The sequence below is a fragment of the Anopheles marshallii genome, chromosome 2 (assembly GCF_943734725.1).
Source record: "Anopheles marshallii chromosome 2, idAnoMarsDA_429_01, whole genome shotgun sequence".
NCBI classification, from domain to species: domain Eukaryota; kingdom Metazoa; phylum Arthropoda; class Insecta; order Diptera; family Culicidae; genus Anopheles; species Anopheles marshallii.
In genome coordinates, this window is record NC_071326.1 from 67,232,503 (window position 1) to 67,302,753 (window position 70,251).

The 70,251-nt window shown below is 43.6% G+C and overlaps 7 protein-coding genes across 8 annotated transcripts; 2 read left to right on the plus strand and 5 right to left on the minus strand.

Annotated features, from left to right (window-relative positions):
* Positions 1-8,039: 8,039 nt before the first annotated feature.
* LOC128718430 (ribonuclease P protein subunit p29) lies at positions 8,040-8,826 on the minus strand. Its single transcript, XM_053812056.1, has 4 exons — positions 8,820-8,826; positions 8,452-8,755; positions 8,245-8,390; positions 8,040-8,176 (listed from the first exon to the last, which is right to left on the minus strand). Exons 1-4 carry the CDS (start codon positions 8,824-8,826, stop codon positions 8,040-8,042), a joined length of 594 nt encoding a protein of 197 aa, XP_053668031.1.
* Positions 8,827-9,135: 309 nt separating this feature from the next.
* On the minus strand, positions 9,136-10,243 carry LOC128718431 (uncharacterized). Its single transcript, XM_053812057.1, has 4 exons — positions 10,138-10,243; positions 9,944-10,067; positions 9,305-9,878; positions 9,136-9,240 (listed from the first exon to the last, which is right to left on the minus strand). Exons 1-4 carry the CDS (start codon positions 10,241-10,243, stop codon positions 9,136-9,138), a joined length of 909 nt encoding a protein of 302 aa, XP_053668032.1.
* Positions 10,244-19,563: 9,320 nt separating this feature from the next.
* LOC128710160 (pantothenate kinase 3) lies at positions 19,564-22,851 on the plus strand. The gene is made up of 5 exons (XM_053805201.1): positions 19,564-20,002; positions 21,509-21,980; positions 22,069-22,368; positions 22,447-22,582; positions 22,649-22,851. The coding sequence occupies exons 1-5, from the start codon at positions 19,564-19,566 to the stop codon at positions 22,838-22,840; spliced, it is 1,539 nt and encodes a 512-aa protein (XP_053661176.1). The 3' UTR covers positions 22,841-22,851.
* Positions 22,852-35,394: 12,543 nt separating this feature from the next.
* Positions 35,395-35,580, minus strand: LOC128708117 (uncharacterized). Its single transcript, XM_053803075.1, has one exon. The coding sequence runs from the start codon at positions 35,578-35,580 to the stop codon at positions 35,395-35,397; it is 186 nt and encodes a 61-aa protein (XP_053659050.1).
* Positions 35,581-35,605: 25 nt separating this feature from the next.
* On the minus strand, positions 35,606-36,825 carry LOC128709963 (uncharacterized). Its single transcript, XM_053805001.1, has 3 exons — positions 36,680-36,825; positions 35,849-35,976; positions 35,606-35,781 (listed from the first exon to the last, which is right to left on the minus strand). The coding sequence occupies exons 1-3, from the start codon at positions 36,823-36,825 to the stop codon at positions 35,606-35,608; spliced, it is 450 nt and encodes a 149-aa protein (XP_053660976.1).
* Positions 36,192-49,504, plus strand: LOC128709962 (protein argonaute-2). 2 transcript variants are annotated; one of them, XM_053804999.1, is made up of 12 exons: positions 36,192-36,309; positions 43,507-43,581; positions 45,581-46,190; positions 46,260-46,354; positions 46,417-46,639; positions 46,727-46,972; positions 47,055-47,220; positions 47,543-47,882; positions 47,977-48,143; positions 48,527-49,045; positions 49,130-49,299; positions 49,366-49,504. In XM_053804999.1, exons 1-12 carry the CDS (start codon positions 36,192-36,194, stop codon positions 49,502-49,504), a joined length of 2,868 nt encoding a protein of 955 aa, XP_053660974.1. The 2 variants fall into 2 exon arrangements, with proteins under 2 accessions (XP_053660974.1, XP_053660975.1); XM_053805000.1 differs by lacking the exon at positions 36,192-36,309 and adding an exon at positions 38,409-38,427.
* Positions 49,505-54,972: 5,468 nt separating this feature from the next.
* On the minus strand, positions 54,973-59,509 carry LOC128719027 (lipase 3-like). The gene is made up of 5 exons (XM_053812647.1): positions 59,333-59,509; positions 58,897-59,276; positions 55,434-55,915; positions 55,209-55,354; positions 54,973-55,128 (listed from the first exon to the last, which is right to left on the minus strand). The coding sequence occupies exons 1-5, from the start codon at positions 59,507-59,509 to the stop codon at positions 54,973-54,975; spliced, it is 1,341 nt and encodes a 446-aa protein (XP_053668622.1).
* Positions 59,510-70,251: the final 10,742 nt, after the last annotated feature.

Below are 70,251 nucleotides of genomic sequence, written 5' to 3' on the forward strand. Positions count from 1 at the left end.
ACCTTGTTACAGACTGCTTGTTGAGTGTCATTCTAACGACATGACCAACACTGCGGAGCCTGGCAAGCTTGATTCATTGCCCAATGACGAATTCTACAGCTCTTTTAGCTCGTCATTATCATAGGAACATTAAAAGGCATTGCCACTCGATTGCTTCCATTGAAAAGAGTCCATCAGAAGTCGATAACACATGTTTGAATAGTAAACGTTCAATTTTTCCGAAACAAATGCTGCGAAGAAGCTGTCGTTTGAATTTTGTAAAAAAAAAAACATTATCTTAAGATTGTCTAATATTCTTTTTGCATAGTTTGGATTTTACCTGCACTTTGCAACCTACAAACCACATCATAAACGACTTAAACTGAGCAATGAAGTGTTGCTGATACTGAAGGAACTCATAATCTCTAATTTGATAAATAGAGTCTTTAATGAAAGACTCCATTTCACTTTTACTATACCTTTTGATTCTACTGTTAGGCTGTTACTATTAGACTTGGGCCTTAAATGTTTTGATGGAAAAGCATTCAATTTCTTACTTATCCAGCGCTACAACCGTTTCGAAGTCCTGCTGCAGGTCTCGGTCAATGCATACGGTCGAGTGCCTTCGTCTACCAATCCATTATCCCGGCCTTTCCCGGCGGACGCATCAACGCCATCAGTCTATCCCAATTTGGGCCTACCAGACCTCTTCTGTCCATGAGGACGATCTAAACGGACTTTACGGGCTGGATCGTCCGGTGTCATTCTCATGACGTGACCAGCCCATCGGAGCCTGGCGAGTCTACTCCGTTGTACGACAGTTAAATTGTCGTCATTGTCAAAAATCCTTCTGAGCATCTTCCTGTCGAACGTGGCCAAGAGGGTTTCGTCAGTTTAGGACAAAATCCATGTCTCAGTGGCGTATGTGGCTACTGGAACTATACAGGTTCGACAGGTGTTTTGAGCGGAAAAGCTTCCTTAGACTGTCTTCCTTAGGCTTCCATGTCTGAGCTTATTGTCGGTGCTGACTTTTGACCCATGATAGGTTTTTTTGGACGACTTCGAAAGAGCGCTCACCTATTTGTACGTCACCCGTTGTGTAAGTTAGGATGTTTTAGCAGGGCCGCTGGTGGTGCCATCGTCAACTTGGTTTTTGCCTCGTTAATCTCCAACCCGAGATTTTCTGCCGCCTGTTCAATCCGTTGGTAAGTATCCGTTACGTAGGAGAGCCGTAAATGTCATCAGCTTATGCCTGGATCTGGATTGACTTATAGAAGATGGTCCCCGAAGTGTCCATCTTCTTGGCGCAGAACCTTGGCCACTTCCATTTCGAATAAATTCATTTCCAATTTTGTTCCTACATCACTAAATGCTGATGCTAAGCGTTCTGTCTGTAATTGAAGTATAAAATGTTCTACTTTGATTCATGAACAGAAAATTTCCATTATTTTTTTTACACCCTTTTGCTGACAAATGCCCTTAAACCGGTAAAAAAATGCTTAATATAGCGCTAGAAGAAAAACGTGATTATGTTATAATACGAACGAAAAAGTTAAATAAAAAAATTGTTCTAAAAGCAACAGATATGCCTTATCTATGTTCTTAAGGATATTTGAAAGTTTGCCTGAAATCGTTAGAAATAAAACAATAACGATGTGAAGCAGCAACAAGAAATACACACAAACAACAAGTACATAGACTTCTGAGGTTCATTTTATATCGTACCGCTTGCTGCGTACACCATCCGACCGACGGCATAAGGGAGGAAAAGTTTTCCACCTAGGAATAGCACCCCCCCTCTTCTACAGAAAAACTCATCCTTCGCCGAACACTTTGCCAAGTGTAAATCCAACACCGTAAAGCACACCGTGCGGTTTGCCGTTGCCAAACAAAATGCTCCTCCCAACTCACCACCCGGGCGGAAAAACAGTAATGGGGTGTATGAAAGACCTACACATCACTTTCGATGCCAACTTTCCCGTAATTATGGTGGTGTGTATATGTCTGTTTTATGTTTCTTTTTCGTGATGAGTCAAAGCTACCCGTGAGAAGGTGTGCTTGGAGAAAAAAAGGCTGACAACTCCCAGCAACCATGGCAACCATGGACGGTGGATGAGGTGATGCCCGCTAACAGCATTTGTGTGTAATCAGCAAAGTATTAACCATGCGTGTGTATGTGTGATGTTGTAAGTGACGATTTAGGGAAAGCTTTTCGCAACTTCATCGCACACAACCCGCGTTTGCCGTTTGGGGCCCGGGGACGGAGCGAAAAACGGAGTTAATCTTACTTTTATTACTTCCATCACCAGGCGCCTCCATCAAATATGTTCTCACTCTCGCCGCGCGTTTCTAGCGCTTCACATCCACTGCCGCCCACAAACCACTCAAAACGTTCGCTTTCACTCACACCAACATTAGCAGCGTTTCCCTCTCTTGCTCGCACGCACACATTTAAAATTACCAAATTGGATAGAAAAGTGCGCTGGAACGGTGAAAGGGACCAGAAGGGCTAATGGGGACGAGATAGCGGACTGCGATGGATTAATTGAACTAAATGGAAAGCTTTTAAAACACACGTTTACCAGTGAGGGAACCCCGGAGAACCAACAGTGAGGACCGATACGTTGATATACATGAACAATTTTGTCACCGACCGGCATGAATGTTCCTCACACACATCGGTCCCGGGCCCGTGCTGTTGATAATGCGCAATTTGTGTGAGTATCCTTTCGCAGTTTATGTGCTGCTCGTGCTCATGTGTGTAAAAGCCAACACTCTTTGGCACGGGCGGAAGATGAGAACACTGTAACCATATTGTCCCGCCACCACACTCATCTTCATCACGGCGTCAAACACGAAACAAAGACGTTCAAAGATTGACGCCATGGCGAGTTTTGGATGGGAAGAAAATTATTCGTCCACCGCACCTCCATCGCTCCGATCTCATACGATATGAAGTTGCCAGTTGAATCTCCATGCAAACAAAAACCCCTCTGAATAATGCAGCGTCCTAATAACGACAGCATGGGGACGCTCTCTGTTCACGCAAGGAAGCCCCAAGGGCGAACGGAGAAGAACCGGCAAGAGCAAAGACGGGAGATGTTTTCATCATATATACTTATATGCACAAGGATGTGTGTCCTTCGGTACATAAGACTCATGCGTCACATTGTCCCCAGCAAAACTGATGTTATACAACAGGGGAATGAAGCAAAAAAAAAGAAGCAGGACACACTCTCGTCCACTTCCTTCATCACCAGCCTAGTGTCATTGATTTCAATTTCGATTTCAATCTCTCACACAGAGATACGCCAGAAGCTTTGACAAATAACTCCCATCGCTTAATGTTGTTTGGCCCATCTTCCGGTACGCTCCGCAGCAGAAGATGTGTGTGTCGCCATGGTGGTAAGCTGTAAGTGTGCTTGGGTGTGCTTATATACACATCCGTCATGGTCCGTGTGCCCCTGTCTTACTGTCTTCCATTTTTACTTTACGACGTCGAATGAAAAGCACACCCCGAGGACAAGCAATTCCTCACTCTGTGCGGGGTTTTTCAATGCCTGACGTAAGAGAGCGAGCTCGAACTCGATATGTGTGTGTGTGTCTGTGTGTTTGTGTGCGATACAAAAAAAGATGGAAAAGGAGCAATCAAGCTTCCGAGAACGAGAAGCGCAGGTCATTCTCAAACCACGGCGCAACGTGCGAGGCATTGAGACGGAGCGAACCGACCGGCGCGGCGAAGGGAGAGATCGAGCAACATAAACATAATGGCGTTGCCTTGAGGGTGACACAACACGCCACCGTTATGCGCCATCCCAAGATAGGGTGCGACTTCCCTGTACACACACCGACGGCCCAAGTCAAACAAACCGACCAACCAACGAGCGACAACGCCAACGTCTCTGTCGCGCCCGGGGACAAACTTTGTGCCACACTGCGTATCGCGCCTGTACGGGTACAAGATATACGGGTGTGTGCGTGTGTGTGTGTGCGCATTTCATCCTTCTCTTCTTTATTCCCCTCTCTGACTTTCCTTTCACCCTCGGATTAGGGAACCACTCGGGGTCGGGGTGAAACCGGATACTACGGGGTGAAATCGGGAAAGGAAGTGAAGCGTGTTGGCGTAAAGAGCCTGAAAAAAGAAAGAAAGAAAACAAGCGGACGAGAGCTGTCGGGATGAACAACAGAAAAAAAAGGACATTCAAGGTTTTCCCCCGACAGGGCACTCGGTCGTCGGTTCGTTTGGTTAGCACAAAGTACCGCCAAGCGATAGGAAAGGAAGCAAGCCACCCGACAGAATCAAAATTTGTACCGCAACCGAAGAATGGTGTTGGCATTAAAAAAGTGGTTGTAATTTTCCAGGAAGCTGTCGCTGTGTCATAACAACATCGAAAACAGAACACTAAGATATTAAAATGTCAAAACAAATTTTAGTACAGTTTAGTACAAGCAAAAGTACAAGTAAAGAATAATCTAAATAGTTGAAACTCAGAGCAGAAAATGAATTATTACTAAAACCAGAAAAAAGAGTATAAAATCAAACATACTCAATAGAGTAAATCACAAAAAAGGTAAAAAAACGGTTTGTGGCATGAAGATTTATTTTTTTACTGAAAATTGTTCAATAAATTATTTCGAAATTCACATGTTTTATGTTTTCACATGATATTTCTATCATTTCAGTGAGGATTGGAGTTTTCGTTTGTTATATAAACTTTCATTTTAACGCTTACTTATTTGTGTGTTGTTTGAGCTTCGCTTCTTAAATTCATCATAAATCTCTTTGTCATTTCTTATCATCCTTATCTTGCCACTGCGTACAGCATATCAAACAAACCAAACCATTCGACCATTTTGTTCAACTTTCTCTTACTCTGTCAGCTTTCCGATTGCGATTGCATAAATTTCTTACCTTAGCTGCTCTTTTGCGTACTTTTTGCCACCGTGGCGTACGATGGTGACTGTGCTAAAATATTTACCAGATAAATAAATGCGATGCGGCGCCATCGCAGTCACCTTTGCCGCGAATAAGCCGAAAGTACACTTCGGCCGGTCCGCTTCGTCCGCCATCTCGTGTGGCGCTATGTATCCTCAGTGTTTTGGGGTGGAGAGGAGCGGGAAAGGAAAGTGAGCACCATGATGCCATCCAACAAACTAAGCAAACATGGCAGCAACAGCAACCCTCCCACCGCAAAAAAAAAAAAACGAACGCCCGAACGCTTGACACGTTGAGTGTGTTGCCATAGTGACACAACCGACACCAATACACACGCGACCCAGCACATCCTTGTCGGGCATTTTATGCTCTCTGCTGTAGGTGTGGAGTAGGGGGAGTGGGGAAGGGGGGGAAGTTAAGGTTGTGTTGCTAGCATAAAACGCAGCATCCCCGGTACTACCGATCTGCAGTCGGGCGAGTTCATGGATTCCAGAAGTGCTATTCAATTTACGGGCGCATCCTTCCGTGACAGATTTTTTTTCGCTCACTACCACTGGATGGATGACTCACGGTTGATTGCGATGGAGTTTTCTTAACGGTTGGGTTTGTCGTCAGCATATTTGACGGCTTTTCAGGTACTCTCGATTCATTCGCGAGAGCTAATGTAAAAATAAAAACGAACCAAAATAAAACTTTAGCACTTAGTAAAAGTAAAACAACACTTCATTATAGTTGTAAAAACTGGAGGAAACTCTGCGATTAAATAATGACTCCATATCACATCACATCACATTAATACGAGTATGCTCAAATTTAATAATGTGGTTGGGTGAATTAATGAATAAAGTGCTCGGATTAGTCGAACAAAAAGTTCCCAAAAAACTACAAAACCTAACCTTATTTTCTTCTCCTGACCACCGCCGAAAACTTTACGGACAATTTGTGGTGACTTTCATCTCTCCAGTGAAGAAAACATAGGTATAAAGTGTCCTTTCTGAGTTCATATTGTTAACTATAATCCTTAAGAGCCTATCATTGCTGTATCATGAGAAACCACACCAATCAAACTAGTGTTAAGTCTAATGAAGGTACTATTAAAGTCTAAAAAGCCTCGCTTTTTTCCAAACCTCAACGATAAATAACAATGATACTTCTCACTAATGTTGAAATAAGTGGAAAATATGGCTAACAATCTGTTTCGTATTCGTACCAGAGCGAATCCCAATTCCAGACGAAAAACTCTAAACCCGGAATAATTCACTATTAATTGTAACTCAATTTGGGATATCCTTTTCCGAAGCAAAATTATATTAATCACAGGCACTGCTTTTCAAGCGCAACCCAATCAAAATACCTATCCGTCCCGTACGGTGTAACGTATTCATTCTTTCAGATCAAGCCCGGGTAAGTATCATCTTACGATTCGCCACCCTTACAGACGGCATACACCCTTTTACTCGATAATTGCTCCCAAAGGGACAGTTACCAAGATGCCGACGCTTAATGAGGAATTAATAACGAAATCTCCATTTCGACTCGGTGATTGGATTTGATGAACCATTGAGAAACGGGATTTCGTTAAGCCGTTTCGTTCTAGCCGTTTAGTTGGTTCACCTTCGAATGCCTTTGAATGTCCTCGAGTTAGTGTCCAAAAGACCCCCTTCCGGACGGGGTGATGGGAAGATTTCAAATGTGATAAAAAGCTGCCGACAACGATACGCACAGAGGTATCGTACGTACTGTCCGCTTTCGCTTCATCAACGGATCCACAACACGCTCCTCCCCCACACAATGTTTTTGCAATGTCCTTTGAAGTAGCAGTCTCGGGTGCCACTCTTCAAAGGGATGATCCAAAATAATAATAACGGCTTTACATTATCCGCCGGTGTCACCGGGGAACAGTGTCGTGTAGTAAGAATCCGACGCGGCTCGGTCGGACGCTGCACGGTGCGCACTGCACGATAAATAGCCCTCGAGAAACGAACGAGAACACAGAGCGCCGTCCACATTATCGAGCACATTGGCTGAACGATGTGTCAGGCCCACAACCCACCGGGAACCACCGATGGTGACTGCTTTTAATCGACGGCACATCCTGGCGACAGCGTTTGATTGCGATCCGTAGTGTCCGGGGCGATGATGACTTCCCGCCCGGGACCCTAGCCGAGCATCGGCAGTATGGCTAAAAGCATACCATGCACCATTCTGGTGTGATCCATTCAGCACCGGCAGTGGGAGAAAATTGCTCACTACTTCAAAGTGGCAAATCCCCTTTTCAATTTTCTAACGGAAGATGAAGGATAAAATTTTAATGCCCAAGCATAACTCAATTTCATGCCGGCCCCTGCTTCAACGCTTGCACTCGTTGAGTTGAGCGCACAGCCACACTGGCATCGATTTTGAATCTTTTCTCCACGACCGAGGACCGGTCGTTTGTGGAAAATGGATTCACAATCGAATCATACGAACGAACATTATCTGCTGCTACTTCCGATGCTGCTGCTACCTTTCGTGTGGGACAGGGATATATTGCTGCTGCCTTACAAACAGAAAGCTGACCATTAGATGTCCTCGATTGGATAAGAAAAGAAGCAGCAATAGACAATGGAAATATTTTATCTATTGGCATTTTTTCAAATTTATTATTGAAAAATAGTTATGGTTTTCAATATTTCCACATCATTTTAAATCCGCTCCTGCTGTGTGTTGTATAAAATTTGATAATTACACCGCAGACAATAAACAAGCATTATTTTATGATTTATATTATTATTTGGTTAGTATGAGATTCTTACAAATTTCTGTTGCTTGCTTTGTAATTGTTATCATCCTGTAATAATGTAAATCCAAAATAGCGAAATTTTAAATTACATACAAAAGCGACATCTATTGGATTGTAGCGCAAGCAGTACTCAATTCAATTCAATGTGGCAATGTCTTTGCGTTTATTTCCTTCGTATGAAAGTAGTAAATGCATCGTTCCTTGACTAAACTTACCAAGTGCATGCTAACAATAATTTGCATGATTTTTTTAGGAAGAAAGTTATGTGAAAAATGAGAATGTTCCCAATTTCTTCTAAACAGTAGTTGACGTGCACCGTTTCGATGTTCAATCACGTTTCCTTTATAGATCAGGAAGAGCAAATGTTTTTGCTTTTTTCACAGAACGTTCGGCGGGCCGAGCGTTGAGATGTTTTCCGAAAATTGTGATCACCTTGTCGCGAATGGTAACCTCGAACTGAGAATCATTTTTTGGTATGGCTGAAAGAGAAACAAATATACACAACCTCATTAATTCTGCCCACAGGAAATGCTGCCTGTTTACTCACTACGTAGCCTGTTGTCCTTCGACACCATTTTGAAGGTTCCTTTCGTATCCAGTACTACGATTCCTTTCATTCCTACTACGCTGGACTGTTTCGATCGCACGATGTGAATTTTCGCTCCATGATAGTCTGCCTTCAGCAAGCTAGCCCTGGGGGTAAAGAATAGCAATCACTTAACACGCTGCGTAAAACTAACTACCTACTACATACACGACAGTATTATATCTAGATTCTGTCACGACCGGTAGTTGGTCCGATGGGAAGAGTGTATCATAATATCCGCACCACATCTTATGTAGCTTCAATGCGTCTTTGTACTTTACCGTATCGTGTGGTAAAGTGTATAGACCCATTTCTTTAATCTCCTTTCGCGAAAGTTTCTTTTGCTGTTTTGGTTTATCATTCGGGTTTGCTCTATTGTAATGCTTGGCATCTAGGCTCATATAATGTTTCTTCGCATAAATGAAATCATCGCGTTCTTCCGGTTTCACCAAATTGACCATAAACGTAGGACCTGCAAAGATATACAATATAAGAAGTACCTGGCCGTAATAAAATGTATTAAAATTTAGATTTACCATCCATTCTGAACACATGCGTGCGGCTTTTTGTGGGTTTGTTTGGAAGTTTTGTTTACAACATTTGACAGTTCCCGATAGAACCGTACCGCTGTACACAAAGTTCGAATCAGCCAGTTTCACTCACACAATCACACGTTCGTCATTTGATTTCGTTTGCTTCAAATGAGCCGTTGCAAACAATTTTGTGTAGATTGCTACTCATATTACTATAGCATCGCTAATAATCTTTGTATATTGTTCAATTCTCCCTCCCTCGGATGCTTCAAATATGTTAGTTCTAAATATGGCTTACAAAGGGTATGAAATGTTAAAACTAAGTAGCCTCCGAAAACTCCATGACGTTCAGCAGACTCGTAGCTATTTCTCCCAGTTGTTTGTCCGACGAGTTCTTCATCGTTTTTATCATAGACCACGGAATCTGTAAAGCAGATCAAGATTAGTCAATTCGTGCGGTGAAATGCTTACATCCTTACATTCCTTACCTTTTCTGGCAATGATGAGGGTATCCCTGCCTGAAGTGATGTGCTCAGTAGTCGATAGATTATCGCCACCGCAACGGCTACAACGTCCGTAGCATCATTCAAGTTCAAGCAACGTAAAACACCGCTGATAAGCTTTTCTTCGCTCAACATGAAATAAGCGACCGGATCCTCCAGTGACATGTTGTACGCGAACGTAAGTACCATTCGCTTTATGAGGCGAAAGTGAGGAAATCTCCACTGTTCCTGATTCAGCACCATCTTTTTCATGAGCTGCACCACCTCTTCTTGCTGTGCTAAAAATGCTCTACCCTCGGTGTACGCAGCCAGGTTCGTTATGGCACCAAGTACCGATATCACAAATACGTGTTCCATAGATTGTGGGGGCGGCAAATTGTTGCCGTAGGCCAGCAGAAATGACTCAATGATGCCTTTCGTCAGGGCACAATACTTTCGCATTGTTTCCTGCGCTTGTATTAGTATTTTCACATTCGATTGACTTTTGAAAGATTTCCACACGATTTCTCCCATCACGGAACCGATCTTGATCATCACTTGGTATTGCCCTTCGTACAATCTAAAGAGAAAAAAGCGAATCAGTCACCAATGACAACAACGAAGAGCTCTACCGAAATACTCTACTTTTTGTAATGATTTGTCTGGTTAGTTTTTTCCTCCAGCTGTCGCTCTAGCATGGAAATTTTTCCTTCTGCTTTCAGCGCTCGATCCTTCCATGACATCGACTTATCGTCTGCCTCCTTTAGCTCTGCGAGTAAAACACACGATTATCTACGTGTGGAATATTTTCCGCTTCGGCATTCCGTACCCATACTTACTAGATTCCAGCAAAGGCACACATTTATTCGTCACGTAGTGCAGCATTTTCCGATGACGTTGAACGGCTATTTCCATTTTCTTACATTCCTTTTCTGCCTCAGCCATCGTGAAGGGCTGTACCATTCGAGAAATAATATGGAAAAGCAGTGTTTTGCTTCGGCACGCAACCGTTCAGTTCAATCTGTTGCTCTGCTTAAAGTCGAACCGGTTCATAACCGCGTGGAAACGGTTCAATCCTGATGTTGTGACATTTCGCATGTCAGCAATTTAATTCATACAATAACAAATATTCATTTCCGGTACAAATTATAGCTTTTGTGGGGTTTTTATGTTCAATAGTTTGTTTTTTTCACGACTTTTGTAATTGCATAACTTTACCATTTGAATATTATTCCGTTGTACCCTGTGCAATACCATTGTGCAACACTGAATCCCGCAATATAGATGCAGTGTGACAGCAAACTGTCACAACAAACATGGCTATTCAGCGAAGCACAGGGAAAGACGGATAAATATTCTAAAAAGTTGGTTTTGAAATGTGTTTCGTGTTTCTAGCCGCCAGTAAAGAAGAATTTAGTGTGCATTCCAGCGAGAAGTGTTCCAGTACGAAGGCCTAGAACGTGGGAGCTTCAAAATCCAACCGAAACGTAACGCCATATTAGCCCAACTTTGCTCGACATCATCAATCACTGGAGCGCGGTAACACGGTGGCAGTGCGTACAAGCAAAACTGCAAATTGGTTCGCTTTATGGAAGCAAATGCAGACATCTACAGTCAGCTCTGGTAACTGACGTATCGCATCATTTGCATGAAACTTTCTCCATTAGCATCGGCGCTTCGTCCGTTTGGCAAACGGCAGCACAAGATTGAACCGTTTGTTTACGTACGTACCTGCTAATGTGTCTGGCGGGCGGTGGTCGACCTGGTTGGTGGTAAAGAAGGAAGGCAATCAGCGAAGAATGCCGTCGCCGTTCCTGGAGTCTCACTGCGTTTGTGGCGAACGATAATCTAGTGATCTGCGTGATCGTTTCTACCCGTAATGTGCAACGTTAGACGATAGGAGAGACACGCGTATGGTACAGATGTGAAGTACCGTACCCAAGGGAATGTGGTGTTCAGAACTGTTACAACAAAAAATACCGTACCGTATTGAAAGTAGTAGCAAGCACAGTATTTTATTCGAACCGTACATCGCAGCATTTGATTGCAAATCATCGTGTAAACCATCATACAGGATTCTGCCACATATTAATGCACATTAATCATGGATAGCAGTGAAGCGACAGGAAGCACAACCGTAGTACGCAAAGGTAAGTGAAAGTTTTCTTTTCTTGTGGTATTGATTGTCCAACTCTTTTTTAAGAAATCTTCATCATCCTCATTGCGGAATGTGCTAAATTGGGGTCGGCATCGTATTAATTGGCATGCCGTTTCCAAGAGCGAACGTATCGTACGTTGCTTGGCACACATGTGAGGTTGGCGAGAAAATTGAAAGAACTGTCTAAAACCAATACCAAAGGGCAGCAATAATTGATGATTTTGCTTCAGCAATACGCTCCATCTTTGATGCTGGCATACATTTGGCACGTGGCAAAACCGAGAGATTTAAAACACCAAAAACGCTTATCACCGTGTACAATCCATTCGTGTGGATACATTCATTGTACTGCTGCATCGTACTGAAGAGATTACGGGAACGAATGTACTGGAATGATGCGAAATTGTGCCCTCAGCTCGCTCCAGTTTCCAGTTCACTGATAAGCACAAATCATAAATTACATCCACTTATGAAGTAAGTGTCCCTCCACTCCACGAAACCAAGCCGAGTGTACATTTTTCCATGCAGATTTCTAACCCACCGCCCATCAGGTTGTTATCTCGCCAGGTTGGTTATCTTGCCTGTTGGGAAACGCTGGAACACTGAAATTTGCAATAAACCTTGACGGGAGGTAATGCAATCGAAAACGATGTAAAAAAAGACTCAAAAAACCCCTTAGAGCATCGCTGTTCATTAGTAATAGATATTTGTAAAGCTCTATTCAAGTGGTATGCGGTGTTCGATGGCGTTGATGATAATTTTAAACACAATCACAAATTCGATTCCTTTTGCATCTGCTGTGTTCTGTACCCTCTTATTGTTTTGTGATCGGTTATCGGTTGTCAATCGCGTTTATTAATTAGTGTTGATTTAATGATTAAAGATCGTTCTCCAATCGCTGGATCGCTGAAGGTAAATTCGCAATAAAAGGCCGTTTTGATAATGGGGAACAAAGATTATCGTCGTCTAAAAATTGAATGATTTATTACGGGAATCGAACGGCGCATATGAACTGCGACGTTGCTGCGCCGACATTTGGTATTAAGTATGTCGAGAGTAGGACTATAGTAATACTTTACTGCACAAGAATGGGTGCCAATAATAACTGTTGTTCTTCCGCACAACCTGTACCGCACAAGGGTTCACGCCGCCCGTTTGCGAATGAACTGACGTATGAATGAACTGAACCTGCTTTAGTGTGTCGTGTCTGTGCTGCGCGCGTAATGTGGTCTCTGCGCTGTCCAAACCGTGCTTGATTGCGCCTTTGGAACAGCGCGCTCGGGAGAAAAGCTGATAATCGCGCACAGCAAATGCCGAACCGCGCAAACCAAGCGCCAAAGGCGGAGAGTGTGTTTCAGTTTCTATTGACAACTGGATCCTAGCGGTTCAACGCGCGCGCGAACGTGTCGCTAAGAAGCAATCGCGCGATAGATCGGATGATCGTTCGCATCATCGTTGGAGTGAATGAAATTCGACCGCTTGAGGGAGCTGCAACTGGAGAGAGGAGTTGTCGTGTCGTGGGGCGTACTTCGTGCGTGCGTGTACAGTGAATGAAACACGTGAATTTTCGTGCAATTTTTAACCGAGTCGTGTGTTGCTTGCTGTGCGCGGTTCCGAGTGTGGGTGGAAGAAACGAGTGTAGTAACGAGAGGCGTCTATGAGTGTATTTTGTATTTAGACGCCACGAGTCTAACACGCCCGAGGTCATCTCCTGGCAGTGTATTCGCACGGGAGTCGTGCGGTTTGTTCGTGTTGCAGGATTTTTTCGCAGTTTCACCGTAGGTGTCAATCAAACAGATCAATTGATGCTGACCATGTCTTGTCGTCGGTAGTCTTCGGGATAGCCGTAGCAGCAACAGGCCACGAAACGATCATTGCAAGAAGCACAAACTTAATGATCTTTTTCGGAAAACAATCACGATCTTAGTAGCACAGGGAGATGTGAGGAAGAAAATACATGGCGAATGTAGTCTCAGCCATTGGTTGCTATGCAACGAATAGTCATGAGCACCAGGGGTGGCCACTCTATTTTTGCCATTGATGCTTAAATAGTTACCATGTGTATGTGTGTCTTAACACTTGTAGCGCTTGCCGTTCATGGGTGTGTGCAGCTTGAAGATCGTGGTGAAGTATGTGAAATCTGCACAATGACTCCATCTCTTCTCGATCGCACGCAATGTTGCGATTCTCCTGATACTGCCTCTCCATCACACACCGTTACAGGAGCATTGTGTAACCGAATTTGGCGGTACTTTCTGCGATCGCCCGCCCTGTTCCTCCGGTGTGGTTTAGTGCCATCATCACGACGCACCACGCACATTAGTAACCGTCTTGCGGAATGTTGGGCTGTATGTATGTGTTGTACACGCGGGCGCATTGGAGAGAGCGCAGTCTAGGTGGTCATGACTTCAGTTCGCTTCCTTGTTGTTATGTGTAGCTTTCGGGGGCTTTGGGGGTAGTTTGGATGAGTACATGACGCTACACCACACCAGTCAGTTATTGCAGGCATGGCTTTTCACGTACGAATATCACTCCAACTCTCCGCTGGACATCTTCCGTCACCGTGCGTTTCCCTCGGCAAGGCTGATGCCAAACGGTTAGACTTCTGATACGTTAGCATGCCGACCATTTTGATGGCTCCATGTCCACCACACCTCCACCGGCAGGGCGGTTGGTGTGTAGCACTTTCGCTGCTCAAAGGCCACATGTGTGTGCACGAACTGGAGCGTTAAATGCACGCGAATGTTCCAAACCGCTCGTCGAAAGTGGTGGTGTAATACTGGTGGCCATCTTGACCAGCAACTCTAACCTCTGTATGCATGCGCCCTCCAGCCCCCTAGGTGCGATAAGAAAGGGGAGGGGGGGGGGCCAAGTGACATGATCGCCGGCACATTCCCAAGCGACACACCTTCGTCGTGACGTTATGGAACCGAACCGGAGCCGGAGTAGTAGTAGGGAGTCTTTCGCGCAAGGAGTTTTGTAGGTCAGCGCGCAAAAATCCTCATCACGCCACGATCGTGATCGTGGTGGAGAACAACGCCTCAGTGCGAGCAGTGTGAAACAAAGCCACCGAGACCTAGCCGGAAGTGTGCCGTGTGTCGGTGGCCTTTTTTTATATACCACTCTACTGGCTGGATGTGCGAGTGCGGCTACCCAGCGGTGGACAGTTGTGACCGCGTGCCATGATACGCGTACACACGCACACCGATCGTCAATGTCGCGTGTCAGGAGGTTGGTGCAAAGTTCAGTTCATTACTCTAGTTCACTCTCTAGTCGGTTTGCCTTGGCCGTGCCGGTGCACCGGTGGGTTTTGTACTTTGACGAGGCGACAGAAAAAAAGACGTCCAGAGAGTGTGCGTGTGCGCGCGGCTTTTAAATGGCGTGATCTTCAACATCTACGTGCAATGGCGGTCTTATCGTTGCAGAATGGCCGTGTGCTTTGTGGTGATCGTCCCTTTCTGAACGCTGGCTCGTCACAGGCCGGGGTTTCCGTATTAAACAGACCATATATCTTCATGTAGGATATTTTGAGGAAGGTACTACGAAGCGACTTGTTTTGATTGTTTTGTTTTGCTGTTTTGCTTGATCAATCGATCGTTAAAAACCGGATTTGAGTTGATGTGTTGATCTCGAAGTCGATGCTTTGTATCTTGAAGGTTGTTCGGAAGCAAAACAGCTAGTCCTAGACATTAAAGTTCTCCAACAAATTTGACGATAATTTACTAGCACTCAGGGCGGTATCTTCGTTTCAGTTCTATCAGCTCTTTCAGCATAACTTGATGTTACAAACAGCCTTCCTATCATGTATCAATCCTTTGTTTACAAAACAACGATCTCAAGAGGAGTTTGCCAAACTTCTTAAGCTTGTCGAATGGGTCAGTCGAAGCACACAGCACGACCATTGCTTCATTCACTTATTTACTACCACCCAGCAAACGTAACAATCTGCCAGCCATGTCTTGTTATGCCTCAAGCAAGGGTAGCTTCACGGGGTGGCTAAATAAAAGCATCCCCGTCCAATCACTACCGTAGATAAGATTAAAAGATACGCAATGGATGTGTGTGAGAGTGTGCATGTCCCCATAAACAACAATTACGAGCTGATTTTGTTTCTTTTTGTTTCTCACAAATTTGTCGGCCAACGGTCAAGTGGAACCAGCCCGGAACGGTCGTTCGGTACTACGCCTCCTCTTAGAAGGTGTCGTATGCTTTAATACCCCTTCCTTTATGTGCTGTTTTGCCAACAAAGCGATGATTGGTACGGGGAGGCTCATCATCCTAGGTGTTTGCTGCAATCTCTTACGAGTTTCGCCAGTCAAAACAGTGTTCGCATGGGGAGAATTATTGGTGAAGTCTAGAAGCAACACCACCACCACCACCGGCCGGGTGATAGAAGCCCCCCGTTGTTGGCAACTTGGAGTTGAGCTTTTTTGTCCATATCGCTCAACCGGCACAGCGTTTGCCAATTCATGCCGATTCCATACCACAATCCCAGACAACGACAGCAGCAAAAACGCTGCGAGATGGTGTGTGCTTCTCATTGCGAAGGTTATCATCACCGATGCAGAAGCACTAACGAGTAAATGTACAACTCTTGGTCGAATGTGTATGTCGTGTCGGTGCGGGCCGACATCTCTTTTGTGGTGGGCTTGGGTTATTTATGTTTGGATGGCCAATGAAACGGTTAGTAAAGGTTGCAATCATTAGCGAATTGGAAGGGAGGGGTCTCAATACCTACCGAACTTCCAGCCCATGTTGTTTGTTGTGGTTTATAATTTCTGGTTTTCTGATGTGCCCGGTTGATTGTTTTGATGCGGAGCCAATTGTGGCAGCTGGAAAGTTCCGCCGGTGATCATCGGGCGGAGAAAGTTTGATTCTATAATTACCCGGTTGCAAAGAGATGATGCAGGCTGCCGGATTAGGAATGGCGTAGTTTTCGTTTTTTTTAAAGATAGGTTGTGTGAGGGAACATTTTCAAAGGAACTATCGATTGTGTCTCGAGTCGTTCACATGAATTTTCAGGGAAGAATCAGTCCAAACATTGGTCGACTCTTAGTCGATGTGTTATTATTAGTCGATATTAGTCTATATTAAGATTCACAAAACCTTCAAGAATTATTGATTAATGAATCTCTCGAAGATTGACTGTTATAGTGAATATTTTGTAGATATTCGTAAAACGTATCTTTCATATGAATTTTCCGATGTTACTGAAGACTAGCAGTACCTGTGATATGTCTAGTGTATACAAAGGTGTATGGTGTAAGCTAACTGATCTTCGATCGTTTAGTCTTCAAGAATTTTTGAATCTTCATGATAGAGAATTAGAGTCCATTATTTGCTTCAAAGATACTACTGAAGACTAGCAATCCCTGGGATATGCCAAGTGTATACATTGGTGTATTGTAGAGGCAAACTGATCATGCTCAATCTTTGATCGATAAGTCTTCAAGGATTTTTTGAATCGCCATGATAGAGAATTAGAGTCCTTTATTTGGTACAAAGATATGAATCTTTCCTAAAGGTGAGATTCTAGAACTCGTATCCCATTCACCCAACGCTGATTATGTCTTCAAAATGATAAAATTCTTATAAATCATTTCGATAGTTGTCGATGTGTCAGTTACAATACAAACAGATGAATGCTTTCAAGGTACCTAAACTCATTTCATTCGCGAGTCGTTTCCGGTGCCCAGAATATTGACGCACCTTAAGCACCCAGCGACTTGAATGGAATGAAGCACCTTAAGCTGAACTCGCAACTGATTTCCATTTGCCCGCGACACCGCAGTGACCTCGCACACATTGAATAAACTCCCTTTTATTACTTCACTTGCCCAAGCGAAACAAGGAACAACAAACAATCGCAGTTGTTCGCAGCTACAATTACAATTCGGATTTTGTTTAGTGTTTAGAACCCATTGAAGTAGTTGCCGTTCGTTCCCTTTTCATCGGCAGTACATGGTCGCTGTGCAGAAGGGCGGTTTTCCTATCCGCGTTCTCGCGTCACGCGTCAATCACGTATCTTTTTCGCAGTTAATTACCCGCACAATGTTCCAACCACTCTTCCGATGGTTTCCCATCGCATTAAGTCTGGTGCTGGTACAACAAACCGATAGAAGAAAAAAAACCGTGTCTCTTGCCGTAGCGATAGCCATTTGCGTCATGTTGAGCCAGCAGCCATTTTTCCCGTGGCTCTCGTTGCATATGTGTGTATCGTAAAACCACCATATCCGACGATTGAGAATGATTAACCCAACGAAGGCTCTTTGATGTGGGGATCGCACAAAATCGGTAAACAAATCGGTGACAATGAACCAAAAAAAAAAAAGCTGGTGACTTCCATCCGGAACACTGAGTGTGTGTGTGTGTGGGAGGGGGGGGGCTCGTGTTGCCTGTAGTTTTATTGATAAACGGTCAGCTTACAGCGTCATAATTGCTGTATGCGGAACAGAAAATCAAACAATCCGTTCCGGCGGGACAGTGCGTCATGTTTAACCCGCGTTGAAGTTGGTTGATGGCCGAATCGGATAAGTACCGACGAATGTTGTCTACCACATGAGAGTTCATCAAAGATCACGAGTGATCAACCTGTTTTTTTTCTGACGTTTTTTAGGTAGTTTTAGTGAGGCGAAAAATTTTTCGTTCTTTCCTTATGTTTACGTCACATCACTCGGTCGGAGACAACATGTTTTAATAATTATGATTACTTCATGTTTAAAAAAAAACTCATAAGTGTCCTTTCTACTTAATCTTACTCGAGATGATGCAGTGTGAAATGTGCATTCGTTGCATTGCAAGACAAACCAAAACATTTGCTCGTCTCACCCATCGTTGACGTCTACAAAAATATCAAACGAAGCACTTCGGGTGCCTTGTAATGTGATCAAAAATAGCCTCGCACTCTGGGGCTTTTGCTTGTTCATTTGTTTGTTGTGTTATCCCCTTTTCTACACCTGTGCAAACGTGCTTTCCCAACCTTGACCAATTGGTTTGGCACACACAACACTGCTGCTGCTCAATATTATTTTCGCACTACGCATCATCAACATGGCGGCGAATGCGATGCTGAAGTAACTCGTTAATTGCTAAACAATTCCTTTTTGATGGTGACGTAAGGTGCGGAGATCAGCAACAGTGGGGAGAAGATTGTACATTGACCGGACACGGTTAGCATCGGTACTGCTCTACCTGGGTTTACCGGGGAGCGGCTACTTAGCACCTTATCGTCCTGACACTAACGGGCCAATCATTTTGCAAACCATCCTTGATAAGACTGCGAATTCGTTTCGAGACGCACGAAAACCTAACGGTTTAACACCCAGCCACCAGTGCATGGCATTGATAGCCGTGTCATGTCAAGGTCGATAAAATTACGAGTGTGGGCAACGTTACGCAGTGGACTCATTGAACACACAGTCAGAATTGGTGCACGGCAGGCGACGGGCCAACATTGCGAACACTGATCCGACCTCGATAGGGTAGCACCACCTGTGAGCTATGCCTTGCCTTGTTAATCGTTTGTTGCTACACCGTATCGCGAATGTTGTAGAATCGGCCGAGGAGTTAAGCAATCGATGCGTAATGGGCGCCATCTTTGTACGCTTTTGTAATCGATGCGTGTGTTTTGTTACGTAGATAATGGACTAAGCAATAATCAGGTGTCTTTCTCTGTGAAGGATTTGTCCAACGGGGTGCGATAAGAGGTCCCGAAGGTGCTGCTGTTGCTACTGCTATCCGCGATCCCACCGACATAAGACACTAGCAGCCTTGCGGTTCTCCAAATTACCTTTGACCCGAAAAAAAAACCACCTTTTCTCGCGAGCTAACACGAGCATTTACAATCATCTCATCACTTCACCACCAGGTGGCGCTGAACGCTTGCATCGAAAGGGGTATCCGTTTGCGCCAAGAGCGGGCCCTAGAACGATGGACACGGACGGACGCACTGGACAATCTTGGTCTGCAGCTCTCTAGTACCGTGACACGCTGGCTACTGTACGGTACCGTCGTACCCTCCGTCCTTTCGTCCCACTACCAGCATCGTCCGTACGCCGTACATTCCACCACCCACAACCGTCACCACGTGCGCAAACCGAGACGCAAAATGTCATCGACGGAAAGCGGGGCGAGTGGTGATGGTGGTGGTGGCGCCGGCAACAGCAACAGCAGCAGTCCCAAAGTGCCCTCACCCAGCCGCAGAACGTACCGGCGTGGGCGTGAACTTCATCGCACGTCAACGGCCACGTCGTCGTATTCGTCGGCCGGTTCGATTACGTCCATACTGTCTAGCCTTTCGTCGGTGAACAGTGCCGCCGGTGGTCAACAACATTCCCAGCGCAAACAGCGCCGCCACAAGCGGCGGACGGTCAGACCCGCAGCAGCGGGTGGTACGACGACCGGTAGTAAGTCCGGTTCGGAAACCAAAGGTGAAAGCACGCGGCGACGATCGCGAAAAACGATGACCAACAAAGCGACCGCCGATACCCGATGGACCGACGAAAGCCGGTCCGATTCTTCAGAACATTCCATTGAGGGACCAGTGTGTAAGCATCGTTCCTATCTTACGCTTCGTTACGTCTTTGCATTAGCGCTTGCGTTATATCGGTTGACTTTATGCGCTTGCTGTGAGATTTGTTGTATTCTTTTCATTCGTTGTTTAATTTTCCTCTGTTCATTATGTTTAATTTCGTAGAGTTTGCCTTGGAGATTTTACCAGTTACCAATTGCATTTTTTCCAAAGAGTCATTTGTAAAGATCTTCGTACGGCATGAGTCGATTCTTTGTTAAAGACTCGTAAATCTATAAAGATTTATAAATCGTTCTTAAAGGCGCGAATCTCCCAAGATCCGAGAATACCTAGAATACCTAGAGAAGATCATATCTGCAATAACCTTTGATGACTTATGGGGTTCACATAATTATCTCTGAAGAATCACGAGTCTCCAATGATCTCCAATGGAGATTGGAGATTAGATCTTAAGATGTATTTGATGTAGTGTGCGTTTCAGTCATAGGAATAAGTCAATTGATTGATGTCAGGACACTGCAAATTCTTTGTTTAACTGGTGGGAAAGCTCTCATTTCCTTGTTGCTATTGCTGCCATCGAATCTCACCTTTCTAATCAATAATAAATCCATCATCCTTCAAACTGGTCAAACACAAAATTTGCCACGCTCCACACACTCTTCTACAACGTTTAAATGTTCACGTGTTTCCAGTAACCTTCGCTTCAAGATGATGCTCGGTGAAATTCTTCTTGCTAATCTAGTCAGACTGTCCGTTCCAGTCCACAGCTCGTGCCATATGTTTGCTTTTCACTCTCACCACCGATCGGGAAAGGGGCACGTGCGTCGAAAACCGGTTACGTGGGGCCAGAACACACCTCTGTTTTGTTGCGCATGCTACAGTTCTAGGCTTGTCTTTCAAAATCATGCCGCGAATCATGTGCATATCGTGTCTAAACCGCTTTGCATCTGACAATGCTGGAAATAGTGAGCGTTGATAAGGGTCTAGACGCTCGATGAGTCCTTGGTAATGACTTTTGAGCACATGCGTCTCCTCCGATGGGGATGTGAATTTGGATTTTGGACCTTTCCTTCCGTCTTACGGGCAACCGGTAAAGGCGGACGGGTACAGCTTGCTGATAACGGTGACGTTTCCAGTCCCATTTCACAGCTACTGTCGATAACCCTAATCAAGGATTCGAATCGAATCGGTTGTGTTGAAGCTGGTGGATGGAGGATCATGTAGCGGCACCGGTTCGAACACGTGATCATCGAAGCGCGGAGGTCAGTTGAATCTTGATCAGCTGGTTTTGGTTTGAACGTGGAGTAAGAAAATGACCTTAACCGAATGATGCGGCGAGAAGAAGCAGCAATGTTAAACACCGTTGCATTCTGGGGTAGCGATAAGTGTGTGGTTTGGGCGGATGCTGTTACTGAATATGTGTTGCTTAGTTTAATTTTCATCTTCTCTGTTTGCTTCGTGTGCAGTTGGAATTTGACCTAATGGATTGTGTGTGTTTTTTTCTTCGTTTCTTCTGTAACAGCGATGCCATGGTTCGGCATGGACATTGGCGGTACGTTGACAAAGCTGGTGTACTTCGAGCCGAAAGATATCACACCGGGCGAGCTGGACCAGGAGGCTCGGATTTTGCGCAACATTCGGCGCTACCTGACGAAAAATTCCGCCTACGGCAAGACCGGCCACCGGGACAGCCACCTGCAGATGGACGATGTGGTGATCCGTGGCCGCCGTGGCTCGTTACACTTCATCCGCTTTCCGACGTCGGAAATGCTGAGCTTTCTGAAGCTCGCCAAATCCAAAGGCATGGCACAGCTGGTGACGACCGTGTGCGCAACCGGGGGCGGTGCCTTCAAGTTCGAGGACGACTTTCGGCAGCACGTCAACATGAAGCTGGCCAAGTTCGACGAGCTGGACGCGTTGATCAAGGGCATCCTGTTTACCGAAACGCACAACAAATGTGAATGCTACTTTTGGGAGAATGCCAATGAGATTAGGTAAGCCACCCTTGACCGCCGCTGTTGCATCCTGGACAAACTAATCGAACGTTTTCCTTTCCTTTTCTTTTCGCTTGGGCCCATGCAGTAGTACGAAGAAAAAGTTCGACTTTAGTCAACCGTACCCGTTTATACTGGTGAACGTCGGCTCGGGCGTATCGGTGCTGGCGGTGCGTGGCCCGGACAACTACAAGCGCATCTCCGGTACGAGCCTGGGTGGCGGAACATTCCTGGGCCTGTGCTGTCTGCTCACCGGCTGTGAAACATTCGAGGAAGCAATACAATTAGCGACGAAGGGTGATCATAAGAAAGTAGATAAGTTAGTTAAAGACATTTACGGCGGCGACTACGAGCGGTTCGGGTTGCCCGGTGAGTTGGTCGCATCAAGGTAAGTTTCGGTGAGGGATCAGCTACTTTTCTACCTTCAAATGTTAACTCTCGGGTATGTTTGTGTTTTATTTGACAGCTTCGGACAGATGCATCTACCGGAACGAAGGCAGAGCGTTAGCAAGGAGGATCTGGCCCACGCTATTCTTGTGACGATCACCAACAACATCGGTTCGATCGCACGCATGTGTGCAAGTAATGAGAAGATCGAGAAGGTAAGTGGAGCATCGAGACAAACGAATGTGAGCAATCTCGCTAATGGGATCGTTACACCATTTTAGGTTGTGTTCGTGGGCAACTTCCTGCGTGTGAATCCGATATCGATGAAGCTGCTAGCGTACGCGATGGATTACTGGTCGAAGGGAACGCTCAAAGCCTTGTTCCTGGAGCACGAAGGCTACTTCGGTGCTGTCGGTTGCCTTTTGCAGTTCAACGGCGAGCTGCACGCACAAGTCGGTGATTTACTTACTTAGATTAGTAGATAGCAGTAACGTAACACAAGGAAGAGAAGAAGCGAGAGAAGGCGATCGTCACCATCTGTCGCATACAGCGCCTTCTCTTGGTTTCATTTTGCGCACTAGAGTAGCTAGTTCGTTGGTTCGTTCGCAATACAATTTGTTTTGGTAAGGAAAAGTAAGCGATTATATTATGGCCAAAGGCTTCCGGGAAAGCTTCATAAAACGTAAGTGCATCTCAAAGTCAGTTTTCTTCACCTGTTTATGTGACCAAGAGTCAAAACCGGAATGTGGCCGATAGCGGAAAAGGCTTATAACCCACCTCACATACGCTCACAAAAAGGAATCCATGCACGACTACTGTAAGCTTCTCAATCAATATTGTCCTAGCAATAGGAACGAATCTATACGTCGGGATAGATTGTAAGGCAAGCATTGCTACAATGCTGTTAGGATTTAAACATAACACATGTTGAGTGAGCGAGAAGAAATCCACATCATATTGAAATGATGTCCTCCAACTCCGATGGCGACACTTGCATCCGTCGGTTTGTCCGTAAATGAGCTGTGAGAAATCGCGTGTAACAAAACAAGTATCAAACCAGGTAGCAAATATTGCATTGTTTTTAGAACGGCTTTCGGTTTTTCTTCATGCTGGCATTCTTACCGCTCAAAAGTCGTTGAGGGACAGGTAAATCAATACAATCAACTTGTAAGCCTTCGTTCCTGTTGGAATGGAGAGTGGATGCTAACAAAATCCATGACCATCGTTCGACGAACGTGTCCCGAAAAATATTTACATCGAGTGAGATTCCTTAAGCAGGGTGCGGACTACCACAGCTCACAATTAGGCGTTATTCGGAACTAGGTATTTTTTTTTAGGTATAGCAGGGAAGCGGCACCGGGTTTGGAGATAAATTAAACAAGTAAAAACGATAAGTAAACGAGCTATAGATAGATGGGACAGGTGCTCATTGTGAAGACACACGTACACAAGAGTATATGTGTTTAAAAAAAAGGTCGGTGGGATTAATGTTATTGCTACTATTATTAATATTATTATTTTATATCTTTAGTAGAAGTTGAACAAACGATTGGCATTGCTATCATTTGAGTTCAGAACTCAAATGGTAACGCTTACCTTTGTTTCGTAAAACGTAGATACCGAACAAGAAAGTAAACCTTAAGGTTCTCTAGAATGTACTTGTTTGATCTTTTCTCCTGCAGACTGCTAAGTGACAAAAGGGGTTAAAAAAGATGGCAGAAACAGTTTTGTGTGAAACGCATGGAACAATGGTATAAACGAAATTCAATATATGGCCAACCACTAGCTGCTACTTTTACACAAAACACAAACTTTACAAACATTAAAGCATAACAGAATAACGGAAATGATACGTATCACCGGGGATGAAGGGGTGTTAGTGTGTGTGTGTGTAGTTGGCTAAGGCTGCTCAAACTCTCAAACGCCTAAAAATGCCTAAAAGTGCATCAATTCGCCTCAAACGAAGCACACATCAATCGCATGAAACGTAAACGACGAAAAGGCAGCCACGAAAGGAAAGCATGAAGGAACGATTTTAGTACTGAACATGAGAAACAGAAAACTCTATTAAAGTGCGCCCCCTTCAGCCAATAGTCCAATACACGTGACCCAGGAACCGACGGTATCGAAATCAATTTAAAGAACAACAACAAAAAGACAGTTTTGATCGCGTTCGATCATTGCTAAACAATTTTCCACTATTGCTTTATACAGTTAATAAAAACCAAATGAAATATATCTATATATACAGCGCACACGAAGATGGTGTATATGGTCGATGTGTTACGAAAAAAACTTACCCCCGAAACAACCGGATCGCGCCCAGGTACAGGTTGATCAACACAGTTTCGACAGTGTTTGCTAAGTAGATAAAATTGATATCTTTTCCATAATCTGTTTCAGGTTGACAATTGTTAAAAGAACATTGTATGCTTATGTTCTCCAGTGTACACTAGGGGTTCCAGTGCGTCATTCCAATGGCCCTCACTGAAAAATCAGTTTTCCAATCAAAATTCAACAAATTGCAGAGGAAGAACTTGTTGCATTGTTGAAGTTGCACCGAAGAAATGAAACGCACCCCCCCAAAACAGTGCCAAAATCGGCCCAGCAGCGTTCAACACAACAATCGCCGACGATCGCGAAGAAAGACGACCCCAGATTTCAATGCGTGTGAGGGAGAGAGCGAAACGGTTGTGTTGTTGTGGTTGTTGTTGTACTGCCTGCCACCCGGTTTGGGGGGGAAAAGCTGTGAGAGAATTATGCTCAAATTTACGCACTCCTTCGCTCTTCGTGGATGGGCCCCGGGTACTGCGGGCTACAGATCTCATTCGCCGTTCGGTTGTCGTTGCCGTCGCCGGTGCGTGTTTTTCTTTCGTTGTTTGGTGTTGTTGCGGATTTTCGGTCGATTCTCCGTCAACTGCGTCATCGTTTCGTTTCGCACGTACGCCAAACCGTTCCAGCCTGTACACTCACTCACTCACATCACCAACCATCATCATCGTCATCATCATCGGAAGCAGCAGCAGCCAACCCTATCGGTGTGTTCGAGGTTTGTCGATTGTTTTGTGCCTCGAAGGCCATTTTCCGCGCGCATTTCTACCCTTCCCAAACCCCGCCAAACAACGGACCCCCACCGTGCTGTGGGGAAGTGTGAGTCTCTGTGTGTTGTGCTGTAAATGCACTAGATATAGCATACAACGAAAAAAAAAAAACCCGGCCGGTCCCGGGATCAAACGCGTGTGTGTGCATTTCTTCCCGTACACGTTACGGCTCTCGGTTCGTTCGCAGTTTGTTTTCTGCTGCTTTTATTACGCGTGCATATTTCGCGCGTCTGCATCGTTTTGTGTGCATCGTTTGGTGACGGTCCACGAATACCGGTGTGGCCATACTTTCCGTGTGTGTGTCGCTCGCTTGCTCACACACGAACGTGTCCCGTGTTCCCAGTGAAGGTTCTTTCAAGTTTGTTGCCCTCGCGGATATCTTCCACATTTGGGTTGTTTGGTTGCATTCGAAGCAAATGCAATTTATGCAGATTTGTTCCAAATTTATTGAGCTTAATGTTTAGCGTTTTTAGAAGCATATAATAAACACAGGAACCTTAAGCATGCGGGCCAGATAATGCATATAATATATTGTATCCTACTAGAAGGGAAGATCGAATGATCAACAGAATTATATAAGTACATTAAACAATAAACCTGTACTTAGCTGTTTTAGATACTTCTTATCCATTTTTTTTTCTAATTCCTTTACGCTTTTCACTCTAAAAATAAACTAAGGATAAAGTAAAGGTAGATAATTGTTTAAACTTATCACGCAACACAACCTCACGGCGTTCGGGTATCGTGGTGGTCGTGTGAAAAATGTGCAACAATTAGCTCAAACAGGCCAAACAAACCCCATTAATTAATATGAGTCGAACATTCGATTGGGAAAAAGTTTCTCAATGTGCTAAAGTGTTGTTAACAAGATGATGTGTTTTTTTTTGTTCTATTCCTAATCAGTTCCGTGTGTGTGTGTGTGTGTGCGAAAATTCTTCTCACGTGTGGGCGCGCAGGTGTTTGTGAGTCAGGTTCCGTCGAAGTGTGCGGTGTGTTTATCGTGTGAAAATACCATTTTGCTGCCCGATAAGGGCTGCTAAAGCGATTGAAAAGCCAGCAAAATCCATCCGTGGGCTGACGTGAGTTTTTTTGTTGTTGCTATAATCTGCCACACAGTGGCGTGTTTGTGGTTGTGCGTATTACATCTTTAAAAAAAAATGTAACGTGATCGGGAGTTTGAAGTGTGTTGCAAGTTGAGCATTCATTGCTCTGAGGAATCTGGGCAGCTTCCTCTTTCGTGCCCTGGCTGTGCGGACGCGCGGAAAGTGAAAATTAGTGAAAATTATTAATTTTTGCATTCGCATTTCACCCGAAGGAAGATTAATCATTGGCTAGAAGAAGCGAAGAAGTGGTTTTGAGTGTTTGTGTGTCGGTGTGTGACACGTTTTATGTGAGCAGACGTCACGACGTCAGGCCAAGTTGAGCATTGAGGACGTACAACACGTGAAAGAAGGTGAGTAGGTGTAGATTTATGTTTTCTTGCAGTTCCGACACACTGTGGTTGACTGTCTGTTGCAGGTGACCTTGATAAGCATCATTTTTTTTGGACAGAAGAAAATTGGAGTTTTGTATTTTATTCCCTTCTTATATCACAGCAACGCATCATTCGTTTAAAAAACTACCAATTTTTCATATAAAAGATTCGCAATGTTTGCTACAATCTTTCAGAAATAAAATGTAGTTTAATTTAAAAAATAAATACAACAAAAATATCCCGAAATGCACCCGATGATTGTTACAGTTCCACAGCGCCCAGTACAATTTTCCATTATCATCGCCCTCCGATCCGTGTGGGTTGCGCTTATCGGTGGTGTTATCGATGGGACTGTTATCGAAAGTTTGTTTTGCGGAAAGTTTTTCACCCAACGACACAAACCGGCTGTTTCCAAGTTGATTCGCTTTCTGGTCGAATCTATTTTTTTTTTTTTTTAAATTTTTTTTTTTAATTTCTGGTAAGAATCCTTTTTCTGTGATCCACAATTTCCCTCTCGTTTTGTGTGGTTCCTCTCTCTCTCTTTCCCTATTATTCTCTCTAAGAAAACCATCGGAAAACGGTACAGACACCGACCTTGCTGGCCCATTTTCACGACCTTGTACCTTGGTAACAGAACGTGCGAAAAACTCTTCTGCCCCCTTTTGTAATGTGTTCTAAGCTGGTGTGAGTGGTTCCGGTGGCATTGAGTCTACAAGTAAGTTTCCCGCATTTTACTAAAGATGACGTCACCGGGAAGGGGTGTAACACTCGCTTACCATTTTGACTATTGCTGTAGCTTGCCGTAGCAGTATGCTGCTTACTTTTGAGGCAAGGTGGTTCAAGTTACCAAATATTTATAAAGAGCCTATAGATATTTGAGCTTAGCAGCTGGATCCCTGTTGTCCAGAGTCCCGGACTACCTATCGCCATTCTGTGTTGCTATGTGCCACCATCCACTCAAGGTGTTTGGTCCGTGTATATTTGGGAGCATACATGAACGACATGAACGTTACGGAACAGAACTGGAGTACGAGAGTTCTTGAGTTCTGGAACACAGAATCTCACAATCTGGAACTGGAACAGAGCTTCTGGTTTTTCATAGGTTAGACATCCCATATTAGAATTGCATCATTATGGTGTCCAACCATCCAAGCTCTATGGGTCGTTTATTATTTCAAGCGACATTATACTTCATCTCATATCTCTATTCATGTCTCTAAACATTCACAAAATTTACTATCGACACAAAAGCGAAACACTCATTCACATACAAAGTCATGATCTGCATTTGGTGGGATTAGAATCGTGTCATGTACTACGAGCTGCTTTTGAGTGGTCAAACGAATGGGTAACGAAGTCTGCTAATTCGTTTGATGCGAGTATTGATGAAAAACTGACCAGAATATACGCGAATCAGTCATTTCTTTGTACTTTCCACGTTTATGCCTGGACTCTGGTCAAAAACTGTTTGTTGGCTCGATGCTCGTACTGGGGCCCCGCTGTGCCATTTCCATTGAATTGGAATTCGTGATTTACCGGAAATTGTTTGAAAGCTGAATAAAAATTGTAATTTCCGATTGACCATCCTTTCAATAAATCCTCAAACTGTGGGAGAAAAATGCTAGCAACTTGCTTGTACACCCAATGCTTACCGTCACCGCGACGGCTTAGTATCTGTTACAAGAAGGTCAAATATATGCGAAAGAGATGCTACCAAATATGGGTTTAATTTTAAAAAACACAAGCAAAATCTATTGTTTTGTTGAAACATATTTTAGTAACACTTATCATAATCATCATTTTGCAATGACTATTGATATGAATGTATGTAAAATGAAGGTTACCACTCTTAACTTAAACAAAACGGCTTAGAGTAAATCCCTCCAAGATGAATGCAAATAAGCACCCAACAGTGCGTAACAAATATTCTTTTACATCACACAACTAAACCGATAAAACAGCAGCTATTTTTCGATAAATTTCCTCTTCCTGGATAAGATAACGAATCTCATCCACACCTAAGGGGGGCGCCGAAAGAGAAAACCTTCACTTGGGGCGGGGAAAAATGGCAACCTTTTCACCACTTTAATTATAGCTCCCGTTTAATAATGACTCCTTTTGCTTCCCAACCCTCCCACCGCATTTGGACGGTGTGCTTAAAAATAGCCACCAAGATCGGGAACCGGACAGGGCGGAGCGGATGTACAACTCGGGGGATGAAGTATTCGGGAAAAATGGGCACCCGGAATGGGCCCAGCTTATACAAAGGCAGGCATAATTCATGATGGTTTCTTGGTTGCAAATGGTACCAGGGAGTTGGGTGAAGCTTTTAATGTTCCCCATACACACAACCGTCATTGACCGATCGGATCCGGATCCCGATCGCGATCTCGAAACCGATCGATGATGAGATTTCTTTTTTCGGTTCCGATGGATTGGCGGTTCTGTGTGCTTTTTTCGATTGGTGGAGCTTCAACTCATTCCCGTATCACAAAGACTGTACAGCCTTGCTTGTATCATGTACGATCATGTTTCAGTTTTTTTTGGGAAGGAAGGAGGGGGAGGGGGGGTGAAGAAGTGATCCCCCTCCTCTCCCGCACAAATTTCGCCAGACCAGATGAGATAACGGCGTGTGTGCGTGTGCAGTTCCTCTCCTTTGCTGGCCCGGTTTCTTTTCGTGACGAAAATGGCAAATTCGAGTATGAAGGCGAAACGAAACAAAAATTGCGTTCCGCGGTTTTATGCGCGCACACACACACACACACCCAAAAAAGACCCCGCGAGGGAGAGCGAGAGTTCCGTGAGATGGAAGAAAAGCACAATAGGTCAGCATGTTTGATGGCCGTCGTAGCCGTGCCGCTCCATGCCCCGATACTGTTTTCACCAACATTCGTACAGGTCCGTTGCAGAACGATCCGAACACCGAATGGCCCAACGGGCCCAGACCAGACAGACGAACGCGCGAATGTGCAGACGGATGGGTAGATGTTTCGTATTTGGCCTCGGGCTCTGGCTCTCGTCGTCCCCGAAGTACCACACAATGCGGCAAGCAGCGACGAACAGACGACGAGCTGGGCTCCAAAGGGGGCCAGCCTCCCGGAGAAGAGGCGTACCACACAAACGTCCTCCGCCGGACGCCGGTAGTAACCGCAGCAAACGAGCAGGCATGAAAGAAGCGAGTGAGAGAAAAAAAAGCAAAACCAGTTTACATCCTCCCCAAAATAGAAACAAAAAAGTAAAGAAGCCCGACACTTGGACGTCCTCCCCCGTGCTCTTCGCGGCGAAGGAAAAGAACAGGAATGGAGCTGCACCGAATTAAAAGAACCAACAGCAGAGACAGAGCAATAAAATGGCAATGGCACTGTGTCCCTTGAGTCCTTTGCCGCTTTTACTGTGTAGTTAACTATGTGTTAAATGTTGGAAACAATTCATTTAACTAACTAACCCAATTTTACATGTTAAAAAATCTACAACAGTATGGATGATAAGTTTAAGAAGGAAATAAATTAGCTCAATACTAATTTTCTCATATTTATCATCAAAACTGATAGACAAATTTGTTTACTAAAGTGAACAAAACTTGTTTGGTTCGTTATTTTCTATTCTCAAATCAGTGACAAGATAATATTGGATGCTAATTACTTGGTGTGTTTGATAGCGGCGCCGGTCTTCACACGACAAGACCGGTTCAAAATCCCGTCCGGACTAATCCCCCGGCTGACTAAATGAAGCCGAACAAAACCAATACAGTCTTTTCCCGAGGTAATGCGTGCCAGAGAAATTCGCGTAACTCGAATTCCCTTTATAATATCGTTTATATTTTTTATTCAGTGATCGATATCTACTTGTCATGTTACGAAGCACATTATTAATTGATATTTTTACGATTATTTCGTCAGTTAGAGTAATTTTTTTGCCAAAATTAATGTTTTGTAATTTTGAAATGTAACATATTTTTGAGATAATTTGAAATTTGTTAAATAAATAAAATTATTTCCACGTATAAAATTACACGAACTGTCCAAATTTACTTCCCCACGTACTTTCCCATGTAGTATGTGCACAATTTTATTCAAAAAGCGACCTCTTCCTGTACATGCAGGTCACACTGTTTATGATAAAAATTAATATTGAGCGAATCTGATTCATTTTCAAGAATCTAAATGAATGTCTCTGAACCTCAGTGAATCCCGACGATTTATGATTTCTCATAAAGATTCATAAATCTTCTCATCCTTCAAGGTTTATGCATCCCCAAGAAATCGTGTCCTCATACATTTTCATATTTTAGCCTCTTGAATAAGATTCTGGCCATCATTCTTTGAGGATTGGTCAAGTTTTGAAGACACATGTACTTGGAGTCGACTCGTGATTCAAATGATCTTCCCGGACTCAAGATTCATATGAATGACTTTTCACGTACGAACAGTAATGAACATGATTCTTCTACCATTTTGAATATTTGTGATACTTCCCAGGAAATTCATGGTGGAAATGATGGATAACACTAATGATTTCCAGTCAATATTTTTTTTAGTAATTCTTAAAAATGAGAAAATGAGAATTTAAAAAATAAATAGATATTCGTATGTGAATTAAAGTAAAATAAAGCAAACCATTTCGTCAACCACTGTGGACAGGACGCGCTGTGCATCGGAAATCCACTCACCAAACGATCATGACACAGTTTATTGATGGGCGCAAGAGAAGGGAACCCAAATTTGCCAACTGAAAAACCGATACGTTCCGGAGGCCCGCAACAATGATTGGACTTGGGACAAAAAAAAACAGCACCCTTACGTATTTGTGGCCGCCGCCATACTGTTACGATGGCTGGTCTGTGGCGACAGTTGATGCGTTTAAGGCACTGGGAACTGGGTGACCGTATTGGTGGTGGTGTGCGTAAATGATGTGCGTCTTCGGGATGAACTTACCGTGTGCAATGGTGCTGTGGTCCAGGTGTGGCATGCGTCGTCCCTTTCACCGGATGCTGGACCAGTTGGAATTCCAACTTTGCCAACATTCTCCCTTTGTTATTGGATGTTATTGAACGTTTTTTTTTTAAAAGGACAGAATCATCGTCTATAAAGCAAAGCAGCATGATAAAAGAACACCATCCACCACAGACGTGCGGTTGAAAGAATTGACCATAAGACGCATAAAGCTCTACATTTTCCACTCTAAACACTTTCTTAGCAACACGCGGCTTCATCCGATGAATTATTCAACTGCTTGTCCTTCCTGGATATTAAAGAGCAATTTGCAACTTCCCACACTGTCTCGTACGGTGCAACACACATACCCATGGAGAAAAACACCTACCTCCCACACAACTAGAAAAAAACGGACAATATTTACCTTCCTCCCCCTCCCCCCTCCTCCCCTTGTTACATCCAATGGAAAATGGCAAATGGCGATACGGGTGTCGGTCGCTTTTCCCAAGGGCAATCCTATCACTTTCACCTACTCACCGGTTTTGGTGCGCGTGTCCTGTTGGCGTGGTCGTGGCGAACGTGCGAAAGGACAAGCAGCTGGCGTCCAAGAATGAGTGAGTGTGAGAGACGAATGAATGGTTGTCCGCATTTTCTTCCAAGGATATGCAAGAACCAGGCACTGGACCACGGCATCTGAGTGAATGGGTGGGGGTGGTTTAAAAAGGTTAAAGGATTGCTACATACCAGGGAGAACTTGAACTTGGGCTTGGGATGAAGTAATCGGCCAAAGTTGTGTTTTTTTTTGTAGTGTTTGCACATTCGGTTTGAAAAGACTTTACTGATTAGCTATGTATGATCCTATCGCAATGAAAAGCTATCGGAACGCTGGTAATTTTTGGGGGGAAATAACTAAACATTATGATTGTCAGCTGTTATCGTGAGTTATTCTAAGAGTTCCTTTCCTTTTCTCCAATCATGTCCTGAGGACTTACATATAAACCTTCCAATTCTCCTCTCTCATTTTTAGTAATTGTTGCTGCTTTTTGAAGGTCATGTACAATGGAAGCTTTTCCGACGCAGTAGAAGAAGTAGCAATTTATTTAAATAAAGTATTGTAGCAAGCTGTTAGGAACATTAATTGAGGCCATTTATTGAACATCGCGTTATTCTGGCTCGTAATCTAACACATTACCTATTGCTTCCTTCAACACCTTGTTAGCCTGTTGGGCAGTGTTTTGTCCGTGCTCTCGAATGCCGGCCGGTTAGCGAAAATGGTCGTGTTTGTGATGGGCGGGTTGAATGGTGTAAAATTTATTGCGTTGCAGAAAAATACATCGACAGGGTCGCGTTACAGGCAGAGAGCGCATCGGGCATGACTTCATCGTGCTGTGTTTGCTCCCGGGTTGCAATTCCCGGTCATTGCTCAACACGATTCGATTTCTGTTTCCTGCTGGAGCTAGAAGGAAACCGGAGGCGACTGAGGGTGGGGACGGCGATAGGGGTGCGGCCATGATGAGCCCGAGGGGTGGCAAAACTGCATTCGTGCTCTTTTGGTGCATTCGATTGAGAATGTGCATTCCATTGCTCTCGCGCTCAGTTGCCACTCATAACAGAGGGGGCCGAGCGAAGGTAATGAATGTTTTATGGTAGAAATTTAACATGATGTTGTTACACACTAAGCAAACAATATTATTCACAAAACTAAAGCGTGTTAATTGTATGAAGTTCTATCAATTGATTGACCATTTAATTTTGGTATTTTATGCTGCTCACAAGCATCATCGTGACGTCATGGGGAATGAAAACATCAACTCTCACTATTGCACGGTGAGCCGAAAATGGCCATGAATGAAATTAGGTGTAGTAAGCAATTTTAGGAATTGTACGTATGCATCTTGAAAATTCTCGCCTGTGTGGTGTCCATCATTTCGGGCCTTTCATGCTAATGGGATGCGGTGTACAGTGGCGTCATCTATCGGTGTACTCACATACTTTGTTAGCGCAGGCAAATTTAATTGTAATTCCTCTAATATTGAAGAAACTTTTTCCTAGTGCAGGTTTTTGGAGAAACTCAATGTAATGTAAAATTATCCTATAGTGCCTTCAACAACCACCCCACAATTCACCCTTCTCCATCTACACGTCCATCAAAACAGTAACAAACTCACCCAATCACTGTTTGGTTCTCTCTCACGGCGGCAACACTTTTTCCTCATCTCACGCATCTCAGCTTGTTTGCAGCACTCACATTCGCTCTCTTGCTCACGCTTTTACAGTGTCCCCGCACTGCTGTCCCACTCATTCTCACCCTCGTTCAGCTGGAGCAACACCCAACCCTCTATTGTAATAGTGAGCAAAAGGGGATCGTTTCAAGCGGGGGAGGGGGGAGGATATGGTCTTTTGGTCAAAACAGTTCGGCGCTCTGAGAAGCAAAACGGCACCAAAGCCCCCCACAACAGAGTCGGCGCATGTAAGTGTGTTTGGCTTGACATTGAACTTGAGACGCCATTTCCCAAATACACACTGTTTCTCTGGGTTGTGTTATTGTTATTGCTCCCCAACATACCGGAAAGTGTGCGTGTGTGTGGATGTGTGTGTGTGTGTTTGCCAAAATTTGGTGCTCTAAACCACACAGTGTCCGTGTTTCGATCCCGCAAAACATCACGGCTCGAAACGAACCGTTTGCCAACCGTGAATCAATCGCAGTAGTCGGAAATTTGTTTCCAGCTTGTCGCTCCAGCAGAATGGAACGGGGGGAATTTATGTTTCATGTGAGAAATGTTTTTCTTCCCCAAGTGAGTTTATTTTCCGTAGTGCTGTGAAAGATGCACGGGAGGGAACAAATTCGGATGCGGGGTTAGCGAAAAGGGTCCATTTAATATTTTACACCGTGTGAAAAGTTGCACTGTTTTACGCAGTTTACACCTGTGAAGTGAAAAATTACCCCCCACACACATACACCTGCGTACACTTGTGAACGGAACACGGTGAAAAAAAACCCATCTTTAATCGAGTGGCCTACGATTTGAACCGATTTTCTGCAAAGTATTAACGAACAGGAAAACCATTCGTAAAGGGTCCGAAACCCTTTGTGATGTGCAGATCGGAACATTTGGAAAGTGTGTAACATACATTTGCTGTTGAAATGGCGTACAATCTTCAATCGATATCACCCACTCGGCAAGATGGGAGTGTTGCACCGTTTGTTGCAGGTAATCCTTATCAGGCAGGAAGCGTTTTGGTTTCTTTTTTCTTTGCATATTCCAAACCGTACCCTGTGTTGCGATAAGATAATGTTTGTCTCGGTTCCTTTTCCTTTCAATATTACATTCAAACAAAAAGAAAACATTTCTCAAATACGCTTCACCCCCGAATGCATAATTTGGAGCCTGTTTCATTCTGTTTCTTAACTTTTCCAAAACTTTATCCTGTTAGATTTTACTTACATTTTTTCTTCAGTTAATACATATTTTTTCTTGCGTGGTTGTGCATGTAATTGCAACAGAAAAAATAATCGACTAATCGACCGGCTTCAGCGTGATAAACCGGGACAGCACTAACACGACGGCAATGGTGGCCAGCACGAAGCAGATGGCAAACATGTAGAAACTCTCCTCGGTAAACACGTCCGTAAATGCCGGTATCTGATGGTACCAGTTCTCGATGATGGCCATATGGCCGCCTTTCAGCTTCTTGTGCGACATTTTCTGTCAACGATGGGTTCCCCGTTTATCGACGCTTGCCTGCACCGCCGCCACCGGCCTTTTTCTCCGATTTGGTCTTTACTACGCTGGTTGCTATTTCCTTCGGTGCCAGGGCGCTCACGTGCTTGTTGCAGAGCTTTAGCAACTCTAGCGTGGACAAGTTGGCGCTGCTCAGTTCGATCTTTTTCAGCTTTGCTTCCGCTAAAACAAAAAGGAAGAATTATATGGTTTACAGTACGCAGATTAGTTCCCTTTTGGATGTACTTACCCTGTACCGATGGTATAAGCTGAAAGACAACGGATGGTGGCCTTCGGTCACAGACTACCTCTGTTTTAAGCACGCAGGTTGGGTTTGTTTGTGATATTTTCGGTGCCGAAAGGTGATGCACAAACTCCCTGTTGATGGAACAATACAAAAAAAAAGGTTGAAATGCGCTATTTTCCATCATGTCGCATGCATCGAACGTTCTGGATATTCATGTTTTTTATACGGCGATTCGCCTTTTTGTTCGCAACAATCCCACTTCACTGCTTCTTCCATTTCTGTTTCTCTCACACGTGCTCTATGTATTTTCCTTTCCTTTCAGACGGCGCACGATTGAAGTGAAGCAATGTCCACGGAAAGGGAACTAACTCCCGGATCAACGCAGCAATTGCACCCGCTGTCCTACTCGGATATGGCCACACACATTCAACTGAACGGAGTAATAATGGGCAAATCATTTAATGGTAAGCCAATGCCGTCCCTATAAATACTTTCTCCTGCCTGAGGATGCTACACATCTCCGAGTCCGATCGATCACCGTTCTCCTGATTGGTTTTTCTAGCCCTAACTAACGAGTTATAATTATTACCCGTGCTTAAGATAGTCTTTACACTGGAAAATTACCGATGCACTCTAGAAAACGCACCTAAAACTTCAAGCAAAACCACACGATATGCGGTTCGTAAATGGGGTTCCCAGCTATCGTTCTCAAAATACATCATGGTGCGTTGTTTCATGTTACTCGCGGTGTGACACACGCTTGCGCAGTTGAACAATTTGCAACCATATTTTCCTGGCGCGTTTCGAACATTCGCGGGTGCCGTTGGCTCTTACCTCGTTGGGATGGTATTCTCGTCGAACGGGTCGAAGCTAACCGTGATGCGTTGCACCGCTTTCAGGTTGACCAGTTTGAGCTGTTTTCCGATGGCTGAAACAATGCCACCCGAGCGCCGGAATGCTCCACCGACTTTAATCGACATGTTGCCGGGGATTTTATGTTGATTATGCCGCTAGTTATGTTTTCCCCCAATGCGGGGCTAGTTTCATAACAATTAATTGTGCAAAGGTTGACGTTCCTTTCCTGACAGTGACGTTTCGCCCGAATTGTGGCGAATGTCAGGGCGAAAGTCATGTTCGAAATGTAAATCGGTGATTTGAACACAATCTTCGAAATCCGTTGAATACGATCCGAGTTTGGGTTGAGAAAATTGTTTATGAAAGATTGGAAATAGGATAACTGCACCATTTCCATCGCAGCAAGTGTTCAAATATAGCGTTATTTTGAAAAAGTGTGTGAGATCTAACTTGCTCTTCCAATACGAAATATCAACGATTGCCGATAGTTGCGCAGTTGTAGGAAATAGGTGAACCAACGCAGTCACTGATTGGGAAGAAATACTTTTCTGTAAGATAACATTCAGATTTGTATGGAATGTCATGACAAAAACATGCAAAGTTGACTGCAGGGTAGCGGATTTTTTTATTAAATTGCTTTTGATTCGTTTGAAAGTTCGTTTTCTCGTCATTTATGTTGATTGCAATATTTTTTGCGTGTTTCTTTTGCATTGCTAAAAATAGTAACAACATAATAACTTTATCTTTACCGATACAACAACCTCTAGAGGTTCTGCCGTTTCTGGCGTTATTTGATTGCATGTCCTCGTGGCTGGATAGTTAGTTTTGCGTACGGGGAATTGGTACGGATAGGATTTTGAAATAGATCTTTCATGTGAAGGCCTGCTGCCAAATGCAAATGGCTGCCCCAAAAACAATTGTATGTGAACGAAGTGTGGACACTTTTTTGAAAATTTCATATAAAACGAATTAATGGCAGAAAACGGATTATTCTGGAATCCTGTACAGGTGTTTTTTTTAGTTTGATTTGTGCGAAATAACTGCATCAAGCTGCTGATAATTGGCGCAATGACCTTAAATGTTTGAAAATATTTGAATACGTCCTATCACACATTACAATCCTCTAGAAATATTCCACAAGCAAACGACGGTTTCAAGTGCAGCTCAATGCCGAACCAAAACTGTACATTCGGGGTGCACGTTCGAAATTTCGAACATCATCGGCAATGTTCGGGCCATGCGTTTATACCACGAGCGTCCGGGAGTCGGGTGCTTTAGGGTGTTTGTGCGGAAAGAGAAAAGTTGTGGTGGATGCATCATTCTTTTTCTTCTTCGAGTTTCCCAACGGAACGCGCGCTGTTTGCGGATAGTGAAACAAATTTGTGAAAAATAAACCGTCCCACATCGGTTCGGGGCTGGGTGGAAGTTTGCACAATCGTTGTGCCAAGTGTGGTGTGCGTTTCTTTTCGGGGCATCGCGCACTTGGCCCGTCGAGGGAAAAGTTGTGTGTCGCCTGAGCGTAGGGCGGCCGTGTGCGTGTGTGACTGTGTGTGTGTGTGGAGTCGTGTTCGAAGGGGGGTGCAAAAAAAAAAGGAAAGAAAGACCAGTGTGTGCCGTGGCCCCGTAATTGAGTGAAATAAGGTTGTGTCCCCACGACGTTGCCAGGCAGGCAGAACACGGGCAGTAGTAGAAGCAACGTGCAGCCAAAATGTATCCAGTCGGCCAACGTAAGTAAAATGCGTTCGAGGGTCAAAAGAAAAATGCATTTCAGCAAACGTGCAATCAGATTCATCATCATCTTCCCGAGAAGCAGCAGCAGTAGCAGCAGTAGCAGAATAAGCAAAAGCGGTGTAGTGGTGTTGGTGTAGTAGTGTGGTATTATTAGTGGTGGTGGTGGTGGGCTAATTGTGTGTAGAAGATTCTTTCCATCTCCATTTTTTCAGCTATAGAAAAGTGTGGACAACGGATGTTAGGGCATGAAAAACAAAAAAAAAAGAATCAATTACCGGAAGACATGCAACTTGTGAAACACCGTGATGACGGATAATATGCATGCAACTGTTGGTGAGGAATGGTTTCTTTTGTCACACACTTTCGACGGGATTAGAGTTGGTTTTTTTTTTCATAGTGTAAGTGCGTGTATGTGCGGACTTGTGCTTCCGAACCGTGAAGAAACCGTCTGTTGTGCGCAAGTGGCTGTTTGCGAATGTGTGCGTGCGTGTGCGTGTGTTTTGAACCCATGAGCGTGAATGTGTGTGCGTACGTCTCTTGGGTACTAATCAGAGCAAATGGTACAAGAAAAAAATCACCCCACCGAATGAGGTCGTGGGCATTAGGGAGCAAGAATTTCCGCGTAGAATGGTGGGCTTGCTTTTAAACGGAAATGCATCGCTTTGGCTGCCAAATGTCATCACTTGGTCGTACCACGCGATTGGAATCACCACGAGCTGAAGTGTGGTGTCACCTGCCCGTTGTTTGTGTGTGTGCGTGTTTGTTGTTGAAAGGCATCCGCGGACGTCGAAATGTGTGAAAACCGCTGGAATGGTGGTGTGTGAATGTAGTGGTAGTAGCCATTTGCGTATTACGAGCTGGTGTGTGAGAGCTATGCTACGAATGAAAAGGGAGCGAGTGTGAGAGATAGAGTGCGAGAGAGAACGAGTGAGAGGTTAAAAGACATCGCAAAACATCGAACGTGTGTGCAACGGTACACCAACACACACAGCACACACATACATCACAATTTACGGATACGCACATCGATGATGGCGCCGCTTTGACAAAGCACAACATAGAATGAGTTTTTTTGTGTGTCGCTGCTGCTCTGCTGCTGGGCCGTTTCAATGAAAGCGACGATTTTCCCCTTCCGCATGTACGTTCATGTTTGATTGGATTAGCACAGCCGGTGGAAATGGACGTTTGGAAGGTTTAAAAAGATGGAGATAGTGTTGCTCCCTTGCCCCAATGTGAAATGGGTTGACAAATGTCAACAACCCGGTCTCGTTTTACCGCATAAAACCGCCAAAACGGTGGTGGAATTTATGTTGTTTTTTCAATAGTGTCTGATCAGTATAATTAATGTTATGAAAGACCGTACTGCGCATAATGATGAAATTATGTGGCTTAACTGCAACAGAGCAAATGATGGAACTTTTTGAGACGACTGCATGTTCGATGTACCGTTTCAGGTGATGATGACATCCAGTTAACATATTGACCGCATGTGTGCGAGTTGTTTAATATTACATGGGCAGCCATATGAATATCGTACTGGTAATTAGTGCAATTGTTGGTCTGTTTTAAAGGTAACATTGCCTGGTTTTTCATGCTCAAATTCCAAAAGCCGGTATCAAACGTTAGCCTGGTCGTTCCTTCGTACCGGGTTGATTTATCCATTTAGGGAATAATAAAGTTTATGAATGCCAGCAATGCAGATAAAGTTCAACCAAGGTCGATTTACTCGATCGTCATGATCGATTTCATAAATTTGGAAGTGAAACCAGATCTAAATGATTTTGAAATGGAAAATAAAGTACAAATTATGCAATACTTTAGTTGGTCTGATCTAGCATATTCAGTGATGTATTGAAAGGCGATGAGTTTCCTTGTTTCCTGTGCAACTGTTACCGTCGAAGGACAATCAAAGCTAGAATGTAGCAATCTGTTGTACCATCTTCTATAAGCCAAATCCAGATAACAATTTACAGTGATCTTTCGGTCTTATTGTCCAATGATATAATGGTCGATACTTCTTTCTTTATCGGCAACAACAACTTCAAGATATTTAGACCTGCCATTTCTGGCTTTCTGTGACTTTATTTACCCGTAGCTGGACAGTCAGTCTTGCGTAAGGAGGGATGGTCGGAATGGGATTTTGATCCGGTCCGTTCGTGTGAAGTCCGGCGCCGCTACCATCACGCCACCGGGCCCCGTCAAAGGAGTCGAATCTAGAACTTTACATTAAAATGTACAGTTCCACTGATAAATAGATTTTGGAATGGCAAATGAACCAACCTATAGGTAGTTTTCATGACTAGCGGAGGTATTAAGATGGACGTTGATGCGTCCTCCAAATAATTGAGAGAAACAATGGTTTGCAGATGAATGTTTAGAACGACCTTGTTCTTTCCAATTCCGAGACCATTTGGAGTCGGTTGTATTATATCTGTTTTACTATCCATCAGGGTGAACAAATATTGATTCGCCCATTTACAAACGCAACCGTATGTAACGCATAACATTGCTCCAAAATTGGAAAACACACGATCTCATTTTCTTACATCGTGGGCCCGATGTAGATAGCTCAATCATCAAAAAGTGTAGCAAAAAAAAATCGAAATGAAATAAATACCAACAATTGCTAAATTATCATCTACTGCTCGAGTTCATTCTCGTTCTTGGGCCTTAGGTTCGCCAGGCCCCCCGCTCAAACCTCCCAGACATATGTTTATCAAACAGACACACCCGCAAAAACCATGCATTCGCGACGATTCTAATGCGCGCGCGACAAAGAAACCCCCGTCTAGGAATCACGCACCAAAAAATGTTGTTGCGTTGTAACCTAATTTTGAGGTTGTCTACGTCACCTTCCCGGGTCCAGTCAGTCCCCCTCTCAACCCCCACAAACAAACGTTAAAAAAAAAACCTCCGTCGATCATTTGTTGCCTTGTTGTGGCCCCTTTCGGTTGTTTGGAGACTTGTGCAAAAAAAAAACATGGAAACAGTCAACATTTTCCCCACTTGCGATGATGTTCAGGCGGCGATGTTATTTTGGTCTTTCGGTCTGCTCCGTTATCTCTCACTCCTGCTGATATGCTGCTGAAAGAGAGAAAAAATAATGGTTCTTTGTTTTCATAAATGTTTCGCGTATTTCTAGCGATTTTCTAGCGATTCGTTCTCTCTCTCTCTCTCTCTCTCTTTTTTTTTTCTCTCGCCTTCTCACACACATGACGTATGCTGTCTCTATCGTAGAGTCTCGAAGGATTTTTTGTATGGGGCGTTCGGTACAACATTCGGGTACACACGGTGGAATTTGTGGGTCATCGACATCTGAACGGTTTGCTCTCGCTCGCTGACGTTTTCCTTCTCTCTTGATTAGAAATGTGTTTATGCTGCTGTGGAATGTTGATGCGTTTGCTCTGTTGCAGCAGAAAGCCCAACGTCGAAAAAGGGGAGACTGAGACTAGCGCGCACAATAGCGGTTGCTTTGTTGAAATTCCGTTGGCTTATGAGTGTATGATCATGTGGGTGTGTGTGGCACTTGTTTCCCAGTTTGCGATGCTAAGTCGTGTCGCGAACGTATCGTTTGAGAATAAATCAAATTAAACTCGATTTTAATGTGTGAAGGTCGCCTTTGTTTGGGGTTCCATCGGCTGCTCCACGTGTTTTGATGGAGGATTGGGAAATCCGGAGTTGATGTACGAATCCACTTAGACTACGGTGTTGAAAACCAAAATTCGACCCTAAGAAAATTCCAATGCTTCGCCCAATTTCGATGATACCGGAATCGACTCTGTTGCTTTTGGTGCTATACTGAACATTTATTCAGTAATGACTTCAGTGCATCGGTATCCAAGATGTTAAAAAAATACGGCAAATCTGTTCATTGTCCGGAGCATCAATCGCTTGTCATAGCAATTCAAAGTTCAGCGTTTTTCAGCGTCACACAAATTCGACTCCATCAAAGTAAACATTTTACCCATCACTAGAAGGGGAGCTTGTGAAGCATAATTTTTTCCCCATTCACAGCTTTCTACTGTGCATCCATGCAGACCGTTAACCGTTTATTTTTCTTCATCGTCGGTGCGATTTATGCTTTCGCTGTACGCAGTTAGAAGCATTTATTGATCAATTCTGTGGCTGTACATATGTGTCGTGTGTCTAATCTGTTGTGCTGTGTGGTTGTGGTCTGTGCATGACACTGCAAAAAGAACACTCGTTACTAGGGCCTGAGGGATACCATGAATACTAATCAACAACCAATCAAAAAAAGACACTAGTAAAACATCGCTTATCTCGCGCATCGTCCCAACAAGCTTTATGTTATGCAGATTTAAATGTGGCGCTTCCTCAACTCTTATTCTAACATTCAAATACACACGCATTCGATTCACTGCCTTTTGCATTGTAAATGACTCACGCGATCGATGGGGAAGAGGTGATGGGATGGGCCGAGGGCTTATGGTGCAACGTCAACTGCATCCCAGCAATATCGGTCTGGATGAATAATCAATCGTTTGGCGGTAGACTAGCAAAGCCTCTGACTCACCATTCGAACGCCGTCGTTCACCTTAAACCGACCGTCAAAGAATTGTAGAATAAACGAATTGAAATATTTTTATTGAGAAGCACATAAAACAGCAATACCATAGTAGGCGTAATTGACAAAACAATTTTATGACAATCGTTTTCAGGTACGCGGGAATAATATCAATCGGTGCATCGACTCGGAAAATGTGTAGCATTCTTTAAAACAAAAAATCTATTCTTTTGCGTTACTGTAGAATTATCTCCTCAATTTATAGTTTCCCCAAGTTTTTACTCTACTGTCCTTCAATGTTGTTAGCTTTCCCCGGAGTTTGTATAGCTATACCCCCCTAGCTCTCCGTTCTCCTTCTTGCTGCTATTTTTGTTTTAGATTCCTTGTTTTTTTTTTGTTCCAATTTCCCTTTATTGTATTTTAAGATATGAAACAAAATTTCCCCTACAGTTCCTTTTTTTGTTTTCTATTTTGGTACGGTAAACAACAAATCAAAAAATGTGCAAAGAAAATATCGTTTTTGTTCTTTTTTTCTTCTCTTTATTTTTAGAATCACCATGGACTTCTTCGCCGCCAAGGCCTCCAAGTCCGTCTCAGTCGCAGACCAGCTTCGATACACTCTCACGTAAAATACCTGCTTACTTCTTGTTTCGATACCTTTTCGAATCTATTATTCATAAATTACCATCGAACCGATGTACAATCAGCCGAGAACACATGCATAAAAATGGAAGCGAAAAATCGTAAAGCCTGGCTATCCTGGACCATGAGTTGAGAGTCAAAAAACAGATTGGAATGCGGGATGGAAATCAATTCCAGTGCAGTTCTCGCTGGCGGAAGGCAATTATATGCACGGAGAGTCCGCACGATGAACCTCTAATTTATGAATATTATTATTCGAAAACAAAAAACAAAATTCATGATCAAAATTATTGCCAAATTTCTGCAAAACACCACAATGTGCCTTAAAAACAAAAGCAGTTCGAAACCACCTTACAACCGGAAACACACAATAAGAATGTTGGTGCTGAAATCTCGATTTGTTTAGTCTTGAAGAATTCGAAGCAGGATGTTTTGCTCACCGATATCGTTTTTTTTTGTGTTAGTCCTTTTTTATGTTTTCCGCTGTGTCATTTTTATCGTCGTGACGATTGCAGTTCTGCTTACGTTTTTCTTCGTCTTATGAATGAGAGCACAAGCGTTAGAAACGGTGATTTAAATGGTATCGCATTAAGCATTGGATTGGGTTGTTTTGGTTGTTTTTTATATTTATCAAAATGATCATAATCACGATCAGAAAAACTGTTTAAAGCGCAAATTTTATTTCACCGAATACATATTTAACATAAATGACAGTTATGTGTATGCATAATGTGATATGTTCAGTGCGAGGAGTGTCTTGTGTTTTATTTTATGCATTTATTCATGTTGCTCTCTTTTACATTTAAATCAACGTCATGTTATATCGCGCAACCGTGAATGTTTCTAATGATTCATGTCATCGTGTAAATATTTATTCTAACTTCAATGTACTATCTGTTCGTAACTAACTGCTTTAATAGATAATTAAAACTCATTCAATTAACGTGCTAGTGCTAAGATCAATACCACAACAAAATGTTTTTTTTCTAAATGCAAATTCCACTCGTTTGTATATATTAATGTTCATTTAATCAAGAATAAAATCCAGCTATCACGCATAACACGACGAAAACGGAAAGCATAAACAATCGTTGCGATATACCTGCACAGACGTGTCTCATCTGTATCTTCCCTCCCCCACACGTTGAATTTTATGTTCTAACAGCGATATTTGCAAGTTATTGTTTTATTTTCTCCACGAAACATCGTTCCAGTTTGGAGGTTGTTTTTTCTAGAAACTAAAAATGCAAACATAAGGCATAAGCCGAATAAAAAATTGGATACAAAAATTGAATCGATTAAACATAACACCTCTTATAGTAACTGGACGTGAGAAGTGGACAGGATCATTATCAGATTATTGTTGCTATGTGATGCCAGTTTGTTTTTGATCTATATTATCTCTGTGTAAATAGTTTCAGGTTGATTGATATAATGCAAAAGATTAGGTTTAGAGAAGAATTTTACAGAGGAAGCTTGTGTTGCTTCAGAAACAGGGAGGCAAACATTGCATCATGCCCTGGTCAACAAGGGCGCTTCGTGCCTGCACAGGCAGCTCACTGTTAGGGCGAACGGAAGGATCACTTTTGTCTATTTTCTCTACAGATTCTGTGTCATAAAGAATACACACCGCGTCATGTCTCACATTTGCTGTAGTTGTTTTACGCGTTCACACCATGTTAATGCCGTTTTTCTTCTTTGTTTTTCCTTCTTTTCATTGCCTCATCGACCGGTGTCTTAAATACCAAAAAAAAAAAAAAAACACACACACAATCAACAAATATTTCATTCGCTATACGTGCCAAACTGTTTGATTTTTAACGAACTTGCGCTAATTTAACTTTCTTTTGATAACGTAAATAATAAATTATGCCATCTCACGGTTGATCATTTGTTGATTGTATGGACCCGCATTATAATACCCACAAAAATCGCCCTATTTTACCCATACTGCCGGATTACGAACCGTTGATCGTGTACAGCACCGCCAGCAGGCGCGACGGTCAACCCGACAACGGTGGCGACGACGACCGGAACGCAAGGTGCCCAGGCACTCGGTGTCGTACCGGCCACACCACCGGCCCCACCAGACCTACCGGTGTTCACATGTCCGCGCCGGCCAAATTTGGGCCGCGAAGGCCGACCGATTGTGCTGCGGGCGAACCACTTCCAGATCACGATGCCCCGGGGCTATGTGCATCACTACGACATCAACATCCAGCCCGACAAGTGTCCACGGAAGGTGAACCGCGAAATCATCGAAACGATGGTGCACGCGTACAGCAAAATGTTCGGCGCACTCAAGCCGGTGTTCGACGGGCGTAACAATCTGTACACGCGCGATCTGCTACCGATCGGTAACGATCGCGTCGAGCTAGAGGTGACGTTGCCCGGCGAGGGCAAGGATCGTGTGTTCCGCGTCACAATCAAGTGGGTGGCACAGGTGTCTCTGTTCAATCTGGAGGAAGCGCTCGAGGGTCGCACACGGCAGATACCGTACGACGCTATACTGGCGCTGGATGTGGTAATGCGCCATCTGCCGAGCATGACGTACACACCGGTCGGAAGAAGTTTCTTCAGCTCTCCGGATGGGTACGTATGGAAAGTTAGAAGGTTAAAGAGAATCGAACTTAATCTAATAATTCCATTCTTGTTTTGCAGATACTATCACCCACTGGGTGGAGGCCGTGAGGTATGGTTTGGTTTCCACCAGAGCGTCAGGCCATCGCAGTGGAAGATGATGCTAAACATTGACGGTAAGATGGATGGATTTGACCACAAACGAACAATGGTTTTAATGCATATCGTCATATTACAGTGTCGGCTACCGCCTTCTACAAAGCGCAACCGGTGATCGAGTTCATGTGCGAAGTGTTGGACATCAGAGACATCAACGAGCAGCGCAAACCGTTGACCGACTCGCAGCGCGTCAAGTTCACGAAGGAAATCAAGGGGCTCAAGATCGAAATTACCCACTGTGGTACGATGCGACGAAAGTATCGCGTCTGCAATGTGACTCGACGACCCGCACAAATGCAATCGTAAGTTTGTCTACAGTGATGGCCAATGTCTTCTCACTCGTTAATGACATGTATGCGCGCGCTTTTTTTTTTGTTGCATTCCAAAAGGTTCCCGTTGCAGCTAGAGAACGGCCAAACGGTAGAGTGTACGGTGGCGAAATACTTCCTCGACAAGTATAAGATGAAGCTGCGCTATCCGCATCTGCCCTGTCTGCAGGTGGGCCAGGAGCACAAACACACTTACCTCCCGCTGGAGGTATGCAACATTGTGGCCGGTCAGCGTTGCATCAAGAAGCTGACGGATATGCAAACGTCTACCATGATCAAGGCAACTGCCCGTTCGGCTCCGGATCGGTAAGGGGCAGTTAGCTGTTATTGTTGGATAGATAACGGCAGGGTCATAAGCTTTCCTTGTGTGCTTTTCGTCAACTTACAGAGAGCGAGAAATCAATAATCTGGTGCGACGGGCCGATTTCAACAACGACGCGTACGTGCAGGAGTTTGGTTTGACCATCTCGAACAACATGATGGAGGTGCGAGGACGTGTGCTTCCGCCACCGAAGCTACAGTACGGTGGTCGTGTTTCCAGCATGAGCGGACAAGTAAGTTATCCGAGTAGTGCGACATTCAGAGCTCATGAGGACACGTGTTTCGTGTCGTCGTGTTGAAGGGTGGTTTGTTATTTCGATTGTGAATCTTTCTGTTGTAAATGCTTTCGATTGTAAAGATTCCATTCAAATCCCCAACGAAGAATTGTGTGGAGAAAGGGGTGGCCTAACGTGTAGTTCATTTACAATAAGACCGCAGTCGTGGTAAGAAATCGCCCAAACATAAACACACACACCCAACACACTGAGTGCCTCGGCAGCGGCCATCGGCCATAACCCTCCCCTCGTAATAGGCATATTAAAATAAGTGAAAAAGTTACTCTCCGGTCCACAGAATAAGGTGAGCTTAGCATTACCAAACCAAGGGGTTTGGGATATGCGAGGCAAACAATTTTTCACTGGCGTCGAGATTCGCGTATGGGCTATCGCCTGTTTCGCACCGCAGCGCACCGTGCGGGAGGATGCACTACGGAACTTCACCCAGCAGTTGCAGAAGATTTCCAACGATGCTGGTATGCCGATCATTGGTCAGCCATGCTTCTGCAAGTACGCCACTGGACCGGATCAGGTGGAGCCGATGTTCAGATATCTGAAGAGCACCTTCAGTCACCTGCAGCTCGTCGTCGTGGTGCTGCCCGGCAAAACACCCGTTTATGGTATGTTTGCGATCAACCAGGATACACATATTGGTTCATGATTGGCTAACGCGTTCTTTGTGTGTGTGTGTGCGTGGGTGCTTTTCATTCACAGCGGAAGTGAAGCGAGTTGGTGACACGGTTCTCGGTATGGCGACACAATGTGTTCAGGCTAAAAATGTCAACAAGACGTCACCACAGACACTGTCCAATCTCTGCTTGAAGATCAACGTGAAGCTGGGCGGTATCAACTCGATCCTGGTGCCATCGATCAGACCAAAGGTGTGTGAATGAGGGCTGAAGAATAAAATAATACGCTTTATTATTGTTTGTCCCCACGATCATTTTGAACATGTGTGCATAACATTGATTTGCAAGATTCAATTATTCAATTTTAGATTTTATTCAGTTAACATGCTATTCAATCTTTCCTGGCTGTGACCACAGTCCCACTGCGTGTGTTGAGTTTTTTGTGCCGTTTGTTCATCTCGGTTTTACGTCATTCTTCTTATTTGGCGTCACACAATAGCTTTCAAAGGTGTAGGCCTGTCATTTCCGGCTTTCTTTGACTTCATATACCCGTAGTGGGATAATCGTCTGCGTACGGGGGTGTCAATATAATTTTATATAAATAATGATTATTCGATATCAATTGCCAATTTAAGGTATTCGACGAGCCTGTCATTTTCCTTGGCGCCGATGTAACACATCCACCGGCCGGTGATAACAAAAAACCCTCGATAGCAGCAGTGGTCGGTTCGATGGATGCGCATCCGTCGCGGTACGCGGCCACCGTTCGTGTACAGCAGCACCGTCAGGAAATTATTCAGGAGTTGAGTAGTATGGTGCGGGAGCTGCTAATTATGTTCTACAAATCGACCGGTGGTTTCAAGCCACACCGCATTATACTGTACCGGGACGGTGTATCGGAGGGCCAGTTCCCGCACGTGCTTCAGCACGAGCTGACCGCGATTCGTGAGGCGTGCATAAAGCTGGAGGCAGATTACAAGCCAGGCATCACGTTCATCGTGGTTCAGAAACGTCACCACACGAGGCTATTCTGTGCGGACAAGAAGGAGCAAAGTGGTAAATCGGGCAACATTCCAGCCGGTACGACCGTCGATGTAGGCATTACTCATCCGACCGAGTTCGACTTTTACCTGTGCAGTCACCAGGGCATTCAGGTCTGCATCACACGGATATGGCAGTGTTGTGTTCATATGCGATGTTAACTGTGTGTGTGTGTTTTTTTTTTCGTATTCTTGTAGGGCACGAGTCGTCCGTCCCATTACCACGTACTCTGGGATGACAATCACTTCGAGTCGGACGAGCTGCAGTGCCTAACGTATCAACTGTGTCACACATACGTGCGGTGTACTCGATCCGTGTCCATTCCAGCTCCTGCCTACTACGCACATCTGGTGGCATTTAGGGCGAGGTAAGTAAATAGTTTCGTGGTGAAGATTGCAAGCAAAGCTCAACATTGTTTGGTTATCGCTTTTAGGTACCACTTGGTTGAGAAGGAGCACGATTCTGGCGAAGGATCGCATCAGAGCGGCTGCTCCGAGGACAGAACGCCTGGTGCGATGGCACGTGCCATTACCGTACACGCCGACACCAAAAAGGTTATGTACTTTGCTTAAATTGCCGCAACAGCTCACACAAGACGACCAGACCGTGTCTGAGAAGGCGTGAAAGAGTGGAAAAACAAATCAAAACACAAATCGAACAACATTCTAGCTTCCCCCCAATTGTGTGCACCCTTACCACCGTTCCTGCTGCGGTGAGGGCAGGTGCTGACGGAAGGAATAGCATCAGCAGTAGCAATAACAATAGCAGCAGGAGCAGCACCAGGATGTGCAGATGGTCAATCCAATTCAAGTACTATTTTTATATCCAGATCTCGCCGTTTGATAGGTGTAATGCCGCCAACTGATGCTTTAATTTTTGGACCATAATTCTTAAGCGTGAGTCGCGCTTTACCCAACGCCACCCTACACTGAAATATGCGTACAGCGATTACGCACACAAATAGAGTCAAGGAATGAGTAAAGAGACACTATGCTATATACATCAGCGTTTTATCATTGCATCACTTCTCAAAGAAAGGTGTCATTTATGAATGCAAATCAGACAGATGAATATTGAACATTTTTTTAAATGCAACCCATGGCGATGCATGTAGCAACACAGTGTTTTAGGTTAACGTTTATTTTTATATACATCTAATTATTATTTTATAATAGGTTACGATAAAACCTTTTCCTTTCTTCCTTAATTGTGCAGTACCAGTAGCAGCAGGCGATGAGAACAAATTCAATTCGGTTCGTGTATAGTTACTTTCTCTTGACCTGATGTTGTATAAACAAATGAAACGATTTTTTTTTTGTTTTTGCTCCGTTTTTGGTAAAACACACCGCTACAAACAATGTTTACAGTTAGTGCTGATAGTGTATGTAATGTGCGTAGTCTATAATAGTTTAGTACAATTGAACTACAAGGGATTTTTATGTCTTAACGTACGCGAGCTATAGCGATTACCGTGCATCTCTGCAATCAAATGGCTAAATTTAATGTGTTAAGCATCTTATTTCCGATTATGTTACGCATTATTTGCAATAGAATAAGCCAGAACAACGATTGGATCATATGATTGGTTTCTTTTTAGTTGGCGTGAGTTGAAACGGTTAGATTTAGCAGTAATGAGGTCGGTTGATAATTGGATTAAGAAATGCGGAGCAATCTTCGCTAATGTGTCCTCCATTAAACACGATAGGTTCTGCTTTACACTGCTCAAAAGTGCAACATTAACCACGCGTTCGCGTTGGGCGTTGGTCTACTTCTCAGGCTGGGTCATAGTGTTTATTTGTCCTCTACGAGATCTCTCCGTCACTCAGTTTCAACACAGTTTGTATCGCTCGCCCTACCGAAACATTGCTTGCACAGCTCAACAAAGTGAATAATGGTTGCATACACATAAGTTAATCTGCTTTTAATACTAGCACAAGCTCTCACTACTTACAAGTAAGCCCCTTTTTCTCACAACCCACATCAGCATTACTGTTGTAAATAATTCCCCACTGTTCACGTTGCGTTTGATGTAGTCGCTTTTTTTATTGTAATAAATGCGATCGTATGCGGATTGGATTGAAATATTTATGGTTTGCCCTGCCTGTGACACGTTTCTAAACACGGTCTGTAAGTAAGGGCGGTGCGCGGTTGTTCGCTCAAACAGCAGCACACAGTTTAATTGTGCCGGGAATTCTTAAGAAGATTTAACACAATCAAACCAAACTGTTCAACACATTTACATTTAAGGATTGTCACATCAAGAAGACATGTTGTGCCGGGATAAAATCGAATAAGCAACCTATTTACGCCAACGAAATTCATCAAAACACATTAAACAAATCTAGCATTAGAGGAACTTTAAGAAATGAATGTGAACATAGATTCTTAACAACAACAAAAAAAAAAAAACCAACCGAAAATCACAATACGTTGTCAGCTGCTATGTGTACCATAAGGATGGAATATTTAAAGCATGTAAAAATTTTACAGGAAAATGGTATGGTTGTCGTAAAACAGAACAACCCCTCTCGAATGGAAGGAGGCTTTTATCAATGCAAAATGTGTCAAAAGTACGATGCCACTGGAGTAAAAAGGAAGTAGAGAGATAGGGAGATAGGAGTTGAGGATATGTAACAATGTCCTTTATGAGTATGGAACAGGTACAGCTCTGAAAGCGTGCGATGTAGACAGACATATAAGGTTTGGTGCGGATGTGTGCAGGTGCTGCTGCAGTAGAAATCGGGCTGCTACACTTAATCGTATGATACTTATAGTAGGAAGGAACACAATTTGTTTTGTTTGTTTGTTTGCGATCGAATTCTATCATGAGCGAATTAACCCACCCAGAGAACCCAATAACAATACGCAATAAACGACTGACCACCCCCATTTCAAGGCATGTCGCAAGAAAAAGAGAATCAAAAACAAAGTTTCCTTTACAGTGTTTTAGCATTGTTGTAGTCGATCGCATGAAGGTTTCAGTAAATGTTCCGGTACGGGAAGCTAAATCAAATAGCGCGAACCAAATTGAACCGCAGCAACATGGCCAGATCTGCCAGAGTTGTTGGTGTAAGGAGGGTGTGTATGTGTATGTACGCGTGTTTAAACGGAAGATGAAGCACGACTTACCCGTTCAAATCACCCTGTGTAATAGATTTAGAGCAATGTGCAACAACAAAAAAACTCAAATCACGTCTCTTAGCATGATCAGCATCCACATTCGCGAGATCAGTTAATTTCGAGTTGCTAAACCATTTTGCTTTCTCATTGAAATACATGTTTCAAGCTGATTGTAGGATTAATATGTTGGCAAAGCGAGCAACACAAAAAGAAAAATCACATGTAGAAAAACTATTTATCACAAAGACAACACCGTGCGCAGTGTGGGAGAAGCGCAGTGAAGGATTTTAGTAATGGCAACATATTTGTGGTGTGACGATGCAAGATGTTAGTCAAGATTTGCTCGTCACGATTGGATTGCGTGGCTTCCTTATTTAACTTTATCCAAGCCAAGAACGAAAGGAGAGCAAGAAACAGAACGATTCTTATATAGAGCGATGATTAGGACGGTGGCGCGGAAAGATGGTATCTATGTATGATGATTGGTGTTGATGTATGGTGTGTCAGTGTGATGAGTCACAGGCCCACCATCATCATTAGTACCGCATCCATGAAACAAAACCAGACATATTAGTAAGGGGGTCAAAGTGCCCCCAGTAAGACGAAACTTGAGTCCGGGAATTAGATTGTAAGGTTTAATAAACAAAAGGAAGTACTTTATTACAAATGAATACCCATAAATGACGATCACCAAAATGCGACGTTCTCTACAAACGGGGATCGCTCGACAAGATCAACAGCAGCAAGCTACACGGAACAGAAATACTAACACTTTACGAACATATATACAAGCTGACGCATCTGACGATAGGTAGCGGTGTAAACGCAAAGGGACGCCAACAAAGTTAGGATGTATGTGTTTTTTTTTATTATTATTTATTTATTAAGCAACACACAACCACAACAAGCGCAACTGAGAAAGGTTTCTCCAAAAATACATAAAAAATCTAGAAAACTCACCTACCATACATAGGTTATATGCTGATGTTGTTTTAAAATCCATACGGCGGCTGGTTTCCTTTTGTGGAAGGACGTATAAGAAATGCTAGTAATGAAAGGTTGCTTGAATGTTTTAGCTTGTAATTACAACGGAGCACAAGTCGGTCGGTCGGTCGGTTTTCGCGTATCGTAGCGTCGACACTACACATTTCACACTCCCACTGGGAAGGTTCAGGTGAATTTTTACTACGCCAAGTGGTTTGGTGCGGGATACGAAGGGCCGACGACCCATTCTTTATCTCTTGTTTTTTGCTACAATGGAAAACGAGTGAGAATGACCAAACCATAAATAGTGGGAAAGAATGTACCGCGAACACTGCATGAAAGTGTGGAGTAGCACATCGGATGAATAACGTGACAAATGAAACCAACACACAACACAGTGACCAAACACACAAAAAAAAAAGAAACGCAGACGCTGAATGTATGGGCCGTAAAGAATGGTAACAAATAACTATATTCAACTTATACAAGGGATTTATAACATATTAAGGTAGTCAAAAAAAAGAAAGCAAGAAGGAAGTAAGGGCGAAAAAAGTCAGAAATCTAATTAATGGTAAAGCAGAGAGGTAAAGAGCGACAGCCGAAAAACATTAACAAGCAAAATTGTATTTTAGATAAAAAAGCAAAACTATAAAACCATGAAAAAAGAGAAATCTTTCAAACCCGCAGGTTTAAGGCAAATTAGCAAGTAAGCGTACCACAAAAAAAAAGCATAAACTTTATGGAACGGCTGAATTGATGGCAACTAGCAAGGGACACAGAACCGAAAACATTCAACTCTTCTTTGTGAACAATGTCAAAGCACACACACACAGACACACAAACAACTTAATTGAGTGCGAACCGGGGCATACCAAACATTATAAATGAACATGATTCCAAAATATGTGCAACTGTCAAAGAGTTAAGGATACAAAATTACCGCTAGAAAATGTGAAAGTGAGAAAAAAAGGAAAGGAAATAATGCACACACACACCCACACACGCGCAAATTTCTACAAAAGAATTGGAGTTTCTCTTATCCTTCTGATCGGATGGTCTCTTGGCCGGTACAAGACCTAATCTCGGTATGAAAGTCTTGTGACGCGTGTGTGTGTGAGTGTGTACATGTGACCGATACATGAAAAGCCCCCCCCCAAAAAAAAAAACAACAAATAGGAGAAGGCAACAAACAAGTGCACGATCTACCGATCTGGTTAAGCTTTATGGACGATTTATTTAATTTCTTTGTTTCGTTTCGTTTCGTTCTCTCAAAAACCAATGTTCCAACACAATATGATGCGATCGTGTAGGGAAGAAAAAAAAACTTTAGACACTTAAGATAAATCAAACGGCAAAGCAAACGAACGATACGCGACGGTGTCGTGTACGATTGGTGCGGACGTGCGTGCCGGCCCGTGTGCAAAAAACACTCTTCCCTGTTTTTTTTCTGCTCTTTTTAATTTAATTAGTTTTAGTACGTACGTACCGCGTGCAGTGAGCAACAAAACCGTTGTTAGACAGTGCAGTTGATCACCTTAAATCACCAATGAGCGATAAGCGATACACAACAGAAAGGAAAAAAGTTCGAAATGTCGTGTGTGTGTGTTTGTGTGTCCGACGTCACACACACACACACATAACGACCATAAGCTATCTCTTCACAAGTCTAATGATTATGCCTTAGGTTTATTCGTTTTTTTTTTGCTCTCGTATTTTAGGTTTTTTTTTCACGATCGTTCAACCCGCACCGTGCGGCGTTTCGTTAATTAATAATTTTCAGTTAAATTAACGGTTCTTTTCGTTGCGTTACAATTTTCGTTCGCTCGCGTATTTGAGAGTTGTAAAGCCACAATAAAGAATATATTAACTGTAACCAGGAGGCACCGCGGGGTTTAGTGCGTGATTGCGCAAACGATGACACGCTCGGTTACGCTCGTTAAGCTTGTGTTGGGTGTTGGTTAAAGATGTCGATTATCTTCCCGTTCACCCGCCCGTACAGCCGGTCCGAATACACAAACCCGATGTGGTTCAAATCGGGAACTTCGAGGAAGTGTTTCACGTTTCTCAATTCGTCCTTCAGCCGCAGTGCATCCTGTAGTCGGTGGGAAAACAAAGTCAGCAGCGTGATCAGGAAGGATGATCGATATGATCGCGTGTCCCGCGCATACACACCTTTGTCGACGTGATAAAATCATTCGTTCCATGATACAGCGACACTGCGAGACGCACCCGCGTTAGGTTGTATTCCGGTGGTTTGGCCTGGCCATACTTTTGCGTGTTGAGCATGTAGTTACGGTAATCAAACTGTTGAAATTTCTCTGCAACAGAGACAAACCAAAAGCGATGTTAAAAAAACAGGGCATCTGCCGCTTGACTTTGGCACGTGGCGCGTCGTACTCGTTTGCATAAGCTGCCCGAAATGGATGAGCTGCCGGGTGGATACGCTCGTCAGCAGATCATCCACAATGCTGGGCAGTAGATTGCGCGATCGATCGGCGGTTGTGCTGAAAAAGCCACGCAACATTTCCCTGCACAGTTCGCTCATGTCGCTCGCACACACGGTACCGCTCAGCAGTCGGACAATGTCCGGCGAGGGCCTCAGCTCGTGGATGTTGAGCGCACGCAAGGTGGCGTACAGTTTGTCGGTCAGTTCGGCGGCACGTCGTACGACACGGTTTTCCGTTGTGCCGAGGTATGCAATCGAAGCTAGGCCAATGGCGTGATGGATCTTGCGGTTGTAGCGCGGTTTGCTGGACAGCAGAACGAACAGATCCGTCATGCCCTGGTTGTGGCCAACGTAGAACAGCTTCTGTGCGTTCGTTTCCCGCACGATGTAGTCGATGATGGCCGGTAGATCGATTGTACCGATTTCGTGAAAGCTATCAGGAGAGAATGAGGTATTGTAGATGATTGTCAAGGGATTTGAGTAACGTTTCGTAAATGTTACCCTAGCTCGTATGAGCTCCGGTTCAGGAGGAATCGTCAGAATTGAGCTGAGTTGACTTGTCTACTTATCAAACATTTATGAGAATGATCGATAGAATGAGTGATTTTAATTATCATCCGAGTTGTTTCACCTTTTTGCTGTGCTACCACCAAGGGTCTGCGCCACGGAGATGGGCAAGCAAATGATGTCTACTCTTCAACCCAACGCTAGAGGGGGTCATCCACGACTCGGAGGTGGAAACTTCGGCGCCCATCTTCTATAAGTCTATAATCAGTTCCTGGCATACGCTGATGACGTAGACATCTTTGGTTTACGGCTCTGCTACGTAGCCGATGCTTACCAAAGGATTGAGCAGGTGGTAGAAAACCTCGGGTTGGAGATTAACGAGGCAAAAACCAAGTTGATGGTGGGACCACCAGTGGTCTTGATTACAAATCCTAACTTAAACAAGGGATGACGTACAAATAGGTGAGCGCTCTTTCGAAGTCGTCCAAAATTTCACCTATCTTGGGTCAAAAGTCAGCACCGACAATAACATTGATGTTAAGATACCGACTAGGGTACTGGCTGCCAATCGGTTCTTGTACAGTCTGAGGAAACTTCTCCACTTAAAACACCTGTCGCGACGAAGGAAGTTAGGACTATATAGAAGTTACTTCTCTGAGACATGGGCTTTGTCCAAATCTGACGTAACCTTCTTAGTCTTAGTTCGAGAGGTAGATGCTCAGAGGGATCTTCGGTCCCATATGTGTGGAATTTGCCGCTGCAATAACGGGGCTCTATGAGCTATACGGCGAGCTGACTGGCGTACAGGGGATTAGATTCGCCAGGCTACGGCGGGTTGGTCACGTCATGAGAATGACACCGGACGACCCAGCCCGTAAGGTCCTTTTAGGTCGGCCACATGGACAGAGGAGGGGTGGAAGTCTCAAGTTAAAATGGAGTGATGGGGTTGATGAGTTCACCAGAAAGGCCGAGATAATGGTTTGGCAGCCGACGCCGCACGACTGTGAGCGGGTTAGAGGATTCCTGTAGCATCCCAAGATCGCGAAGCAGTTGTAGCGCCTGACAAGTAAGTAAGTGAGTAAGAATACCTTTTTGCAAAAGACAATAAAACAAGACACTTCAAATAACATCACATCTTCAATCATCTGTAGAAGATAACATGTGGCAAGAGGACAACTACAGAACACAGACTTGGTCCACAACTTATACAATCCTCTCATCCCCGTTTGAGCGGAAGATGTTCAGCAGGACTTTCAGAAGCGTTCTTAAATGTGGAAGAACACTAGAGGAGTTGGTACAATGACGAGTTCTTCGAGCTGTGCGAGTTGTACGTTGACCGTTAGACGCATCGTGAAACGTATTACACTCGCCAGGCTTCGATGGGTTGGTTATGTCATGAGAGCGACACCGAACAACCCAGTCCGTAAAGTCTTTTTTTGGCCATTCGCATGGACAGAGGAGGTGTGGTAGGCACACGCTGTGGTTGCATTCATGTGGATTTGGTACTTTGACAGGACATTGGCTGAAGGATTTGGAATTATTGATTGACTGACGTCTATGTTCGACCGTGTGCGGACTGGTGAGGACTGCTGCAGCAAGGAGTAAAACGGTTGTAGCGCCAGATATGTAAGTAAGTACAATAACAGATCGGAACTAGTGTTTTCCATTAATATTTTCTTCCCATAGGGAACAATATGAGGAGATCGTTTTTGGAGGATTTTATTTTGCTATCTCGCGTCATTTCAGCTGGGGCTCTTGAGTTAACATGCTCACCACCATAGAACAATACTCTCTCAGCTCATCCAGCCGAGGCAAAGCATGCTTTCCGGTCTATAAATTATAGCACGATTAGTAGAGCACATTTCTTATCTGCTTTAGTACGCTATTCCGTTTATGGGTTTAACCAAAAAAAAAATACCTGAAACCAAATGTAATCGCTTTGAATCTCCCAACAGGTTTTTCGAAAACTCCTTAGAATAAATTCCCGGTGCCGGTAAACGGTAAAAAATATTATCCAAATACGGAACTCCACCCTCGTCGGAGAACAGAAATAGCGTTGCTATCTGGCAGCGATGAAGTATTGTCCCCCCGCTTAAAGCATCGCAATGGAATATAATCGCCGTAATAATCCGCCACTGCATTAGGTTTCGTTTTAGGTGCCGGAAAGGAGCGCCACAGCCAACGATTGTTGCGCCGTTGGGGCGACATCTTTTATCCGGCCTGTCGCCTGTCTGGCGCCATTTAAAGCAACGAACCTTTTGCCCACCCCAGCAGGGGGTTTAACGGACACAACGGGTAGGTATGGAAATATGGTAGTCTGGTAGTTTTTGGCAATGGTGTGTGAATAAGTTCCGTTTCCGTGTGCTTCATAGCAAATGCAATGGAAGTGTCGCTAGTCTTTGTCCTTCAGATGGTAGTATAGTGTGCTGTAGTTAATCGACTGGTCGTTATAAACAGCAAATTCATACTGTTTTTGAGAGATTATTGATACAATTTTAATGAGATATTCAAAACCATCCGAAGGAAGGTATGAGATGATTGTAAATAATGGGTCAAATTAATTAGGGTCAAGTATGTCACTACTTAAACTCAGCCCCAACAGCCCAATGTATCAATTCATCGTTAAAATACTAAACGTTACAGTACAGAAGAGTAAATAATCTTGATAAATTATCGCATCCAATTGTTTGGAAACAACGGCAATTAAATTCACGTACTGTCGAAAACGTATGATTTGTGCACGACCCCCCCATCAGGTGGTTCGCTTCCGGTCAATCAAAAGGCGACAAACAATTTTCCACGCCGGTTAACTCACCGCAAGTGATAAATGTCGGGCCAATGTTTTCTTTTTTTATGGAAGATTCTCGAATTTTAGTCTGATCACACCATCACGCCATCATTTCTTACCTGAAATCCCAGAACTCGCTATCCGCCACGCTCAGCTTGGTGTTTTTCCTCGAAAACCGCGATCCACGCACATTGGCAAGCCACACGTCATAGCCGGCGTCGGCCAATACAAAGGCTAACGCATTTTCCGGCCCGGTGACAACAAAATCGGCCGCCGTCGAGAATAGTCCCGGCACGAGCAAAACCGTCCCCCGGAATGTTTTGTTCGGGCCAAAGCGCAACTGTTCGTCCGGGTCGTCCGTATCGTTGGTGTCGGCGCCCTGTTCCGCACTGCGGAACTGCAGCGGATCGGGGATGCGGTGAAGCTTCAGGATGTAACCGTCCGACGTCGTGAGTACGTGCTTTTCGATCGGATAATCTGCCGCTTCGATGAGTTCAATCTGACGAATGGGACTTATGAGCAGGGGGGTACCTTTTCCGGGGCTGGGTCACTTACCACCAGATCCCTGTCGTACTCGATCGGTGGTCTCTTCCAGACGGTGGCCGGTGTGGTCGTTGCAGCAATCTCAAGCTTATCATGGGTCCCATTGAAGGCGACGACCGAGGGACAGCGTAGTACGAACTGCATCACAATCAATCCCCAGACAACCGCCGTCAGCAGCTTGCCGGACATGGTACTGGTGCACAAATCACAAAACAACCTCGTCTGATGGTAGCGAAATGAAGTCGCACACACCGGAACCATCCGAAGGTATGCGTTATGATGCTTGATGTATGTTTAATAAACCATCCAACGCTGGATGTTCATCAAGATGTTTTTAATTTCCAAAACAGTGAACAGCTTAATTAGCATTTCCTGGTCGGGTTCTATCAGTTGATGAAGTTTTCGTTGGAGGACAGCACTGGAAAGCGGTGGAACGGTGCCGGAACGGATCCGGTACACTGACATCGGAGGGGCTTTTGAACGTTTATCCAAATTGGACATTGGGGACTATTTTAATGTATGGATTTACTCAGCAGCACCAGCAGTGTGGGACTCGTGTATGTGTGTGGGAGCTTCTTTTCGATGGTGAATGTTGTTTGTATCGTCTGTATCGCGCCCCGCTCGGGTTTGTCGCAACCGTTGTCGGGTTAAACGGTCACTGAATAAGTAATGCGTTTTGGGAGGATGAGTCGTTGGCAGGGCTTGGAAACCGTTTGCGTGTTACTGTTTTTAATATTTAATTTAAGCCCTTTAAAGAGGAGCTGGTCGTGTAACGAGCTTACCTTACGGTCACTAATCCACTTGTAAGCTAACCGTTAAATGGAAGGTTTTGTAGAATTTATGTGGCATTTTCCAACTTTCTGTTTTGTTATTTTCAGATGTTACTTTGATGGTGTTGAATCCAGGTTACTGTTTGGTTAGTGTCAGATGTTACTTTGATGGTGTTGAATCGAAGCGTTTCTCGATACGTTTCCAACTGTCAGTTGTCCGATACATCTGTCAGATGCAGCATAGTTCGAAATGCAGAGAAACCACACTATCATTTACTGCCACCCACTGCCCACTGACGAAAGCATTTTCCCAGCACGGTTCAACGAATTTGGTTCATGTTTGATGTAATGTTCCAAAGTTCAAAACTTCAGAACACGAGAGTTTTTAAGCTTCCGCTTCTATGGGTGGTAACATTAATTTTGTCGAACATCGACCGGGAAGAACGTATAGATGCAGGCACACAAGCGATAAAAGTTGCAGCATTGCAACAACCGTCAGACGTAAGGCGGAAACTTTCACCATTTTTCCCAACAACGGTTGGCAACGGTGTGGCAGAAGTCGCCCGAACTAAGCTTCGCAAGAGTTGAGTGGTAGAGTGTTTTGCTGAGTTTTCGTTTTCGTTTTCAGCAGTTTGTTGCAGCATACGCTGCCACCAGCTGCAGCTGGAGGTGGAAGTTTTGCAACTGCAATTGTTAAACTGGTTGGTTTTGTTATTCGTCTCAACGGGGAAATTATTTTACTGGCCACGCCAAGCACATCGTAAGGTTCCCATGGCAATGACTGCTGTTTTTGACGATGAAATTGGTTTTGACGTTAAGATTTAGAATGCAATGATATGCTAAGGGAATTAACTTTTACTTTGTGCTTTTAAAGAATCACAATCAATTGTCTAACACCAGAACGACCGGTTGGTTTGAGCTCTGCCAATCGCATTTGTTCATGGAGTTAAAGTTATTTTACAATCTACTTCGAAGACCTGGAATATGTTTTAATATGTTCTTTGAGTTCGTACTACAGAATATTTATGTTAAACTCATACATCAACTTCTATAGTTGGTATCTGCTTCGGTACTTACTACAGTTCTATGAACTTCGGAAGTTCTAATGTTGGGAGACTACACAGAGAGTGTTATTGTCATAAATGCATTACAATTTATACAAGTTTTTTAGATGACAAAACAACGCAAGCGCCTATCACAACAAGCGCAGCACATGACATTTCGAAGCTCTCAGAAGACAGCACAACCGCAGCAGGCATACTTCAATGCAAGCACATGATATCACAATCGCAGCACAGTTTACCACAACGCCAGTACGACAGTAGAAGTGAAGTTTGATCCAAGGAGTATAAACGTATAAACTAGGATGAATTTTCACAGCCAAACGATGATTGTTAGTAACATTTACTTTATTTTTCATTAAAAAAATCATATTTAATTCGATAAATGCAGTAAATATTTCTTCGGAGCAAAACAAACATCGTATGGTTGTCAAAATCTTTCAAGTTTATACTGATAGGATCGTACTTGTATGATACCGTAGTACGAGTTTTGTGGTAAGCTGCGATGCCATTGTGATATGATATGCTTGCATTGAACTATGCCTGCTGTGGTTGTGGTGTCTTCTAAGGCCGTTGAAATGTCATGTGCTGCGCTTATTGTGATAGGCGCTTGCGTTGTTCTGTCATGTGAAAAACTCTGTAGTTCCCACTAGCTTCGCACAATCAATCATTAATTTGAAGTTCAGTATAAATTGTTTTGGATCGTAATTTGAATCCTATGTGAGTTAAAACTTATATTTTATCTGCTTTCTGCCCAAAAAAACAACTTTAATTTAACTTAGCTACTCTTAGTAAGCGAATTAAACTAATCACTATCGCCATCCGGATCAATTCCACTTAGCATTTTTCCCAGTTTTTTGATCAACTATTTCCTCACCAATCTAGCGACACCTATTTGCGCCATCGTGCCAAGCTTCAAGTACGCCAATTTTCAACCGGCAGCGTGGTTGCTGAAAGTAGCTAAAAAGTGTAATAAATTCCCACCCACCTCGAAGTGTGCAAAGAAGTCGAAGAGGTTGACCCCTGCATGGACGTGATTAAATTTAATTACAAAACTTTTACTTCAAACCTCTTGCAACCAGTGCCCATTCGGTCGTGTAGTACGTGTTGGCATTCTTCTGCTTCAGGTGCTTTCTCTCGGTCTCTCTATTAGCGAGGTGGCCAGGAAAAGCTGGGACTTCAAAGTTGACGATTCAAAAAAAAAACCGGAAGTTGACTAGTGAAGGTGAGCTCTTTTGCTGCTGAACCTTTTTGTAGTTTATCCCACTGGGGAACAATTTTCTGCATCCAGCGAAGTTTTGTTTGCTGGTGGAAATGATGGTGAAAAAAAGCGAACAAAGGTAGCGAAACTTGCATCGTTCGTTAAGGCATCTGCTGATCAGCATACGTCTTGTGTGCCTGCTGTTGGACATCCACATCCCCCTAGTACGATTCCAACTTGGACTGATTGATGGCAGCGGAGTTCGTTCCATGGGTGATCACCCCGTATGATCCCGTACGGACTGGTGCCAGATGAAAGTAGAGTGCAATAATAAACAAAAAACCAAACCCCAACTTCACACAAAAACAGCCATAAAAGAACCTGCAGGAGATACCCAGCAAAACCGTGTGTAGCTTGTGCAACAGGACCCGGTGAAAAAAATGCCCTTTTCCAAATACCAATCGCAATCGGGGTTCGCACAACACGGAAGAACAAAGCGATAAAAGTGCTGAGAGATACTGCGAGATCTGTTCCCGTACTCTTATCCCGTGAGCGGAAATGGCGACGAAAGGAATTGATTGATTGATTGGCTGTGTTCCACTGGCTAAGGAAGGGGAACAACAAAACCGGCCCGGGGAAAGCCCGGACAAAAAAGGTGGAAAACAATTCAATCCACCGCCCATCGGGAACAATCACCCACCAAATCAAAGGAATTCAACCCGATGGGTTGTAAAGAATCGTGAGGTGGAAGATGGTAAGAGTGGCAAGTTTTTCACTGCATGACCATTTGCTCGCCGGGGTTAGAAGGAATGGACTCATAAGAAGAGGAGGCAAAAAAGTGTGTGCGGAAAAAGGCTTTCATTAGGTTGATTGAACCGTTTCCAAATTGTTTGTCCGTGCGTTTATTCGGGTTTTGGCGAAGTTAAAACATTCATCGTTTGAGTAATCAATTGTTTTCTTTCAAATAATCACCTTATAAGGCTGTTAAAGTAATTGTTGCGGGAAGAGTATTCGGTAGGCAAATAAAGTTGCTTGCAATAATTTCAGCTTTGACATTGAATTTCTTATTTTCAAACCATTCTCTCACACAGTTCCTTGAGGCTTTTAGTTTATTTGGTCTATTCTATAAGACATTTGTAAAACTGCTTTATTTTGTCGATAATTTTTGTAATATTAGCATTTTCTTACAATTATTTTTTTAGATTCAAGAGATTTTATATATTCTTTTTCTATTTTCTATTAAAGCATTTCCATAAAATTCTAATCCTTTCTTGTTTTATTGCTTTATTTTTTTATTGTTAATAGTTAATGTTAATTGTTGTATTACAAACGTTTTCTTCCATTTGTTATAGATTTATATGATTTTTTATACTTTTTCTTTCTTTCATAATACTTCCACAAGAGTGCATTCTAATCCTTAGTTGTGTTACTGTTTTATTTGTTTCACGTTAATTGTGACATTGTTATCTATTTCTTGTAGGTTCTCAAAGATTTAAAAGATTTTTATACACTTTTTATTTGATTTCCTTTTTAAAAAAAATCATAAAAAAGGTCATTCTAATTCTTCGCCGTTGAAGCTTTACAGCTTCGCTTGAGTAATTATTTTCCCTCCTTCAATTCAGCTAATGCATTCTGGCCGGCGTGATAATGCAATGTGTAGCCTGTGGAAAACTTTCGTCGATTGGTTAGAAAAGTTAGCGAAAAGCACAAACGAATGAATAAAAGCTTTTAAATTCTATTGCACCATGCGGTCCTTTACCCCGGACCATTGGACCACTTAAATTGAGTCACCAAAAACAACACAAGCGGACACGTTGATGGTTCTGGAGGGGTTTTTTTTGTGCTGTTGTTGTACTGCTTTGCAAAAAAATAACTTCCCTCCTTGTGCGGTGGGTGTTGAAACTCTTGCAGGCCAAAAACCACAAACCAAGAGCGATTCTACGACCGAAATCGCACGGCCAAGCAGTTTGGCAGTTGGTGAAAAACGAGAAACTTTATCTGATTAGCATAATGGTCGACGGAATTGTTATGCATAGACATAACGGTTACGGTCGGTACCGGCCAGCGGTTCAATAATCGGTAACAGCACGTTCGGAATCTGCCTCCCGGGGCCGATCGGGTGGGTTGTGTTGAAGTAAAGACACTTTTCCGTCCAGACGACGACTGTCCATCCCTTGAATCGAATCTGCACTTCCCCGATGAGTGTCTCGTTTGTATGTGCCTTTTCCGGTTTGTGGGTGTGCATGTGTTTTGTAATGAAATTGTTTTTTTTTTTTTGTTGGTCGGACAAACCAGTTTGAAAAGTAGCTTTTTTCTGGTGGTTCTTGCTTAATACTCATGTTCACTCACTGTCGCAGTGGGGTTTATACTAGTACCTCACAGCTTATGTGCAATTTATTCTAAATGGACCCAAGCATAAGTAAGTGTTTTGCCGTGAAGCATTCGTTTTTTTTCTGTTGTCGCAGCTACCAAACTTTTCCATTTGGGATTCAAAACTCTAAGCAAGCGTTTTCCACAACGAGCCACATTTTATTACCATTTTTCGAACAGAACAGAGAGTTCGCTGGATATTGTATATTTATTCTTTCTTTTTTCATTGTAACTGTTTCATGTTAGTGTCATTTTATGAGTTATCGAATTCCAGTACTTTTTCCGTATTTCTGTTTACAAATTTCCTATTTTTTAGGTGCTGCAGATTGAGTTATACAATCCGTCTATAGAGCTTTTTATAATAAGCAACAGTCAAAACAAACCTCATATTGTGGTCCCGCAAAAAAAAAGATCCTTTGTGTCATTCTTTATGTGAAAATGCTATGTCCTTCACGAATCTGTACAGAATGATAGTACGGTAGTTGTATTATTTGACAGATACAGGCTGAAAGCTTAAGCTTTCTAACGTATGGTATAATGTTTTTTCCCCACAGTTTTTATTTTTCAATCGTTAATAATCAAATTATTACTTTTTGCCATGCCATGCTGATGTTAGATTCACTGTTCAAACGTGGTAATTTGTATTTGGATGACGAAAAACGTTCAAAGTTGCGAAGAAAACAGAGAATGCTCGATGAAGATCCTGCATAAATACAGCAAGAACTCGCAAAGACACATGAAGTATCTCAGCAAATTAATTCTCATCGATTAAAAGCAATGGAAATGATTTGGTAGATCGAGAATTGGGTCATAATTGGACATGAAGCCGCGAGACGTTGAACGTCGCTTGTTCACATTTAAGATTTTTTTTTTGCCTGGCTTATATTTGGTGATGAAAAGTGACCGCATTACGTTAATCCAAAACGTCGAGCAAGGTATTAATATGCTGGCCATGTCTCATCATCACCTTTGTTCTTTACTTTGTGCGCAATATTTGAACTTATCCATGGAGATTTAAGTTTTTCTATTAGTTTTGTGGTTTACTATCTCTAAAATACATATCTCCAATCCTGTTCTCTAGTGGTCCCTACTGTCTGCCTGAATTATGTCGAATAAAAGCTAAATGTTGAATAGCCAAAAGCGTACCCCAGCTTCGATGAATCAATTTACTCGAACAGCCACGCAATTTACTTCCGCAATCCAATGCCCAACAACAACTTCATCCCGGGGCCTCTCTCCCGCTTGACAGGTTTGCACTAATGAAGTGCTGTTTATTTGAAAACTAAATTTATCCCACATAAAATTGATATAAAAGAAACAGCCCCAACACGTGCCTGTGGCATCGCCCCCAAAACCCCATTGGGCCTATAGGCGACAGTATCGATGAATCGATCCGGTTTTGGGGGCGTTGGTTCCACCCCACCGAAGCCACCATAACAATAAAGCAGGATAATTTGAGCCAGGAAATATTTAAACTAACCCTCGCTTGTCCCCGGTCCTCCCTCTGGCCGTTCGCCGATGATGGGGCATCCGAGGGCTAAAGTGTAAAAGACCGGGTCGTTTGATCCAATTTATGTATGCAAATTGTGTTTACCATCCTTATCGCGCGGTGTGCTTCTGCTGTGGATGCGTTTTGTGCGGGGCCGAGCTACAATTTTCCGTGTTTAAATGTGAACGCCTGTACTGCCAGCGTGGCCCAGTAGCTTTAGTTTAGTGCTGGTTTTCGGGCTCAGTTAGTACGTTCGCCCAAAATACGGCAAATACCACAACCAGCTGGAGACGTTTCGGTTTCGATTCGGTGTTTGATCCTGTTTTCTGTTCATCGATATTATTCGGGCCACGTATTTGCTCGAATGGTTGCAGTTCGCTTGCAGGCGAATAACAAACGACCCTGTTGGTCGAAATACCCCCACCACACACGTGGTGGAGCTAGGTTGCAGTCGAGTGTAAATTAATTCGTTCCCAATGCCAACCCGGAGGGCTATCGCTGCATCGAAACGGCCCGAGGGAAACACACCCAGCTGCGTGCCACACGGTGCTTACATTTGTATGTATCCCGATGTAAATTAAAATCAAATTACGCTTTATTATCGTATATAATTGATTTTAATACCCATCCCGCTCTCGGGATCGATGGGATCGGTCTCGGTGTTGGCTTTGCGCGAGCGTTAAACATGGACGGATGTGAGAATTTGGTGTGCGCCGGTATTGTGGTAGGTTTTTCGTAAAATCGCTTTCTGGCGTTCTCTGGTATACCGCACTGTGTTACCACAGTGGAATTGTGGAACCCCTGGAAAACGGGCAGATCGGGGCAATATGGGGCAAGGGGAGCCTATTATTTGTGGAAAGACAGGGTAGTTCATTAATGGAAATAAGCTTTTACGTACCAATAGTTTTAGGGCTATAATTATTTGGAACTTAATTTGGATTGGGCAGTGTTCTCTGCAAACATTTAATGATGCCAATTGTATTGAATAACAGCACAGCGTGTCACAGAATCCATTGTATTTGTTCCGTTTTTATGCGATGGAATTCGCTTACAACAATGTTGAATTAAATTAAGAAATAGATTAATTTTATTTGTTGTAGCGCTTTGATAAATAATCTTTCTAACGCAGGAGCCAAAGCAAAAAAGCAATTTCTCATCTCACTGATCCTGGTCACGGCACCAAACACTGCTCACCCTGTTAGTGCGCAGCGTCAATGTTCCCTCACTAACCCGTTAGCGCTGGTTATTTTTTTAAACCACGAAACTCATAATCAACCGACGACCCCCATTGGCCAACAGTCGATGCTGTTGAAAAAGCTGTACATAATTCGCTACGCTCCGATTACTACCCGTGCGCTTGTTGCAAATGGCGCAGTTCCACTGCTCACACATTGTCACCGCTTCTGCTTCGGGTTCGGGTTCGAAACAGTATTTATGTAGCGGATAATCGCTCAGTTGATTTATGTATTATGACATCTGTCCCGGAATCGGCCGCAAATTGGAAATAGGTCACTTTACGAGCAGTTAGCAAAGCGCAAGAGCGGAAAGGAAGAATTAGTGGCACTGGCGGATTGTGTAGGGGAAGAACGGAGGTCAAATGTTTCGCCGTGTCAAAAGGTAACGTTGCATTAACATTGTGAACGTGAATTAATTGCTACGACCGTTTGCGTGTTGCATTGGTCTCTCACGTACCAACGGGGGCCGGACGGGGTGGAATGGGTGAAGATTGTACGCTCAATTTACCCATTTAGTCTGACATGGGTGGATGGATTGTTGCACGGTACTAAATCTGGCCGTTACTTGGCTGAAAATTAAGAACACCGCTGGACATGTTAATTCGCAGTGCAGTTGCGTGGCAAGTGGAGCGAAATTAATTTGCCGGCCATGCACCTGTGCGCCACGAGTAACCGTGCGCCTCCATTGGGATGTGCGTGGGCAACCATGCGTCTCCATCGGGATAACGCGCGCACGGGTAAACAAATGTGAGATTAATTTTAAACTGTGCAAAATTTATCTCAATTTTCATACAGTACAGATTGTTATGCTCCCGTTTTCCTAATAATCACTCTAAAGGTTCCGAAAAAAAAACAAGCTTCAACTACCCCAACCAGAATATCCGGAACTCTCCAGTTCGTAGCTAAAAGCTGAAATGGCATGGGAAAATAAAAGTCATTCCCAAAGTAAAGACGTTAAAGAAACTGGTTTGTTGGAAGCTGTTTGGTGAATTCATTTTAATACTTTCAACCAGTTAGCAAACCCCATGGATTATTCAGTTTAATTACCTAATGAAAGCAAACTTCAGTCAAGGCGTCGCTTAACGGCACTGCTTTGCACCATTGCCCTCACCATCACTATATTGAGCTATTTTCCATTGTGGTAGCTGAGGGGAAAAAAAACTTTCCCTCCACCGATTAACATTTCACTCGCTGGTGGTAGCCGTTTTCTAGCGAGCAGTCCAGCTGCCACGGAATTGGTCATCAGGGTGTCAGGTTCCGTTGGACTGTCGCACCTGCTGCGGAAAACTCGCTGCATCGTGTTACAATGAGCATGCTGAAGCAACTGTGGCACAAGGGTTTCGATTGCACCATTACAGTGTACCCATATCGTTAGCCTTTGCAAATAAAACCCACCCCAGACCGAGCTGTGGCTGGGGTGGAATGGCAGCGAGAAGAGAGGAAGAGAGAGAGGGTGAGCGCTCGGTGTAAAGTAAAAAGGTCAGTCTGTAAAATGCATCCGATTGCATTAACGAACGTCGTGATTGTACGTGTGCGCGTGTGTTTGGTTGCCATTGTCGAAACTTTAGTGCATCACAATCGAACTGCACTCGATCAGATGTAAAACGCTAATTGATAAGTTATATGCTTTTAATTAAACCATAATGGCTGAAAACAGCGAGCGTTTTCCACGTATTGGGCTCACGTGTGGAGGTCAGTAGATGCGAGTGTGTGCGTTTATCAAAAAAAGCGTCCCACAAAACGATTCTATGGAAAAAAAAAGCGTATGAAATGTACAAAGTTTTATGTGCACTTTCCCGTCGGTTGAGCCCTTTTTTTCGTGGCATAATGAACGTTTGCCGGCTGGATAAATTTGTGCGGTGCATAAAAAGGACAATGGCGTATGGAAGAAAATAAAAATGAGGGCAACAAAAAGTTAAGCAGCGTGCGGAAAAGTAATTCCTTTCATTTGGAAATCAATATTAAACGGCCAACGAATTTTAATAGCGCATGCATATAAAAAGGGAAAGTTATATTTCTTTAATTTAGTATAACATAACACTTTTTATGGCAAATTTTATAATGGATTCATTAGATAAATGATTTTTTTTTGGGAAAATTAACTCAGCCATACTTTAATCAATCTATTAGAAGATATATGATTAACTGCTATGAAATTGCTACAAAAAAGGCTCGTGGAAAGCTGCTGGAAAACACGTTGGAAAAATCGGAGTTGAACTCGGAGCAACAGATTCGTCTCCGGATTTTGTCTTTGCGGTAAAAAACCTTAAACCACTTATCATAATCATCTGAGGGACGAAGGGCGCTCCTAATTATCTCTTGTACTCGTTTCAGCGATCAATAACCTTTTTATAGTAATTAACTCTTTACTTATCACTTCAACACATATTTAATAGTTACAGCAAAACAAATCGTGTCGACTGGAAAGAAACGAGCGAAACGGACCATTAATTGTGTCGTTAATATTCTTGCCTGGCATTTTGATTTCCTTCGGTATTTGTTTTCTTCTAAAGCCATCATTTAAAGAACAGACTGCAGTACGGAACCATTCTTGGACACGCGGAAATGTGAAGGTGCTTAGTAGCTGAAATGAAACGACCTTCGCAACGGAATGCCATGCCATCGTAAGCCGGTGTGATGGTTGGCCGTTTGTGCGTTCTACCACCATCGTTTCGAGACTGGTTTTATAAAGGCAGTGCGGAAAAAGGGATTAACAACCGACCGAAAATTTATGGCCCCAACAAGTGGGTTGATGTTTGTTTATGATGTGCAGCGAAGGTACGGTTGTTGGGTGGGTTGTGAGCC

Coding starts and splice junctions, on each gene's coding strand:
- LOC128709962 (XM_053804999.1), top strand. CDS start 36,192: ATGTCCACGGAAAGGGAACTAACTCCCGGATCAACGCAGCAATTGCAC. Junction 46,191..46,259: donor TTCTTCAGCTCTCCGGATGG/GTACGTATGGAA, acceptor CTTGTTTTGCAG/ATACTATCACCCACTGGGTG. Junction 48,144..48,526: donor TGCCATCGATCAGACCAAAG/GTGTGTGAATGA, acceptor TGCCAATTTAAG/GTATTCGACGAGCCTGTCAT.
- LOC128709963 (XM_053805001.1), bottom strand. CDS start 36,825: ATGTCGATTAAAGTCGGTGGAGCATTCCGGCGCTCGGGTGGCATTGTT. Junction 35,977..36,679: donor GAGAATACCATCCCAACGAG/GTAAGAGCCAAC, acceptor TTCCATCAACAG/GGAGTTTGTGCATCACCTTT. Junction 35,782..35,848: donor GCTTATACCATCGGTACAGG/GTAAGTACATCC, acceptor TTTTTGTTTTAG/CGGAAGCAAAGCTGAAAAAG.
- LOC128718431 (XM_053812057.1), bottom strand. CDS start 10,243: ATGGCTGAGGCAGAAAAGGAATGTAAGAAAATGGAAATAGCCGTTCAA. Junction 10,068..10,137: donor TGTGCCTTTGCTGGAATCTA/GTAAGTATGGGT, acceptor TTTTACTCGCAG/AGCTAAAGGAGGCAGACGAT. Junction 9,879..9,943: donor CAGACAAATCATTACAAAAA/GTAGAGTATTTC, acceptor TTTTCTCTTTAG/ATTGTACGAAGGGCAATACC.
- LOC128708117 (XM_053803075.1), bottom strand. CDS start 35,580: ATGTCGCACAAGAAGCTGAAAGGCGGCCATATGGCCATCATCGAGAAC.
- LOC128710160 (XM_053805201.1), top strand. CDS start 19,564: ATGTCATCGACGGAAAGCGGGGCGAGTGGTGATGGTGGTGGTGGCGCC. Junction 22,369..22,446: donor GGTGAGTTGGTCGCATCAAG/GTAAGTTTCGGT, acceptor TTTATTTGACAG/CTTCGGACAGATGCATCTAC. Junction 22,583..22,648: donor GTAATGAGAAGATCGAGAAG/GTAAGTGGAGCA, acceptor ACACCATTTTAG/GTTGTGTTCGTGGGCAACTT.
- LOC128719027 (XM_053812647.1), bottom strand. CDS start 59,509: ATGTCCGGCAAGCTGCTGACGGCGGTTGTCTGGGGATTGATTGTGATG. Junction 59,277..59,332: donor AGTACGACAGGGATCTGGTG/GTAAGTGACCCA, acceptor CCCATTCGTCAG/ATTGAACTCATCGAAGCGGC. Junction 55,916..58,896: donor AGCGAGTTCTGGGATTTCAG/GTAAGAAATGAT, acceptor CTCTCCTGATAG/CTTTCACGAAATCGGTACAA.
- LOC128718430 (XM_053812056.1), bottom strand. Junction 8,391..8,451: donor TCTAGATATAATACTGTCGT/GTATGTAGTAGG, acceptor CTTTACCCCCAG/GGCTAGCTTGCTGAAGGCAG. Junction 8,177..8,244: donor GAAGGACAACAGGCTACGTA/GTGAGTAAACAG, acceptor TTTCTCTTTCAG/CCATACCAAAAAATGATTCT.